We start from the raw sequence: 60534 nt of genomic DNA on the forward strand, positions 1-60534 counted from the left end.
AAAGTAACATGCTGTCCCTCCATCACTGACACTGTCTTGGGATCGGACCTACCTGGAGATCAAGAGATAAAACTGATATTATGCTGTCGCACAATAAAGCTGATCTTTTCTGTGTATCAGCTGCACTACTTACGCATTTGCCGCCTTTGGTCAAAAACCATGCAGTGATGGGAAATCACAGCAGCAGCTATAGTCACCAGTAGAATAGCAAAAATGATCCATATGACAGCTCCAGAAGACAGACCTAAATCTGGAGGGAGTGTTTTAACTTTTTTTGTTTGTTCTATAAGGACAAGGAGAGATTGGCATTAATGTGAGTTAATGTGTCTGATCTACAGTGGCCTGTAACAAACAGTATTTATTTCGAGGAAAGTAATGCATTATATTACTTCTATGTTACTTTTTTATCACCTGGGCTGTGCTTTCTTATTTGTTTTTCACAAATCATTTGACTCAGATCGGAACTTCTGAGCGGGTTCACAAATCATTTGTTCATGATTTCCGAGCGGGATTTACGAATCAGTTGATTGGAATTTCACATATCGTAATCATTTAACTTAAATCGGAAAAAAATTCTGGGCGGGGCCTACTTGTTTGTTTTTAATATAAAAAGTTCTGTTTTTAGCAAATGTGAAAGCCTTTTCACGCACCAAAAAGTGAAATGATTATTAGTATGGTTAAACTGGATCACAGGTCAGCAGCAAAGACATTGGTTAATAAAAGCTTGCATTTTGTTGTTTTTATTCATTTTGAGAAATACTGAATCTGAGGGATAAATTAATGCATGTTCATATTTAGTCCAGTAACATCATGTTTGCACTGCGCACAACCTCTCTGTACTTCTGATTTATCTGAAAACGGGGACAGGTGATTTGGCAGTCAATAAATTGAAAGAAGTAACTGCCGTTACTTGATTGAAAAAGTAACTCAGATATTTTCATGCAAATGAAAAAGTCATGCGTTACTTTACTTGTAATGCATTACCCCCAACACTGTTCTTGAGTTACTCACCCCTGACAGTAACATTAAATTTCATGTATGAGGTTTTCCACTGACGCTGATGGTTTTCAGTTTATAAAGTCCAGAGTCTGTGGTTCTACTGAATCTGATGGTCAGTGCTCCAGTATCATGCAGGTGCCAGTCTGTCTCTGAATTTCCCATCAACAGCATCTATAATGAGGTTATTGTGGCCTCTTTATCACATTTAGCTATGAGAATTCCTTCATTCCAAACCCCCACAATACTAGCCCAGATCCAAATAGATCAGGAAGAGGCTCAAGAGTGACAGGATTTCCCCTTTTTCACTGACACACTCCTAATTTCAGCCTCACCAAGATCAATAACAGATGGAGACTCTACAAGAAACAAATTCACAGACAGAGATTAAGTACTGAACACTGTTACTGGCAGTAGATTATGAAGTTTGTTAGCTCTATTTGTGGCACATGAAGTCAGTAAAATATAATGCATTTGAACAGTTGTTCCAATAGTATTTCATACAACAATACGTATTTGTACATATATATATATATATATATATATATATATATATATATATATATATATATATATATATATATATACACTGTATATATATCATCTAACTACGTTTACATGCATTGCAAAGAAAAATCCTGGTATTTTTTACACTCTGTTTAGCATTTATCTTTATCTGTTGTGAATAGAAGCTGCCTTAAATTATTTGTACACATTATAGTGTTATCTGCAGCTTCGAGAAACAAAGAAAGAATGAAAAAAAATCGAAACGTCAAAATAATCATAGGAAGTGGAGGAAGACTCCGTCCGATCAGGAACTTTGCCAATTAATCTGGTTGAATGTGATCAGTGTTAATAAGGTAACACACTTAAGGAAAAAAATCATATCAGCCAATGAGGACACAAGGGTTTCCGTTTTCAAAATGAAATTGAAACTTACCGAATATTATTAGTGAAAACAGAAGGACGTTGAAAGTGCTCTTCATATTGTTGTAGAGTCCAATAAAATCTTATTTCGAAGGATATTGTTAACACTTGTAAAAAGGACAGCAGTAAGTTTAGGTTTCCAAATACAAGACTGCATCTAGTAGGGCGTTGTTAGGGTTGGGAATTAAGGAACTCATTACCTTATCAGCTCCTTGAATCAATAATTGTTTACTGAAATCTGCAGGCCCACCTACCAGGCGACGTCTGTGCAATGAGGGTTAGTGCTTTAACAAAACGTTCACGCAGACCGCGTTTGTGTTCTTAAAAACCGCGAATGATTTTAAATAAGAGCAGGGCGCCGAGACGCGTTTTTATAAAAAAATATATTATTATCTTATAAAAAATATAGTTGCTATTGATGTTTTTTCTTTTTTCCCTCAAACTTCTTATACTGGCCTAAAAAAGATGTTGGCAGATTTGATAGTTTGGAAATAGCTAAGCTAAGCCATTTTTACCTGACATTCTCAACATCTTTTTCCATTATGATGTAAAACATAAAAACAAAAATGAGCAATTCTGGCTCCATAACTTTTTTTTTCTTCTGAATGTCCTATATCCTGTCAGGATGGCCGCTCAGAAAATAAATGCTTTTTATATTTAATTTGAATAGCATGTCTTTTATTAATTATCATAAATATTCAGACACATAGTAAACCATCAAATATACTAAATATATTATTATCAAGGAATATTATATAAATTAACTGATAAAGACAACACAGCAGAGAACTACAGTAACAGAAAAAGTAGTAAGTAATACATACATGTGTATATACAGACATAAAGCAGTGTTAGTAATATGAAAAAGATATATAAAAGACAGTACCATACACACACCCGCTTTCTCTACTGTATATTATATATGAAAACCCCTGATTACATGCTTTGATTAAAAAGCAAGCAAAGCTTCATAATCATTAGCTGCACCTTTTTACTTGGAATTTAACACCTCATCAGAAATGGCTTTTTCACTTTCACAAGATAGATAGAAATATGTTTTTGTTGTTGTATATGGTCAAAGTCCTTTTAAGACAAGTCATGTCACTCGGCGGCCATCTTTGAAACGCCTCTCGGGCATCAAAGTGCAGCTCCTATCTCTTTGAATGGGGAAACATCAAATTCTCCAAAACTGTTCGCCAAACTTACGATTAAATTTCATATTTGAAATCTCCAAAGAAATCCAACAAGAACTGCCTCATAAATATAGTTCCTTGTGCTTGAATAGCGTTAAAAAACGCTTATTTTTCCGGCTAGATGAGCCAGTGCGCATGCGCAGTACTGAACGCACGTCTTAGAGCGCCGGCTGTTTCTATAGCAACCAGGACTTCTAACTGCAGATGCATTGACGCGCTGACTTTACTAATCAACGATTGGCTCTTTCACTAAGAAGGCGGAGCTTCGCGGCCATGATGACCGTTTCATTGTTCCCCATTCAAAACTACACGAGTGACATGTCTTTGGTATTCTATAGTCTTTGATATGGTGCTCACATGTAGATGATGTCATAGTGATTGACACTGGTGGGTGTGTCTTATCTCAAATTGAAGTTGTTTCCTCCTGCTTTTCTTCATCATGTTCTTTCAACAGTGGTTTTGCTACAGTCACCGATTCATCCCCTTGATGTCCTGTGGAATCTGACATACAGAAAAAATGACTGATGTTGTGACACAATCTCAAAGACACAAAAGTTAAATGAAAATGTGAAAAATAACAGAAAATAATAATGTTTTTTAGCACATTTCCACACTGTAAAAAGTTTTCACCAGATTCAACCTAAAAACTTAAGTTCAGCAACTGCAGTACACATTTTACGAACGTTAACATTCAGAGAACAATTGAGTTTTGACTAGAGATTTAAATTCTGAGATATTATTGACACAGCAGAGTAACTGAGGATACCAAGGAAAATTGGGAAGGCCAGAAACAGAAGATTGTAACGAGTGAGTCGGAATGCAGAGAGGAACCAACCGGGAGCCAAAGTAAAAAAAAATAAAAAATACCCTTATACTCTAATACTATATAGCAATATAGTAATTTTTAGTCAATAATTCAGTTTACTGAAACAACCAAGCATGTTGGGTAAAGCAATTAACCCAACTAGCTGGGTACAAAAAGTCCAATGAGAGGTTTCTCCAATTTTGACCCAAATTGGGTTGTTTTCAACCTAGCATTTTTCAGAGTGTATGATAATTATAAGTGAGAACCATCAGAACCAACTATTCAAATGTATTGGTTTTGTGAAGATCAAATCGAAGGTTGTCTTAATAAACAACGATGCAAGGCATTCAAATTAGACAACGAGGCACGTTGCCGACCACTACAAGAGAGATTGGTCAGAGAACACTGCATGGTGTTGCCAGCAGGTGGTGAGTTAGACTTGGAACAAAGAAGACTTATGAAGACTCATGGTGAGCAATGTATATAATGTGGGTGGCACAGAATCCCTAGCCTCAGACAGTATTTGTATATGATAGAATCAAAATGTGGGTTGCAGTTTAAGATCCTTAGTTGAGATGGTAAATCTAGACTGAGTACTGACTGTGTTCCGCTCCCTCTGCTTTTTCTACTCTCACTTCTTGTTTGGTTGCTTTATAACCAGACACCAATGGACTCATTGCAAAGTATTGCCAGTTTACTTGCCTTACAGAGTGTTTATCCTGGTGTTTATGCCTGCCTGTTCTGTGTATGATTCTGCCTGGTTCCCTGTTTTTTCGATTACCTGGATTATCCCTTTTGTTTTGTTTGCCTGATCGGACTGATGTTTTTGCTTGGACCTATTGCCTGCCTGCCTGCTCACTGTTGCCTTTTGTACTACCCTTTCTTATGTTGATGGATTGGACTGCTACTTTGGTTTTGACCCTCTGCCTACCTTTTCATACCTGTCTATTGCTACTGCTCTTAATAAACTCCCACATGTGGATTCTAACTTGGCCTCAGCTTCTTTGTTACAGTGAGACAAAAAGTGACAAAAATGTGGCTTTATTTAACTGAGCAAGTAATGGCAATCAACAGGTGAGTGTACCTAACACTGTACATCACATCACGAAAACAGCAAGCTAAACGGAAGACAACACACCCAGATAGAAAGCAGTGGACAAACTTACTTAACTGAAGAGTCAAACTTTGTGGAAGCGGCATTCGGCAGCCTGGTGGCACATCTATACAATACATAATAAAAGACAGAAATCAGGCACTGAGGACCTCCTAATATCCTTACAATATTAAATGCTACAGATGTTTTCCATTGAAAACTTTCAACATTATAAAGTAGGATATTGAGACTTTATTACCCCTCCTGATTAAACACACCTGAACAATCTAATCAAGGTCTGAAATGTTACTAGGAAGCTACAGAAGGCAGGTGAGTGTTTATTAGGGTTGGAACTAAAGTCTGCAGGGCTGCGGCTCTGTTCTACTCACCAATGACAGTCACATTGAATCTCTTGCACATGGTCTGTTTGCTGTTGATGATCTGTAGTTTATAATGCCCAGCGTCTTTGGTCGTGATGTTCCTGATGGACAGACATCCAGTGTCTAATAGATGCATGTTGTCTCTTAAATTCTCATCAGTTTTATTTGGCCATGTAGCATTTGTAGCAACAAGACTCTTTTCAGCTCCAAACATCCACAGCAACAAATCACCTTCCTGTATTTCAGCAGATGTCTTGAGAACGACAGAATCTCCCTTCCTCACTGGCATGTCACTTACTTCATGTCACAGAAGTATATAACAAAATAATGCAGATTTTAGTTTGCAGTTTCAAAATACATTCAGATACATTTTTAAACCTAGTCTAAAATGTGCAAAAAAATTGACACAAAGCTAACTTAATGGGATAGATCTGCAATGTCCTCTTAGGCTTTTAAAACCAACTGTATGTGACATTAAATGTCTGTAAAATGATGCTGTTATCTCGGAAAACCACAACTATTCGGCCAACACACAAAAACAGTTACAGATGGTTTAATTGAAGGAAAATTAATTCATTAAAATGTATATTAATTCAAATTTGGTGCAAAGGTTAAACATTTTTGAAAATTTCTGATCATTTAAATTGTTCACACAGCTCACAATTGTTAACACACTTAAGGGTTTGATAAACTCACCCTTCACGGAAACAGCGATTGTCTTGTGTTTGGTTGTTCCGTTGTTGTGGATCTCTAGTTTATAGAGTCCAGAGTGAATGGTCCTGATGTCTGTGATGGTGAGATCTCCATTCTCTTTCAGCATCAGATTACTTCTGAATCTCCCATCAACTCCTGACCATTTAAATGGAATTTTGTTCCATCCATTGATACTAGCAATGGGATCGTTTTTATCTTGATAACACCACTGTATTTCATCATTTGTTTGTAGTTTAGTAAGATCAGTGGGTAGAGTGATAGAATTTCCCTCCATTACTGACATTTTTGTTTCTTTAACTGTCATAGCAGCATAGAGAAACAGAGAAGAAATAAAGTGTTGTTGTTGGTTTTTTTTTGGTTTTGTTTTTTTGGTTTGGCATGTTCACAAATAACAAGCTTGTGATATAACATATCCTAATACCAAGTGTAAACAAAGCATTAGAAAATAATTTCTCAAAAACTGATTTAATGCATTAGCAAATTAATGTGGAGTTGCAGTATGCGATGATGAAGCAATTTAATTTTTCTTTCTGCAAATGCAATGTAGTGTGAATGATATCAAATGAACATCAACACTTTTGCCACAACTTTTACAGAGTTTTGTGAACGGTGAGATTATTAGTGAATATTCATTTCAGTTTCTTCATTGCGCAAAGTTATCATATGACTTCAGAAGACTTGGAATGTAGTAAATTAGTTGTTTATGGTTCATTAATAACACTTTCCCTTTTTCTCTATCTCCTTTTGTGCTCCACAGAATTTTTATTTATTTATTCTTTCATTTTTAGATGAAGCAATAGCTGGAGCGACTTGCTTAAATTTAATCTGTTCATCATATAAAGCAGAAACCTTTAAATAACGATATACTGTAGCATAGTCAAAATGCTATATCAACTGTAATACTTACCCAATAGTTTTTTTAGTTTAGAGATCTTGCGGCGATAGTAAATCACAACAGCAGCCAGAATTGCAGCCACCAGGAAAATAGCAACAACAATTCCTGCTATAAGACCTGGAGGCAGCCCTGAACCTGGAATAGCCAAAGATGACAGTCATTTAGTGAGTAAATGTGTTGTATTTTAATCTGATTCAATTATGTAATATTATTATGAGAGAAGTGATAAGTCTGTATGTCATCATTTCATTGATCTTTACAGACTCAGAGTTACTCACCGGTGACAGAAAGAAGGAATCGCTGGGAGCTCTCACGGCCTCTGATCTGGAGCTCATAAAATCCAGCATTTTCGGTTTTGGTCTTCTTGATGATCAGAGATCCATTCTGATTCAGCTGCAGTCTGTCTCTAAATCTCTCATCAGCATTATTTAATGAGATTTCTTTAGTTTCCACATCAATTTTAGCTATGAGAATGCCCTTATCTCCAAACCTCCACACTATTATATCATCTCTCTCTACTAAAACATTATTCTGTAGAGTGACAGACTCTCCCTCCATCACTGTCTCTGACTTCACTTCATCCGTCTCACCAACCACACCTGGAATAAAAAATAAATAAAAAAAAACTTAAACAGTTTCTCAGAAAGAGATTAAATTTAATGTATAATTCATTAACTCTGTATATATCCTTCTGCCACCTGGGAAAGTCTATATTTAAATTAATTATATATAGCCATCACTCAGATATTTACAGCTCTTAATTACTGTAATCACAGCTAATCACAGTGTGCTAATAGACAGCCATATCTCAAGTCTACGAGTGTGATATTGCGTTTATTCGACGGCATAAATACATAAAATAACAACGGAGTTTCTTTTTGTGGGAACTACTTCTTTCCACCACAAATTCAAATCAAAGTTTGACAGTTTGACAACGGCTGAGCATAAGCCTCCGTTACTAATTCCAAAACCTCACTTTAGAACTATTAACGAAGGAATGCTGAGTTGCTTCATTGAAAGCTTATTGTATGTGTGTATTACTGTACTAAAAGCTGTGTGCTATGTTTAGTATTAAGAGAGATATTGACTGAGTGATCATGGTTACGCATCTGATACAGCATTTAATCTTTAACACAATCATCACACTAAATCAATGTCCGATTGGCTTGTACTATCCTTTAATCTGTTAAGGGTGATTCCTGTAGTCTTTGTTGCTGACTCGTAAAACAGTTTCTTGTCACCATCTAATGGCGGAATAACGTAACTAGAATCACCATCACGATAAAACACACACTGTTTACAAATACCATTATTATTTATATTGCAGATTATGTATTGAATAATATTATTTAAAATACAACATAAACCATCATAAAAGTTGTGAGGCAATCCAGACAAAAGCAAGTTATACAGGTAGCGCTCTGATATACAGCATTGAATTAACATAAACATGATGAGATTTTGCCAAAACTAGTTGCTCTGGAACAAATAATAGATAAATGAGACCAAAGACTGCCAGTATGATTAACCCAAATCAACTTACATCTCATGTTTAACTACTACAAACCAGCGGTAAATTACTGGAGATCTGGCCGAGCTGAGGTTGCTCTAGTTCGGATTCAGGAGTGCAGAACGTCTGCTGATGCTCTGGAACTCTCATGTCCGAAAACATCGAAGCAAGTTTTAAAATAGACGTTATCTTTATTAACAAACCGCATATTTGAAGTCCAGACAAGTACATTCTCGCCTAAAAAACTCTTGCCAGGTTTACATGATAGCCTAATATTTTGGCATTCAAATTTCGAATACGGAAACATTTGGATTTGTGTCCTATGAGAGACCCAATGTTAGTTTCAGTTTCGCTGTAGCGTAAAAAAAATTGTTTTGGCTTGTCAATTATTAGCTTCTAATATTTTGCATTCTTGTTCTTTTCTGAATGCTATTAAATTGAAAGGATTTTTATTTATTACTATTATTATTATTATTATTAATTAATTAATTCATTAATTATTAATATTTTTTTATTAATTATTTTTGTGAGGTGAAGGGAACTAAAATAGCCTAGCCTATGTTTATAGTGTTGCGTCGGCATCAGGTCTATCTCTGAATGTAATTATACAATTACAGGCCTGTGATTTAGGCTATCTTTTTTTTCTCTCCAAAATTATATAATATTTTATTTTAACCATCCAGCAAACCTTTTTAAAATATTTAGGTAAATTTTTACAGAAAACTAAATTACTTTTTAAACCGTTTAACTGATTATATTAATCGGTCAAAATTATTTCTGTCGGTTAATGGTTACCGAGCATCCCTAGACAGAATTTTTATTTTTGGGTGAACTATCCCTTTAAGTCAAATATATGGTTGTTAACAATGACAGCGCTAATGTAAACTTGACCATTAAAAAACACTGGAAAAACTTGAGATACTCACCAAAGACAGTAACATTAAATATCGTTATCGTAGTCTTTTCTCTTGAGACGGCTAGTTTGTATTTTCCCGAGTGCCTGATTCTGGTGTTTCTGATGGTAAGAGATCCAGTCTCTTGGTCCACCTGCAGTCTGCCTCTAAATCCCACATCATCGGTCACAAAAAAGGAAGTCAACCCTGCCTTTCTCGTTATTTGAGATACGACAGAGTCTTTCGGTCCAAACATCCACAGGATCGTATCATCATTTTGTATTTCAGAAAGATCAGTGTGAAGAGTGACGGAATCTCCCTCCATCACGGACTCTGTTTTATCCGCACCAGATACACCTAGAGTAAATACGACTGTTTCTTAAAAAAAAAAAACTTCTTATATGCGCAATATTGTGAACCTTTTACTGCAGATACGCAATTTGCCACATTATTCCTTATAATCATTATTAGACGCCTTTGTCGGCGTCGTTTCCTATGAATTTATCTCAGAACTGCCAACCTGGAACTGCTAACCATATGGCTACTGCTACTACTACTCTAAAGTGAAACTCTAAGATATGCCTATCCCTTATTTAGAACACCTTACTTACCGTCCATGAACAATAAGAATAGAAACAATATCATGTACTGCATGTTGTTGAACACCTGTGAATAGATGATCTCGATGGAGATAATGTATGTTATTCGTTTCCGCAGAACATTCGTTGTTTGTAAACCGCACAAAAACCGACATAAACGTGAAGACGGGAAAATAAAAAAAAACATTGGTGAGACGTACGTCTACTGAATGGTGACTTATTGACGTCTAAAGTGTCGGTTGCATGCCGCTAAATTCTTGAAGAAATTTACCTACTGATTATTTTCCACAGAGGTGTGTCAGTAGGTAGGCACGTAGTATGTGGCAAGCCGTTTTAACATTATGGCCGTAAAGCATTTTTAGCCAGCTGCCAGCTAGCTGTGAGCCTTTGCTTGCAACAGACATGCTTTTGTCAAGTCAAGTTACCTTTATTTATATAGCATTTTTAACAATATAAATTGTGTCAAGGCAGCTTCACAGGATTAAATAGGAAAATAGTGTGTCAATAATGCGAAAGGACAACAATAAACTTTCAGTTTTCATTTTATGGCAGTTCATCATGGAATTCAGTGATGTCATCATCCAGCTCAGTTCAGTTCAGATAAAATAGGATATGCTGGAAATTAAGTGTCCCCAACTAAACAAGCCAGAGGAAACAGAAGCATAGAACCAAAACACTATTGGTGACAGAAATGGAGAAAAAAGGAGAAACCAGGCTCAGTCTTTGGACCAGTCCTCTAGCAGTTTTGATCCATGTTGCAGCAAAGTCAGATTGTGCAGAGGACTCGACAGGCTCTTTTGGTCTAGCCACATTTTGTTTTTACAGCAGCAACCGATGACAGCATCAAACACTGTGTAACAAAATCATTGAAAAAAGAGCCAGAGCAACTTTACTCCGTATTCTTATTTTTAAATTTAGAAACAACTTATCTGGGAACTCAGATGCTAATAACATTTTGGTTACATTGAAACGTCAAAGATGTACTACAAACATAAAAGTTTTTCCTTTGCGTTTTCTTTCTTTTTTTTCAGACTTACTATGTTCACGATCCGCGAAAATGACGAAAAAAACACTGTGTTATGGATGCCATGCTAGTAGATGGTGATGCCACTTTGAAAAGAATCCCTAGGGGTCTATAGTCTGAACAGAATGAATGAATGAATGAATGATGTATTTGTATAGCGCTTTCATTGTGTATTTCCGTACACCCAAAGCGCTTTACAATCATATGAGGGATCTCTCCTCAACCACCACCAGAGTGCAGCATCCACTTGGATGATGCGTCGGCAGCCACAGTACAACGGCGCCAGTGCGCTCACCACACACCAGCTACAGGTGGAGAGGAGAGAGTGACACACATAACAGATAATGCATATGCCCATAATATAATTTCTACAAGTTTACACTGTTGTAGATTGATGGTATCATTTTACATTTTCAAAAGCTTGCACTTTCAAACCCAATTTTCAGAAGTGTTAATTTTCAGAACCCCAACATTTAGTTGTGTAAATAAACAGACAAAACACATAAATATTTTTAGTTGAATGTGGTGTTATGTAAACAGACCCTTATCAATGAGTTTTGGCATTTTAGTTAGGTTACTTTATTATTATTATTATTATTATTATTATTATTATTATTATTATTTATTTTATTTTTTTTATTAGATAACACATAATCAACATTTTCTTTACATTTAAGCTTACATTTATCTGTTATCTGAGTTTAGTCACAGGAGCCCATGTCTGATTTAGCTGATTGTTGACAACTGTAATCATCATTTAAAAAAAAAAAAAAAAAAAAAAGAAGTTTGATAAGGGTGTTCTAAATCAACAATCTTTAAAGAGCATGTTATTTCTAGTTCGTGTTTGATATTAAGCGTCTTATGGACTTATTTTATTTAATAAATCATAGTCAGTGTCAACAACACGGCATACAATCCACTTCTGTCACTCATAAACGTAACTAGACAACTAGACAACCAGCAGCGGGAACGCCTACTAGCGACCAACTCTCCTGGCACTGCGGACATGTAGCAACAAAAGTCGATATCTCCAGATATTCACAGCGTTATTAGTGGTTGACAAACAGCCAGAGAATATGGTTAACGCTTTTGTCTTGTTTTGTTTGTGCTTGTGTCATATGCTTGGTAAGTTATGCTTTTTTTTTTTACTTAGCTTCTTGTAAGCGCCTTGTTTTACGAAAATTAATCACGTTTACATAGTGCTTTTTGACGTATTATTTTCAATTTGTATAATCGCACAAATGCCATAGTAAAACTATGTTTCTTTGTAACAAAACCATGGTTGCATTGTGGCTACCACTGAATAACTATATAATAACCATTTTACGATTTATTTTTAAACAATAGTTAATTTTCGTAAGGGAAGTTTCTCAGACATATCTTTACAAAGGCAGCTTATTTGTATCTATTAGTTTAGGTGTGTGCTGAGAAATTTTGCTAAAGGAATTTAATGTACCAAAACAAAGTTTATCTCGTTGTAAAACACTGAAAATAACTTAGAAATAATGATAAAATTGACATCAATGTTATAATATGTGACCCTGGACCACAAAACAAGTTGGCTGTTAAGTATAGCATGGGTATATTTGCAGCAAAAGCCAAAAATGCATTGTATGGGTCAAAATTGGGTCAAATGTATTGGCCAAATATTGCCATATCCTAACAAACCATGCATCAAAGGAAAGCTTATTATTCCGAACAGACATTTCAACAGGCATTTAGCTATAATTTAAAGTGGTTTATAACAATGCATTTACTCTGTATGAAAATTAAATTAGTTCATGATCTATCAACTATAACTTGTCAGCTGAATAAAATTAAATCAGCTGATCCACAGAGTGAGTTGTTTCACTTCTGTTAGCACGTAAAAACGAGCGCTGAAGAAATATCACGTGACTCAAAAATAAAAGGAACAAATCATTTCAGAACCACCTAAAACTGCTTGACTGTCCTGAATGAGTTCTGCAGTCTTGTAACATGCTTTCTGACAGCACATACCTTATAAATTATATTTATTGTCCACAGGGTTGTATTCTAGATTGGGGCCAAAGCCCAGGGGCCTTACACTATGGGCTGGGTTGTCCAGGAATTGATTTAATAGCTATGTGTGCCTCGGAGCCTCCAATTGTTTCTATATTTTCTTAATGATATTGCTAAAAGTTTAGTTTCAATTATACTGTACATCCTTATTGTGTCATTTTAAAGTAGGAATATAGTTATTGTTATGGCTGCATTTGTAGTTATACAAAATATATATATATATATATATATAAAATATATATTTGTTTTCTAGATGTGACCGATGCAGAGAGAATATCAGTGATGAAGGGAGATTCTGTCACTCTAAACACTGATGTTACAGAAGTACATAAATATTTGTTGATACAGTGGATGTTTGGAAGCACAAGAATAGCTGAATATAACAGACTCACGCAAACAATCTCAGTCTATGATAGTGTTGATGGGGGATTCAGCGACAGACTGAAGTTAGATCAGACTGGATCTCTGACCATCACAAACACCACAACCGCAGACTCTGGACTTTATCAACTCAGAGTCGTCGGCAAAGAGACAAAATACAAAATATTTAATGTTACAGTCTATCGTGAGTAGAACACTATGGCATTATTTGCACTAACCTTAATTTGCATTATATATTTGTCATTGTACATTTATTTATGTATTATAATTTTTTTACATCTGCATTTTATGATATTGGCTGCTTATTTAAAATGAAATCAATTTCTGTAAATAAAGATCAAAGTGTATGTGATGAGACTGATGTCAGCGTATCATCTGTCTATACCAGGGGCTCTGCACGCTGTGTCTTCCAGGAATTGATTTAATAGGCTATGTGTGCCTTAGAGCCTCAATTTGAGTGTATACTTTTTTAAAGATCTTGATAAATGTTTTGTTTCAGTAATACTGAACATCTCTTTCCTGTCATTTTATGTAGAAATATAGTTTTCGTTTTGGTTATACTTGTAGTTGTGCTAAATAGATTTCTGTTTGTTTTCTAGATGTGACCGATGCAGTGAAGAGAATATCAGTGATGAAGGGAGATTCTGTCACTCTAAACACTGATGTTACCGAAGTACAGAACTATTTGTTGATACAGTGGATGTTTGGAAGCACAAGAATAGCTGAATTTAACAGACTCACGCAAACAATCTCAATCTATGATAGTGCTGATGGGAGATTCAGAGACAGGCTGAAGCTGGATCAGGCTGGATCTCTGACCATCACAAACACCACAACCACAGACTCTGGACTTTATCAACTCACAGTTGTCGGCGGAGAGACTAAATACAAAAGTTTTAATGTCACAGTCTATCGTGAGTAGACCATTATGGTGCAATGATATATTTGTCATCGTAAAATGTGTAAAGTTTTTTTTTTTTTTTTTTTTTACATCCTTATTTTATGATTGGCTGCTTTAATTACACTGAAAAACATTTCTAATAAAGATCAGAAGTGTGTATGATGAGACTGCCCTCACAATATTATCTGTCATTACCAGAATATCCACAGAGTATTTTATCACCGGAAAGTCGGTCAAGATCAAATTTTGTGACGTCAAGCTTTGTGGTGAACAATTCATCTGTCAATCAAACTGAGGATAACAACAATACAGAACTCCATCAGCCAAGTTCAGGTACATAACTGATGATATTAGCATTTATTTACAAAACATAACTCTTTTGGAAGTGTTCAGGTAAAAATGTTGGTGCACAGTGCTGCTCTAGTAAACATTAGTATCTAGAGCTGGATAGATTACTCACAAATTGTAATATATTGCAGTACACATTTTAGGTAATGTAATCAGATTACTTTTAGATTATGTTTGACCTAACGCCTTTATCACATTGATTTAAATAGGATACTATTGTACCGTACTGACATAAAATACAAAGAGTAAGTACATTCCAGTTGTTGTTATTAACATAAAGTGCGTTAAACATATATTATGTCAAGGTGTTCCCTAACTGGTGTTTGTAAAGGAAGTGCAAGGGGTATATGAGTTTGATGAAAAACTAATAATTAATTAAATAACACACAAAATGTTATTTTATTTGTTTACCTGCATTGAATCAGTTATTGCTATTGTGTAAATAATATGTAATCATGTAATCCATAAAAAGTAACTGTAGTCTGATTACAAGTATTTAGTCTAAATACAAGTACTTCATTTTTGGAGTCTGATTGCATAATCAAGATTACATGTAATCGATTATCCAGCTCTGCTAGTATCATGGAAAATGAGGCAATGGTCACATGCATTTCTAGGAGTGAATTAAACAAAGAGTTCCGAATTGCCTATATTCTACAGTTAATGTTATTTGGATATGCAAGTAAAGTGTGCATACAACAAAATCAAATTTGCACACACTGTCTTCCCAGTATATGCTTGAACCCCTAATAATAACCCACAAAATATAGCGCATATAAATCTGGTTTAAATAAGACTTATATGCACAATTCTGATTCAGCATTTTTCTTTTTTCAGACAACATCCACTGCTGTGGTTCTACTGAAGCTGTGATCCGATTGGCTCTCTCTGCTCTGGTGAGCGTTGCTACAGTTGCTGTGCTGGTTTATGACATCAGATCTACAAGACATGAACTGATCCGAACAGAAGAGACTAAACATTACTATTTCAGATCAACAGTATGAATTGAGCAGAAGGTTGAGTTCCAGATATGTCAAGATTTAAGGCAAAACACTGGTTGATGCTCTATCTTTTCTGTTCCTTGTGCAGCTATTTATTAACAAATAGTTTTGCATTCATTGATTTTTGACTCTGAACATAATTAGCAACACAAATAATGGCATAGAATGATTTCATAAGCTCCCAGTTATTTTGTATCCTTGAAATGAATCTCACAGAGGCAGTTTGTGCACATATTTGATGAATTTATTGAAAAGATTTGGTTTCACAATAGCGTGGAGCTTCTTTTTGTTATGTTTGTTCTACTGTACGTTTATTACGTCATAAAATAATACAATTAAATAGCGATTCACTGATTTTACGTGACACACTTGCAGGTACGTTTGTGATTCAAGTGTAACCTGCTGGTGTCTTAGTTGTTTATAATATATATGAGCTGAGGTAGAACTGGCAAATGTGGCCATTGCTGTGATCCCCTTCCCTTTCTCCCCGCTAAATGTGAACTGTTTTTAAAGCTAAAGCAGATGTGAAAGCAAAGAGCGAGCGCGCTCTCGAAAGGACAACTGAGGTTACGTAATCCTTTACACTTTCTGTTGCAATGCTCCTTTGCACTTCTAATTCTTCCATGCAGATTGTTTGATAAATATTGTTCCCAACTGATGTATTTTCCATTGACATTTTACAGCTATTATTGCTGAAACTCTCTACGCAACTTCACTAAATCACTTACACTAAACCTGGTTCCACAACATCGTTTGGACATACCAAAAAAGTATATATTCGTTCATTATATGGCTGTTTGATTTGTTTTAGCATCCTCATGTTATATTATGTGCATTAAAATCCTAATACCATAGCACGCCTTCCTCCTTTCTCCCTTTATTTTGTTTGACTGAAATGCTACAGAATAAGTGGCAGTATACCTTAAAAAATGGCCAAATATATTAGGCAGCGGCTATAGAGTGAGTAGCAATAGAGGCTATTTACACTAAGTGCACAAAGCAATAGATGCAATTTACACTAAGTGATAGCTTATTTTCTTAACGAAATATGCTATACTAAGTGCAAATAGCGATAGATGTCATTCACACAAAGTGAAAATATTATATTTTCTTGCAAATAACAATGCATTCTATAGCTTGTATTTACAGTTAAAACAGCAGGATTTTCTGCTATTTATAATACTTACTGCAAAAAGACGCAATTATCTGCAACTCAGTGTCATAGTACATTAAACAGTATGCAGTAATTACGTATTGAGCGTAAATTATAGTTTTAATTCAATTTATTAAATAGATGTGACCTTTTTGGGACAATAAGCCCCTACACCTACCCTAATCCTACAAAAGGTTTTCACCAGATTCAATTTAAAAACTTAAGTTGAGCAGCTGCCTTAAGTTTTTAAGTTAAATCAGCTTAAAACTCCAAGTCATTTTAACTTATTACAATAAAAATGAGTTGATATAACTTGTGAGTTTAAATGACTTAAGTTGATTTAACTTACAATCGTAAGGCAGCTGCTAAACTTAAGTTTTTAAGTTGAAACTGGTGAAAACTTTTTACAGTGTAACTGATACTTTATTTTCAACTTTTCAATTATTTATTTTATTTTTATTAAAATAAATGCCTTTCTGATATGCTATGATATTTAAAAAGAGAAAAAATAGTTCGCCAGAAGGCGGATTCCAACCCGGGTCGATCGCGTGGAAAATAGGAGAGGTAGTGTAGCCTACCCACTGCACCATTGAGCTAACAGATATCAGCTGTATTTGGTAGTGTTGACTAGCCACCACAGATTGGTGGGCGGAGTTAGTGTAAATAGCCTCTGCCAACAAGGTGGGCTATTTACACATTAGTTTAAATAGATAATCTGAATATGGAGGCAGGCAAAGTAAAACAAACAAACAAAAAAAGACATTAATTATGGCTTACAACAAATGGATCACTATTTTTAATATAAAATGCAACAGAGATTCATAATTGTTGTTTCATTTTTTTATTTTTTTATTAATAGCTTTTTTTGGTGATTATCATCAAACATTGCAAAAAGAAAGTTAATAGTTGTGAGATATAAAATGTCTATCAGGAGTTACTATACAAAAATACATGCATTGAAAAAATACTGCTTCACAGTAAACACTAAAGTCAACACGGCACACTACAAAAGACATAAAACAGTAACCATATGCATATTTACATGTAATTTTCCCTAATATCATATGTGAAAGGATTTGATTAAATACATTGATTAGAAACAAGGCAACCCTAAATATATATTTTATTATTATTTGATTTATTTATTTTTTGCTGTTGTTCTTTACTGTTATTTGTTGAAGAACATTCCACAAATGGTTATTAATAGTGGAAGAAAAGTATTTCGATTTTTTTTTTTTAACTAAGTGGAATGTGTATTATCCAGTTGTTTAGTTAACTAAGAGTTTCATACACATTTTCCTGTTCATCTAGTTATACATGTTGCTGAGTTTAATGGCTCAACACCACACTGGTTAATTTTTCCCTTTCGTAAAATCAGAAATGTGTTGTTGAGCTCAAATGCTGTCACAGTGATTGACTTTGGTGGGCTTTATCACTTATTCACTCCACCCCCATCCTCTTCATCCTTCATCCTCTTCATGCAACAGCGGCATCGCTACAGTCGCTGATTCATTCTTTGGTTTTGCTGTGGAATCTGAATGAAAATACAGAGACAATCACAGAAACTGAAAAGAGAGAAAAACAATTTTGCATGTACATCATAAATGATGTTAATCTCAAAGAAGATGAGAGCCCCTATAATTATACTGAAAATTACAGAAATTCAAAGACAGAAATCACACACTTAAGTCCTAGGCTGTATACCTTATTTACACACATATATATATATATATATATATATATATATATATATATATATATTCATTCTTTGGTGTTTTGTCTTTTTTATTGATTGACAAACTGAACATGAACTGTTCCTGTTGGGATTGCTTTCATTATATTTCGTCACCTTAGAATTATAAGGTTCTATCTGACATTTTTGTCAAAATTGAGTTATTCACATATTCTTATTCTGGGACAATTTATTTACATTATTTGATGTTTCTTTTGTAAGCTGTGTACATTTGGGGCCTTTTTTTTTAGAAAACAAAAATGGTTCTGTCTACAGAAGTCTATGTGGAACACAAAAACTTTGAAGCTCAGTATCTCAAAAGTGCTCAGAACGCAGATAGAACCTTATAATTCTAAGGTGACGATTTCATGAAACCTTTTTACCCTATTAAGAACCTTTCTCCAATGGAAAGGTTTCATGGATGTTATCTAATCTTCAGGGAGACATAAATGCCCATAAAGAACCTTTATTTTTAAGAGTGTATTGTGTACATAAATATATAGCTGTTAAAATAAATGTTGTTCTACTCACCAGTGACAGTCACTTTGAATCTCCTGAATACGGTGTTTTCACTGTTAATGATCTGTAGTTTAAAATGTCCAGAGTCTGCCGTTTCGACGTTTCTGATGATCAGAGATCCAGTCTTCTTGTCCAGCTCCACTCTGCCTGCGAATCTCTTACCAATAGTCACTTCTGAATCAGCTTTAACAACAAGACAATTTTTAGCTCCAAATGTCCACAGTATCTCATCAGCTCTCTGTATTTCAGTATTAGTCTTTAGAGTGACAGAACCTCCCTCCGTCACTGACTTGTTCTCCACTATATGTCAAAACACACAGAAACAGAAATACAGGAGAAACACAAAAATGTAAATTAGTTTTGTTTATTAATATTTTAACCCAGTTTGGCATATTCACAGATGACTTTATTAGGGCCCGAGCCCAGAATGGGCGAAGGCCCTCTTGTTTTCCTAAGGATTCTTATTTTTTTTTTTTTTTTTTTTGTTAACCTTCCGGGCACTTAAGGGGGTCTTAACATACTCAAAAACTCTTGAAAATTTGCACACATGTCGGAATCTGCGGCCATCAGGACGCCACAGAGGCTGGTACCGGGGCGTGGCAAGGGGACTCTACAGCGCCCCCTGGAATTTTGAGGGCCATATAGCACACATACTTGAACGTACACATATGAAACTCGGTACACATATAGAACTCATTGAGCTGAACAACTTTTGTACTCTATGTCATTTTCTCAACGCAACAGGAAGTGAGATATTTAAGGCTGTGTAAAAAGCGCATGCTCTGGAATTTAACGTACTCCTCCCAGGATTTCCATACGATTGTCACCAAACTCGGTCAGCATGATCTCAAGACATTGTGGACGCTAAATTGCGAGGGGATTTTTGATATCTCGAACGGTTTGGCCGTGGCAAGGCGACAAAGTTATGGCGAGAAATGAGAAACAGGAAGTGTCTAATAACTGTTGCACACATTACCGGATTCTGATGAAACTTCACCAGATTGTTCGTTGTATGATGCCGATTCCATAAATGTGACTATTATAAGTCAAAGTTATAGCGCCACCAACTGGCAGCAGGAAGCGTGTCATTTTCAAAATGCTTTGAAATCAGCCTCTTAATTTTACTTGATTTTCTTTAAACTTCATCAAAATCATGTCAAAACACGGCCGATAAGAATATGTAAAGGGGTCGATGATAAATCAAATGCTATTGCCATGGCAACGTGTCAAACTTTAAAATTAGATTCCTGTCTTTTCGAGGCAGATAACATGCTAAGAATTTCATGAAACTCAACACACACATCAATATTAATGATAGTTAGACACTGGCAAAAGATCATAAATGGGCGTGGAGCAGGCACTCTATAGCGCCATCTTTTGACAAAAGTTGGGGGGTTAGTTTTTCCTACAGTCACCAAACTCTGTACATATATTGTTCTCATCAATCTGGACAACTTTCTAAATTAAACTCATTAGCTAAGACCAACAGGAAGCCGGATATTTCCATTTGAATGTGTTTTTTTGGAAAAATCAGGCTGTAAACAAATTCGCACTTCTTCTAAGAACAACCAGCTATTCACACCAAACTTTTTTAACATGAAGAGAAGATTCTGAAGATGTTAAATTGCGAGCGGATATTGGATATCTTGAACGGTGTTGACGTGGTGATTTTTTAAAGATGTAGTAAAAAACATAACCGTCATTTTTTTTATATCTTTAAAGTGCAGCATCCAAACTCTTTACAACTTTTTTCACACAGAGATCTAATCATTCTGAGCAAGTGCTGTTAATATAAATTTTCTACAAGCTTCAATGAATTAATGAAAATTAAAAAACGAAATCAGAAACCTGCTGTCACTCTGGGTGAATGTCTCTACTGTATGTATGTGCGTTCAGTCAGGCACAGAGAAGCTCATTATTGCAGGGGGGAGGGGTGACAGGCAGAGAGGGTGACAGAGTAGAGAGCCATCCTACAGACCATCTTTGAGGAAGAAATGCACATATATGTACTTTAATTACATAAATATGTCTGATCTTTGAGAGTCTGATATTTTGAGAAAATATAAAGGGTCATTAAGTCTTTCATTGTTTGTATTTTGCAGTTGTTGTTTTTTTATTTATTTTTTACTGAACTATACCATGAACTTGTCCTATTCAGTCACATAGCAAAAGATTAAGAAAAATACAACTTTTAAGCATGAGTGATTTATCTTCATTGTAGACAATATTTGCATAGTGTTATTTATTAAATATAAAATTATAATAATTAATAATTTCAAGACAAACTTTGACAACAAAACAAACTTTGCTGTTATCTCTTCAAAACATCTGAAAACCATCATTTTAAGATCAGTTATATATATATCGCCCCATTAAAATACTCAACTTGATTTTTAAAGATATTTTGAAAGAATTAAGCGTTTATAGAGCACTTTATTGTGTATTGCTGTACACAATGTAATGTTAAAAGATACTAATTTACCTTTAAACAATATATGAATACTTTTTTTAGCATAATATTAATTAACATTAATAAATGCTGTTTAATTTTTGTTCAACAACAATGTTAACAAATGAAACTGGATGGCAAAATTGTATATATTGTGTGTATGTGTCTGTGTGTTGATTTTAAAGTCTAACCCTTTCAATTCTGTAAACTTTAAATCCAACTGACTGAGGGTTACTGTGAATGCATGTGCCAACTGGGCACAGTTTTCCTAATTGATTCTTTCTTTTATTATTATTATTATTATTATTATTATTATTATTATTATTATTCTTTCTTAGTTATGTAGCGCTTAAAAGTGATATCTTATAACAGGAGTCACCTGCAAAGCAATGTCCACACACAAATGGAACAGATAGCTTACGATGACATTTAAGCAGAAGTGGTGGACGTAAAGCAAGCAATAATAACATTTTGTTATCATCATGAATTACATGTTCTTATCATCATCCTCAGAATATAGGGAAAATGTTCCCTATATTGTGAACGGCTTTGGGATATCTTGAACGGTGTTGATGTGGTGATTTGTTGGAGACACTCTATAGCGCCACCTTTTGACAAAAGTTGGAGGGTTAGTTGTAGCTACAGACATCAAACTTGGTCGGTATATTGGTCTCATCAAGCCGGACAACTTTCTAATTTACACCCATTAGCTACGACCAACAGGAAGTCAGCTATTTTGATTTGAATGTGGATTTTTGGAAAAATATAGCTGTGAATAAATTCATATCACTCATAGCAGAATCAGACAGTGCACACCAAACTTTGTCAACATGATGCCAAGATACTGAAGATGTTAAATTGTGAACGGCTTTGGGATATCTTGAATGGTGTTGATGTGGTGATTTATGAAAGTAACAGTAAAAAAGATGAAGAGTTATTTCCATATATCTTTAAATTGCATTATTCTAACTCATCAAAACTTTTTACATATAAAGAACAAGAAATTCTTAGGAAATACGTGTAGTTTCAAAATGTTGTCATGCTCAGAGGCCCCAAAAACATTAAAAGTGTCATATAAATTTGTCAGATTAAAGCTCTAGTACCAGGGATGAACACTAGAGGTCCTCATAAAATAAGGAATCGTTTGCCTCTAATGCTATTTAGCTCATTCTCAGTGTATAAGAATGAAAATAATCCATAGAATCAGTTGATATATACTGTACCGTCAATGTACTTTTACATAATTATTTTGTATAGGTGCTTAAAGAGCATTAAAATCTTTTTTTAATCTTTTAAGGAAAAATTATATGATTTATATACATATATACACTCTCACTGATAGAATAAAAAAATCTTATAGGTATGACACTATACTGCTCAGTTCACTTAATTAGAATGAGAAACAAATACATCAACTAAGTTAATATGTATTTATTTTTAATATATTTGTTTATAATTATTTCACAGATGCTTATAGATCATTAAAATAATATTTAAAAATGGTTGTAGATCATAAAACATGGTAACTATTTAAAATAGGGTCTCTTTTGTTAACAATGGTTAATGAACTAACAAACACGAACGAACAACGAACAATATATTTGTACTCGATTTTCTTCAAACTTCATCAGAATAATGCAAAAACACGGCCGACGAGAGTCTGTAAAGGCGTCCCTGATGCATCAAATGCTGTTGCCATGGCAAATAAATAAAAATAAAAAATACATTCAAATATTTGTTTCCTGTGTTTTTAAGGCAGATAGCGTGCTTAGAATTTCATTTTCCATTTTCAATTTTCAATGATTTATTATATATTTAAAGTGCAGCATCCTAACTCTTTGAATCTTTTTTCATACAAATAACTATTCATTCTGATCAAACACAGTTCATTTCATAATTTTACAAAACTCCACGAATGAAAGAAAATTAAAAAACATATCTGATCTCACTCTGCTCTGCACTCTATGTGTGTGTTTGTGTGGTAAGTGGCTGAGTGTAAGGAGGGGGGACGGGTGGTAAGAGAAAGAGTCAGAGAGGAGGAGAGACAGTTAGGGTTAGTCCAAAGGGTTACTGTGAATGCATGTGCCAACTGGGCACCGTTTTCCTGATGCTATCGGGATGGCGACTGCACAGACAGCGAGGGCCCGGTCATCGCTGCTTGCAGCTTTAATTTTGATTGGGTTTGGTTAACCATATCTACAAGAAATATATTATCTAAAACTAATAATTAAATAGAAGCAGCAAATGCTATAGCCTATTTGACACAATGGACTTTCAAACAAAATATCACTTCCTCTTACTGTTGGATTAAAACAAATGAAAAATGTTTACTGTTGTGAGTAATGTGATCATAATATATGTGACCCTGGACCACAAAACCAGTCATAAGGTTAAATTTGACAAAACTGAGATTTATACATCATATGAAAGCTCAATAAATAAGCTTTCTATTGATGTATGGTTTGTTAGGATAGGACAATATTTGGCTGAGATACATCTGTTTGAAATCAGAAATCTGAGGATGCAAAAAAATCAAAAAGACTAAGAAAATCACCTTTAAAGTTGTCCAAATTAGGTTCTTAACAATGCATATTACAAATCAAAAATTACATTTTGATATCTTTAGAGTACGAATTTTACAAAAAAATCTTCATGGAACATGAACTTTACTTAATTTCTTAATGATTTTTGGCATAAAAGAAAAATCAGTTTTTGGCTATTGCTACAAATATACCCCAGCGACTTAAGACTGGTTTTGTGGTCCAGGGTCACATATGTTATATATATATATATATATATATATATATATATATATATGATCACATTACTCACAACAGTAAACATTTTGTGTTTTTTATCTTTAATCCATAATCATTAAAATTGAAACAAATAAAGGCTTGAAATATTTCACTTTGTGTGTAGTGAACTAATATAGCATACAAGTTTCACTTTTTGAAACAAATTATTGAAATAAATAGACTTTCCCTCGATATTCAAATTTTTTGGCACATACCTGTAAATCAATTAATGGACAGGAATATATTTAATAATATCAGGCAAAATATTTAAAAAAAAGTTTTTTATTGGGGTATATTAAATTTAAACAAACATTAAATAATCTATAATTAGATTATAATCAGATTCATACAATTGATATAAAACTATAGGCCAACTATAAGTACACCAAAGTTATCCAAAATAACTAGATAAATGCATTTGAATGAATTTATTTCTGTTCAAATGGATGGAAACTGATAGAAAAAAAATGCTTTAAAAAATGTATTATTCTGTGGTTACACGTTAATCTCTTAAATGCTAGCATGGTCTATGGTGGTGGTCTGACAAACAGCCTGAAAGGGATTTGTAGTTATTTAAACAAATTAGAATATAGGATTAAGTTTTCAGATAATCATATACATTTGACTCAATATTGTTTAGGCTTAAAGCAAGGATTCAGAAGAAACAAGAATTTTGATTCTGTCACACATTGTTACTTAATAGTGTCAGTAATTCAAATTTCAATGTAGTCTTAAATTTAGATTATCTAATCTATTCCCACAGTGCAGTATCATTGATCTACTCACTTGTGACAGTAAGAACGAATCTTTTGTTGACTTTTCTGGTTTTGCCGCTGATTTTTAGTATATAGAGTCCAGAGTGAATAGTCATGATGTTACTGATGGTGAGAGATCCCGTCTTTTCCAGCATAAGTTTGCTTCTGAATCTTTCATCAAAACCCTCATATGTCTTTATATCTCCACTGATTTCAGCAATTAGATCACTGTTGTCGTGATACCACCACTGTATCTTATCATCTGTCTGTAGGTCAGTTTTAGGATCCAGAGTAATAGAATCTCCATCTGCCACTGACAGTTTCTCCTCTTCAGTTGGTTCTGCACAGTGAAATGTTTTCATGAGATCAAGCTAAACTTTACAAAAAAATTCTACATCACTTTCACTGTGACAAAAGGTACATTTATACTGTTTAACTGTTGTCATTAAAATGTATACAATATGATAAAGTAGACTTGACATTTGTATTTATACCAAATTTGCAATTCCACAAATAACATTCCCAACTCTAAGGTTAGAAGAGCCAGGATATTTTTTATATAACTCAGATTATGTTAATCTGAAATAAGATCATATACATCTACATATACATATACATATACATATAAAGGATGGCTTGAAGGTGAGCATAATGTGGGGTTTGGATTTGGTTTTGTTTCATGTTTTCATGTCTTTTAATTTGAAGTTTAGCTATGTTCCTTGTCTATTCTGTAAAAATAGTGCACTGAAGGCAAGACAAAGGCTTGGCCTGACAAACTTGACATAAACAGACTTGACTTGACTTGACTTGACTTGACTTGACTTGACTTGACTTGAAACATAGACTCACCAAACAGCAGGTACATACATCAATATATACTGCAAAGAACAATAGAAACAGAAGGGCTATTTATACTAAACAAAGCAGGTCACATGACAAGAACCAACAAATGGGAAACAAGGAACAAGACCATAGCAACCAATGAACAAACAGAACAGAGAATCAAGACATAAACCAATGAAACATGACACATTGAACTGAGGAACCAATGAATACATGAGGGCAAAGGAAGCAAGACTAGACAAGGAACAGTCTTGTTTGTTTTGGATTATGGAATTTGCACTTGTGTAGAAAAAAAAAAGTGTTTTTTCAAGGAACACTTGTGTTCTCACAATGCTCGTCTTCAGTGGACAATTGTTAGAGAATAGACGAAGAACATGGCTAAACTTCAAAATAAAAGACATGAAAACATGAACATGAAACAAAACCAAATCCCAAACCCCCCATTACAGTGAGTACAGTAATTCCTGGGATAATTAAAACTTTTGGCAACATTAAATTTGCCATTATTTGTATGGTAATGTTGATGCACTGTCACATGAATTTGGCATATGCACATTGTCATGCAAAGATTTTGATTTAACAATAACATTTACCTTCAAATTAAAAAAGCATGCATATACACATATTTTTCTTGTTTAATAAAGCTTAGAGTTTTCCTCTTGCTGTATCAGCTGTAATACTCACCTACTTGTTTTTGTAGTTCAGAGATCTTGCGGCGATAGTAAATCACAACAGAACATACCACTGCAACCCCAATCAGAGCAGCAACAACGATCCCTGCTATTAGATCTGAAGACAGACCTGAATCTGGAACAGCTAAGGAGAGACTTGTGTTTAAACATACTTGGTAAAGCTCTTATTCTGATTCTGAGATAGTGAATATGATTATCTGAAAATACAGAAAATACAAATGAAGTCCTTTGGTCACTACAGTGATATTTACCAGCAATTTGTGAACATTTCAAAAGTGAAAATTGTTTCTACACCATTTCCCCCCTATTTAAATAATTTATTTCATTTCAGCTTTATTTCAACTACCACAATAATTTTAGCTTTATTTAACTATAACAACACTGAAATCGTGTATCAACTTTTGTGCAATTTAAACTTTAACCTTATTTTTTTCTTTGAAAAACATCACATCAGCAAATTACTCAGCCCTTAATTGTTAAAAAATGATCTGTATCTGCAACTATATCAGTTTAGTTTAATCTGTTACTCTAAGTTACTCTAGGAACACCAAGGTCCAGTTTCACAGACAGGGCTTAGACCAAGCCAGGATTAGGCCATAGTTCAATTAGGACATTTAAGTCATTTTTATAAACATGCTTAGGAAAAAAATCATTGCTGGTGTGCATCTTGAGACAAAACAAAGGGACTGATATATTTTAAGATCAGTCAGTGCAATTTTGTTTCAGTTGAAACAGCTCAGACATTTTAGTCTAGGAATAGGCTTAAGCCTTGTCTGTGAAACAGGGGGCAAGTGTTCTTAATTAGTCCAAGTATCTAATCACTGACCTAATCTATAAGTCAATACTTTGAAAGACTTGCACTTACCACTGACAGAAAGAAGGAATCGCTGTGAGCTCTCACTGCCTCTGATTTGTAGTTCATAAAGTCCAGAGTCTGTGGATCTTGTGTTCTTGATAGTCAGAGATCCAGTTTCATCGAGTTGCAGTCTGTCTCTGAATCTCTCATCAGCATTGTTTAATGAGGTCTCATTAGTTTCTACATCAATTTTAGCCAGGAGAATGCCTTTATCTCCAAACCTCCACACGATCAGATCATCTCTCTGTACTCCAGAAAAATCACACTGTAGAATGACAGCATCTCTCTCCATCACTGACACTGACTTCACTCCATCCGTCTCACCAGCCATGGCTGGAAAATAATCAAATCAGAGTTGGAATATTTTAACACTGCTTTCACAGTATGCGATCTTGTGGGATACTAACCTATGACATTAACATTAAATATCTCTGTTGTAGTCTTTTTTCTAGAGATGGTGAGTTTATATTGTCCAGAGTGTTTGATTCTGGTCTTTCTGATGGTGAGCGATCCAGTCTTTTGATCCACCTGCAATCTGCCTCTAAATTTTCCATCGGCAGTGACAAAAAATGAAGTCAGACCATCCTTTCTCGTTATTTGAGATATGACAGAGTCTTTGGGTCCAAACAGCCACAATATCGTGTCATCGTTCAGTACCTCAGTAAGATTTGTTTGCAGAGTAACAGAATCTCCCTCTATCACTGACACTGTCTCATCTGTATGTGCATTAAACACACCTGCAAAACACAAATGAATAATTATAGCTTAATCTGATAGTATACAAACCTCCATTTCAAATGCAAACACTGTCTGAGACAGATACAGCATTACTGTTCCGATAAAAGATGTAAAAAATGTAAATATTAAAATATAAAAGTGATCATTACAGTAACCATGACTTCTGAAATGTGTCAGATATTGTGGTCCAAAAGGGTTACTTCATAATATTAGCTAAACATTACTGTAACCTTCTACACTCATTGAACTATGTTTATTACCAGCACAGATGTAAACAGTGTATGTAAGAATAAATTTGGAAAATCTTCTATTTTCACTTACCAGAAATGTCTGTTAATGGAGAAAATGCCTGTTAACTTAAAGAGTAGCTTTGCTTAGAAAACCTAAGCCTATGGAAGTTTGTTTGGGCAATCAATAATAATAAAAAAAGACAAACAAATTTGCATTCAAACAATTCTGACCTTTTTCTCACAATTGTGAGTTTACATCTTGTAATCCTATTTTATTTTCTCACAGTTTAAAGATATAAACCTGCAGTTCTGACTTTTTTCTTAAAATTGCATGATATAAACTCACAATTGTGAATTTTTAGCCACAATACACTTGTGATTGTAAAAAAAGGCAAGACTGTGAGAAATAAGTCACAATTGCGAGTTCAGGCCTATATCCAGCAATTCATAAGAGCACTCTTTTGTGAGTTGTCCTTGTCTAAAATTCTGACTTTATTTTTCACAATTGCAAGTTTATATTGTCACAGTTAAGTTTATATTGTCACGGTTACTAGGGGTGAGGTGAAGATGAAATCAAAAGTTTCTAAAAGTAATGCACAAGCTAATTCGAAACAGGAAGGTATAAAACACACACGACAAGACCGGATGAAGAAACACTGAACTGAATACAACTTATATAGACAGGTAAGAATGATATACTAATTAAGACAAAAGTGAACAGGGTTAACTAATAACGACACAACGAGGACAGGAACAGGAACAACCAAATTTGGGCACATAAGTGAGAAACCAACACAAACAGTCCTGGGGTGTGACAGTTTGCCCCCTCCAGGAAGGCGTGACTTTGCTCTGCAGAGAAAAGAATGAGACGGAGGAGGGTTAGGAAGAGGACAAAGGAGTGGATGTGGGATGGTGAGGATTAAGGTGTAGTCTGGGCCTCAGAGGCGGGAGGTGGGGACAAGGGATCCTCAACGGCAATGGAGCTGGAGATAGGCAGACCCACGGCAAGCCCACGCCACAGACGGTGAGCTGAGGGGCTGACGGGATCCAGCAGAGAAGGCATTGAGGAAGGGAACAGGTTAATGAGAGGAGGCAGGAGAGGGAGGTTGTGTGGTGTATTTTGGGTGAAGACTGAAAGACGGGTATCTCTGAAAGAAAGTTAATTAAATCTCCCAGGTCCAAATCGTGCTCACCCCCAGCAGTGGCACCGTGGGCGGGGCTTTCCATTGCCCCTACAATCTCAACAACTGTATCCACTGTCGCTTGTGCTGTCGGCTCTTTGACCTGGTCAAGTTTGGGCCTCAGGCTCCAGGGCGATCATCAGCTCTGTTGCTCCTGATGGCGATGGCTCAGTGACTGCGCCATGCCCTGGCTCTCCATCTGCAGTGGGCTCGGGCAGCTCCACGTAGCGGGGTGATGGTGGCCTGGGCTCTGGTCAGATTTGACTTGCAGGAAACCAGCACCCACTCGATGAAATGCGGTGAGGCTCTCTCGAGAACCATCCCTGGATGACTGCGCTCATGTAGTGGTGTTCAGTCCAGTTAGAGCAGAGGCAGTCTGGGTAGTGTGTGAGGTTGGCTAGGAACACAAAGTAATTTGTGTGGTCCTCGAGAAAGCGACCCACCTGCTCCAGCAGGAGGATGAGGATGGCAGGATCATCCATTTCACAAAACAAAAACTGAAAAAATAAAAATAAAAAAATACAGGGAAACACGCCGCTTCACTTATAGGTCCGGTCTTCTGTCATTGTTACGCGTAGAAGGACTTTCACGAAGATTAAATCAAAAGTCTTTAAAGGGTTATGAAACCCCAGCCTGCCATTTTTTTTTTTTTTTTTTTTTTTTTGATTTTAGCAGAAGTGTTTGTGTTTCACATAATAGATAACAATGTTAGCATCTGTTCATATCAATCGTTAGAGAGAACTGGTTAACTTTGAGCTTTATAAAAATGCTATGCATTTAGTCCTATGCAACATCTGTTTTTAATTGTTTACGGTATCAGTTTTTAAATTGTTTGGGTCAACTAACGTTATAGACAAGTAGACAGATATGAATCTTTAACCATACTGAAAATAAGTAAGTAGTGTTAGCTGATGCTAACTGTCTAGCTAACAAGCTTGCTGGTGCTATATAGGTTGAGGTAATTAAAGGTCCAAATATTTTTATTCAATCACCTTTACATCTGAGGAAAAAAGAAAGGATGTGATGTTCCGAACATGGTAACTACAGTTATATCAAAGTGGGAAGTGATGCCCTCTGGGGGCATTAGTCCGGGGGTGTTTTTATATCACTGACAAGAATTGAGAAAAAAAAAATATTATGAAAATATAATTATATTTTCATTAAAATGTTCTTCCTAACTGCAGGCCTTATTCTCATATCATATAAAACTGTGATTTTCTGCAAAACAACAAGCTTTAAACTGGTGAAATTAGATGGTCAAATCTGTTTTCTCTCAGGTAGGCTACACCGCATTGTAAGCTTCACAGTGAACATTACTACATGACTCTCGTCAACATAGTTCATATTAACAGCAAAAATATATTGAATCCATATAGGCTAGGTATTTTGATCAGTAAGATAATAAAATATAAATATATATAGAATGTATATAATTATGTAAATATATATTATATATTACATTCTTTAACCTATTGGTACTTTTGTAATTTCACTTGAGTAAAACTGAAAAAGGAGTACTTTTACTGCAGTAATATTTATTTATAAAAAGGAGTACTTTTACTGCAGTAATTATTTATACGTTTCTGTACTTTTACTCAAGTACTTGATTTGTGTACTTCGTCCACCACTGAAGCTAAGCTCAACAGAATCGTGTGTGATGCGCAACACTGTAAACGTCTAAAAGGAATTACGTTGCAACATGGGTATATCTTAATTTAATTTAATCAAGGCGCTTGCATTTGTTGCACAGCGGATGTCTAAAACGAAACTAAAAATAATTTAGTCTTCCAAGCTTAAATCCACTTACCGCCCAAAAGCAACAAGAAAAGAGACAGCAGTAACATCATCTCTGCTTTTGTAGAGCTGCGAAGATTGAGGCTAGCTAATACAGATCAATCAACTGAAATTATTTAGATATATTTTTTTATCTAATCTCCACTGTGCTCGTCGTTCATAAGCCTGCCGCACCCAAGTGGCTAAAAGTGCGAATACCTCACAAAAATTGCATACACGTTTAACAATAGCCCCGCCCCTGATTGTGGCTGTAGAGTGAGTATACCGTCATGTCTTCATTTATCTCTGTGGTCTTTATTGTTTTACATTTACAAAATCACTTTTTTTCTGAGAGGCTATTTCGTATTTATGAGAAGCAGTAATTACATGTTCTGTTATATTTTTCTTATGAATGATTTAACCTTTTTTTAAGCTTTTATTATTATTATTATTTATTAGAGTGGTGGGCAAATGTCCAGGGAATATGGTTCATGCCTTTGTTTTGTTCTCTGAACTTCACAAATTTGTTGATTGATCTTGTGAATGTTTTTATTATGTATTATAAACCGGGATTTATTATGGATTGGCAATAGAGCAGGGGTCCTTGAATATGGAAGTATAGAAACTGATTTAAAAGAATTATGAGGTGAGAAATCAAATTTGCCTTGATCTTTTGACATATGAGAGGTCTTTTTTCTGTCACGGTTCATGGGTTCACGCACTCGTTGCATTGTACCTGTGTCGGGATGGGTGTGTGTGGATGTCTGATTTTGCTTCAGCTGCGGCTCGTTAGCTCAGCTATTTAATGCGTGTGCTGTTTCCATTGTGTTGTCAGATCGTTGTCGTGTTTCTGGTTGTTCCTTATGCCTGCTTCTATTGACAAACATTTAACCACACCTACTCTATTCAATTCAATTGCTTAGCAGCTGACATTTACCTACACTGATACATTATACAGATTTAGTTCAGTTTCTGACATGCACTTGAGTCTGCCAACAAGAAGACAAATAAATGGAAGTGTAAAGGAACGTTAATTTTGATGCATCCAGTTTATACAGTTTGTTTGATCATTTCTGTAGTGACACTTCAGAAGTATCCCAGCATAGTGGACAGCTTGCTTTATTTTAATTTTAATGATTTTAATGACATCCTAAAAACACACATGTACAATTATATCCTCCTGACTACCAGCTATGGAGTTTTGTCCTCTGTACAGGACACGTTTTTAGTGATGCAAATCAATATAAAGCGATATAAATCTGGGTGTCCTGTGCACAGCACATTCAGGGCTTTTCAGAGATATCAAATGTTTGAAAGTTTCACCATGATCACACCCTCTTCTTGGTTTTTAAATATGGCTGTCATTAATTTAGTGACCAAATGTAACAACCTTATGGAAATATGATAATATTTTGTAATGATCATTTAAATCTGAAAAATGTTTACATTGTTTCTAATAAAACAACATCTCATGAAAATGTAATGTTTCAAATTAAAATTTAACTTTCTGAAACAGAACATTAATTTCATGCATGTCCACTGTAAAGGACACTAGGACTTGGTGCATGTTTATTTCACATTTTGGGAAACGTGAATAGGGAAAGAAATTATATTTCAATATTGCTATGAAATATTAGATATTATTATGAAAATCTTGACAATTATTACTCCCATTATTGCACTTATTTGTTCAATATATGTTGCCCCAAAAACATATTAATATGCAAATTATATACGTTTTATAGATGCATTGTTTATAATGGAAAAAAACGGTTCATGGCCATTTTAGGCAGCTTTTAGACATAGTTCTGATTTTTGTTATAAGCCAGAAATGACAAGAAGGCAGCTTCCCACAATACAAAGTCAATGGAAAGCATTGGATTGTTTTCCCCGCCAGTGGGCGTGGTTTTTGGATTATAACGCGTGTCGCTCTGTCTCTATGAATACTGCTCAACCAATCATATTTAAGGACTAGAAACGTTGCATAAACAAATATACTGTTATTATAATAAATTATGCTTCACTCACCGGTGACATCTACATTGAATCTCCTGAATGTGGTGGTCTATACATTAATTTTTGTTAAACAAATTATATTGTTCACAACTATTTTTTGAATCATCCACGCTAAGCCCTTCCCCAAACTCCACCAATGAATTAAAAAAAGCAGCGAACAAAATGTTATTCTAATCTTTATTATAAGCGATAAGAAAACACTGTCTATTCACTTTTCATGGCATAGCCTGAAGTCGCTCATGACCATAACGAGGCAACTAGCAGTGGGAACGCCTACTAGTGACCAAACCGTCTAGTTGCTGGCAGAATGAATAAGGAGTTTCCAGACATTTACAAGGTTTTACTTTGGTTGCAACCAGTCAGAAAACATGGTTCATGCTTTTGTCTTGTTCACGTTGTGTTTGTGTCTGGTTGGTAAGTTAAAAATGTGTTTTATAACTGCTTGTTAGCTATTATTAGTTTGTGTGCTTGTTTAGTCATCTTTTGAGAACTTCTGATTTATAACATTGATTATTAATTACACAAATTGGACCCTTGACTATGGGGCACAGACATTTAATTTAATGTTTGTCCCATTGCCTATACAAGGCTCAAATTCTCGGTTTGTTTAGTTTATTCAAAATTTCAAAATTCAAAATTTTATTTTATTTATTCTGTCATTTTATGCCCGTTGAACTGTTTGTTCCATCTTTTATTTTGCAACTTTTGTGTTTCTACTGCTGTTTTGAACTTTTTTTATTAGTAGAAAATGTCTTTTTGGGCAGCCTTAGTCTGTGACAAAACATGTTCCTGTTTGTTCTCCAGGTGTATTTGGTGTTGATACAGGAGAAATGCAGACTGTGTCAGTGATTAAGGGAGATTCTGTCACTCTGAATACTGATGTTCCTGAAGTACAGAAATATTTATTAATACAGTGGATGTTTGGAAGCACTCGGATAGCTGAAATCAACAGACTCACACAAACCAACTCAACGTATGATGGTGCTGATGGGGGATTCAGAGACAGACTGAAGCTGGATCAGACTGGATCTCTAACCATCACAAACACAAGAACCACAGACTCTGGAGTTTATCAACTAAACATTGTGAGGCAAGAGACCAGCTACATAAGTTTCAATCTTACAGTTTATGGTAAGAGAATTACAGCCCTTAATCTGAATTATAGGCATTGCAATATTGTAAAATGTTCTATTAATTTCAAAATTCCTTTGAAATATAGATACAAAAAGAACAAAATTAAATAATTGTAATTAAAATTACAATATGTTGACAAACTGTTGTGATTAAGAAACTGAAAATTGAACTACGAAATGAAGTTTAAGCAGTCTGATCCAGAGATGAGTGTTTTATGTTTCACTTCTGTTTGGACATGAAAGCCAATATTGAAGAAGACACTGAACTCCTAAACTTTCATTGTTATTCATCTTGTATAAGAGTTAAAGTCGTGTTTACTGCAAATCGTTCAATATTCATATTAAAGAAAATGTCTGCAATACAGATTTTAAAAGTTCAACAGTTCAAAAATCTGTCATGATATCTTTTCTCTTATTATTCTGCTAATCTGCATCTGTGACAAAATATGTTTCTCTAGATGTGGCACATGAAATGAAGTCAATATCAGTGATGGAGGGAGATTCTGTCTCTTTACACACTGATGTTACTGAAAAACAGAAATATTTGTTGGTACAGTGGAGGTTTGAAAGCACTCGAATAGCTGAAGCCAACAGACTCATGCAGACTAGCTCTACATACGATGAGAGATTCAAAGACAGACTGCAGCTGGATCAAACTGGATCTCTCACCATCACAAACACCAAAACCACAGACTCTGGACTCTATCAACTAACAATTGTCAGCAAAGAAACCAGCTACATGAATTATGATGTTACTGTCTATGGTGAGTATTACAGCGTAATATTTTCAATATTCCTTGAATCCATATTTTATGATATTGATGGGTTTAATTCCATTCAAAATGCAAAATCCACAAAATTCTTCATTATCAGAAAGATCATCAATCTCAAACTGTATGTCGTCCAGCTGTTCTGTGAACAATTCAACCATAAACTGGATTGAGGATGCCAACATTACTGAAAGTTCAGGTATGTCACGTTGTGATATTAGTGTTTGTTTACAAAGCAGAACTCTGTTGAATGTGTTCAAGTATGTCAATGTGAAAGTGCAAAAGCTAAAATCCACTGTTAAGGTCTGTTCAAACCTAGAACGATAAAACAGTTCTATATTTAAGTGAAGAGTCCACACCACAACTATACACCACAATAACAGTATCAAGAAACTACACCATTGGAATCACTTTCAGATTTATTTTCCAGCTGATAAATGATAAAAACACTGACAGCCAATCAGAACCCACCCAACTGTAATAATCTCAAGCATTAAAGGATAACTGTTGCCAAAATGCAACCTGGGCTGTTTTTTTTTACTGTAAACGAGACAAACTTATACCTCAAAGCATAATTGCGACAAACGAGCCGTTTTTGAGATTGACCGTGATTTCGTTTCGTGGTCAATGGCCGGTGAATGGGAGTACTAGGGGCATAAATTTGAGCGCATCAAAATCGATATTTTTACAACACTAAGAAGGCTCGACACACCATGACACTTTGCTCGAAGTATCGCCTGTGTCTCTACACAAACTCGAGCATTGAGAACATTGTTTGTGTACACAGAGTTTACTAAAAAGAAAGTTTTTGAACAACTCACTTTCACTGTTTGGGTTTCCGCTTGCAGCCATCTTGCCAGTCAAGAAGTGTCGATCTCCGAACGCGAATGATTGGACTCCATAGGACGAAATATTAGGCTTATATGAGGCTCTTTTTACAACTAGAAGGTTAATATTGTTTTTCATTTGCGACAAAACAACGAATTAGCCATGCATTTATATGGAAATATGCTTTAGGAGCTATCCATCTTCGCGTTCGGAGATCGACACTTCTTGACTGGCAAGATGGCTGCGAGCGGAAACCCAAACAGTGAAAGTGAGTTGTTCAAAAACGTTCTTTTTAGTAAACTCTGTGTACACAAGCAATCTTCTCAATGCTCGAGTTCATGTGTAGAGACCCAGGCGATACTTCAAGCAAAGTTTCATGGTGTGTCGAGCCTTCTTAGTGTTGTAAAAATATCGATTTTGATGCGCTCAAAGTAATGCCCCTAGTACTCCCATTCACCGGCCATTGACCACAAAACGAAATCACGGTCAATCTCAAAAACGGCTCGTTTGTCACAATTATGCTTTTAGGTATAAGTTTGACTCGTTTACAGTAAAAAAAAAAAAAAACAGCCCAGGTTGCATTTTGGCAACAGTTATCCTTTAAGAGTAACAGATGACAAAACTGCAGAATGTGCTTAGAATAAACATGACATTGTGTTTTGGTATGGAAAATAATATAGTTCATGCTATTATCGTTGTTGGTGTGACCAGATCTTTAGTTTGTGGAGACATTGGGCTAAACATGGTGTCGAATCATGATACTGCAGAATAATTGACAGCATATAATTCTGCAAAAAGGCTTTTATCAAAACTTACATTGTATTTACAGATACACAGCATGACCTGTTTGTATATTAGGGTTGAGTGCATTTGCGTGCATTTTCTTATTTAGCAGGAACAGAGAACAGACTGCAGAAGAGTGACAGAGAAGTGAAGAGTGTCTTCAGGGCGGTTTGGGGGGGGGGGGGGTTGTATCCCATGCTCCTCTGCTGCTCTAGAGATCATTAGCACTCAGTGCGAAAACCATTACGTAGAAAGTATCACATAATCACACAGATTTCTTAGGGAGTCCTAAAAATGAATTAGAATTATTTATGTTAGCCCATGCGATTCCAGCTAATGTTAGTTAGCTGAGGAAGGAAAATGTGCATGCAAGTATGCACAAGGTTTGTGAATGCCGTACGTGTATTTGGACGAAAAATAAATGCACAATTCTATTTGAGTGCTTTTTTTCATTACAGACTGCATCCACTGTTGTGGATTTACTGAAACTGTAATCCGATTGGTTATCTCTGCTCTGGTGGGCGTGGCTGCTGTTGCTGTGCTGGTTTATGACATCAGATCTACAAGAAGTGAGCTGAACAGGACAGAAGAGAACGAGTATCTTTATCAGACCCATGGAGTAAAATCAGACCAACAGTATGAACTGAGCAGAAGGTTTACTTCAAGATATGTCTGCTGAAGGTTACTGGTATAATCTAAAAAATAATTAATACTAATGCTATTTTTTAACAGATTATGTTTAATTGATTTACATTTTTTTTACATAATTTTGATCGATCTACCAAATTAAACACATTAAACACTGTAATTATAATTATGCTAAACAAAATAATAATTAGCAACACAAATGATGGTAGGGAATGATTTCATAAGATCTTGTTTCTGTTGCACCCTTCGAAATGACTCTTACAATCTTTAATGAATTTTCTTATTTTATTTTAAAGAATTTTCTGTTTTACTGTTCACTCTAATAATGTCATTAAACATTACAATTCAAATATAGTAGTTGTATATGGGATTCACTGAGTTCACAAAGCCTGATACACTAGCAGACGTAACACTTAAATTATTTAAAGGCAACATACGTGATTAACATGAATTAAGAAAACTAAATGGAACCTTATACTATAGTGAACCTATTTCTACATTTAAAAATATATTACTACTTACAGCCACTAGGCGGAGCTCCAGCAGTGTCATTTGTTATATGTGACCCAGGCTTAAGTAGCATGGGTATATTTGTAGCAATAGCCAAAAATTCATTGTATGGGTCAAAATTATGTATTATTATTTATATTATATTATTTTTCTTTTATCACAACAATCATTAGGATATTAAGTAAAGATCATGTTCAATAAAGATATTTTGTAAGATGTCTACCATTAATATATCAAAACTTAATTTTTGATAAGTAATCAAAATCTAATCACCCTCAGATTCCAGGTTTTCAAATAGTTGTATCTCGGCCAAAAATTGTCATATCCTAACTAAATAAATCTCAGTTTCTAAAAATTTAACATTGTGACTGTTTTTGTGGTCCAGGGTCACATATGAGACACCTGTGGCCTGTAGCACGAAGCCGATTTCAGTTTTTACCCAGGTAAGTTCGCATTTAGTTTGAGCAAACTTGAGTTTTTGGGTGAACTGGTTAACTTTGCATCATTACATAGAGTCAAAACACATAATTTGTAATTTTTTAATGGTTATAATAGGAATTGTACTGTTGGAACTGTAACTGTTGTCTAATGTTGGCACGTTAAGACCACTCTTAATGAAACACGGTGCACTACTGGAGAGTGTTTACAGTTCTGTGTAACAAAGACAGACAAAAGTTAAATAAAAATAGACCAAACCAAAACCAAGGACCCCCCCAAACACCAAAACTTAATAAAATAAATAAATTTTAAACCTGTTTGTAGGAAAAAAAAAAAAAAAAAAACTATTAGAACTTCTGTGATGGTTTCTTTTGTTTTGTTTTTCGGCAGTTTAGTGGGTTGTCAGCTGACTTTTAGCGATCTGGTCATCCTAACGGTCAGTATTCTCTTGCATATGTCCAATATGTTAACCTCCATCACGCATAGCAAAGATGAGGTGTGGTCAGTGTGTTGTTTAGTGTTCGGTAGATTGTTTGACCACTTACAGGCACTAGATGGAGCTCCAGTAATGTCATTGAATTACGAGAGCCATCCGAGCCGCTCCTCTGTCCTATAAACAGCACTGACAACACAATACTGAATAGCAGACGACATCCTCACATTACTGGAAGCAAGCTTAAAGATTTTGACGTGATGTTACTATGTATTTAAGTGAATATGGAATTTATGTCAGTGGAGTGTTATTCTGTGCACTTGTATCAGTTTAGAAAAAGTGATTTCTAGATAAAGGATTTGGTCTGCTAACTCAATAAAAAATATATATTATGTGTTATGCACCCTAAGAGGCACAAAATTCCATATTTATCCACTAAATCAAAGATATTGTGGTATAAACAACATTTTGTTGTGATGTGACAAGAAAACATTAAACAGGAAATAACTTCACAGATAGGATCCCGTAGACCCTTATGATTGTGTGTAAAGGTCAATAAATCTAAAATAAAATATATCAAATAAATATATAATGTCTATAACATAGAAAGAAAAGTTTAGATTCACAACACATAGAAACTAGTTTCAGGTTATTTCTAGCAAAGGTTAGCAGAAGTTTTTTTTTTTTCCAGGAAACTATTTTTAAAATCACACCTAGACCACGCTTCCTGCTTTTTTTTCTTCTTCTTCTTCTTCTCGAACAACATATCTTGTTATTGTCTGTCAGTGTCTGGGATTCAAATTTGAATTTACCACACTGGTCACACAAATGTCTGCAGTTCTCAGTGAATGATGTTAAATCATGTAAATCATACATGTTGCATCTTTGCACTTTCCTCATTCCTCGTCTTACACATCTTCTGTTCTTCACTAAATAATCAGCTAATTAAATTTGTTAATCATTATTTATTATTTATCTTGGACATTCTGATTTGTCGTTGACCTAATTAACACTAGTAATTGTTATGTAAAAGTCAGTGGGGTTTATGTTAGCAGGACAGGAAGAAGCCCTTCACCCACATGCGACGTATGTGATACGAAACTCACTACAAGACGTTTGTCCGTCTATCAGACCAAAACCACATTTCTTTCCAGATCTAAAGGAATCGGGCCACGTCAGGTTTCGTTTTGACTGAACGCAAAAAGTATGAAAAAAATTAATTCGATGGAACCGCTGTTTACAAGAAACCCGCACCTGCTGGTTTATGCTGGTCATGTTGCTGGTCAAGGACCAGCATAAATCAGCAAAGGCCCAGCATAAACCAACTAAAACCAGCATCCCAGCACCAAAACATAGCCTACCTAACCAGCATTTTTTTTTTTTTTTTTCAGTAGGGATGTCTTCTATTGGTCAGCCTTGATATGATGCCTTGAAACGACTTTTAAAGCCAAAACCTAAATCATATATTTAACAGTATTGAAATGTGTAATCTTTGTTAACATTAAATAATTAAAAATATGCTATAATATAAATTAATAAAATTATATATTTATTTAAATGGAGACAGTTGAAGGCTATTCAGTCAATAATTAATTACAGTCATACAGCTATAAATGTGCATAACCCTTGTGCATAACTGAAAGACAGCACTAAGGCGTTCACTGACAATTGTGCGCGATCACAGAGGCGCGCGCACATGCTCACGGCGGCGCGCAGAGAAGTTCAGATCATCTGACTGAAAGTTGCGTCGTGCGTTATTTTGATACAGATCACGAAGCTTCAAATTCCTGTTTACATACAGTTCGTTTTTAAAATAGGATACATTTTTAAAAAAAATATCTTCAGAAACCCACGGAAACGCTGAGCAAAATTCGTTTTACTTGCGGGATTTTTTTCCCCCAGAAACGTTAAGTGATGTCTCAATCAAAGAATATCTTTTATGCATTTGTTTGCTTCTGCTTGCATTTTGAACGCCTAGATGGTAAGTTATTCTCTTTTTTATGCCATCAGTTCTTTATATAAAATCAGCAGTTACTCCTTGTTTTGTTTCTGATCCATGATGATCTACCAGCTTGTACCAGGTAATCACTTTGGACCAAATAATCTGTGATTGAGTGATAGTTCCTGTTCCATTGTTCTCCAGGTGTGTTTGGTGTTGAGACAAATGAAATAAAAACAGTGATGGAGGGAGATTCTCTCACTCTAAAAACTGAGCTACGAACAGGGGATGAACTGCTTTGGATGTTTGGACCTAAAGAGCATTTAATTGCTCAAGTCAAAAAGGAGGCCGGAGTCTTCAAAGTATATGATGGTGCTGATGGGAGATTCAAAGGCAGACTGGTGCTGAACTATGACACGGGATCTCTGACCATCACAAACATCAGATCTGAACATGCTGGACGCTATAAACTACAGACCATAAGTACAACCAGTAGTACAACGCCATACAAAACATTTACTGTTTCTGTCTATGGTGAGTAGAGTAACATTTGTTCTTTGTATTGTGTATTGGTATACTGAATAATTCTCAAATAAAATTTTGACATATTCTAATTAATAATTTTATATCATTTTCCAGCTCGTCTTCCCATTCCTGTAACCACCAGAAACACCTCACAATGTTCCTCATTATCATCAGGCTCATCAGTGTCCAAATGCGCATTGCTGTGTTCAGTGTTGGATGTGAGTCATGTGTCTCTCTCCTGGTACAAAGGAAAGAGTTTATTGTCCAACACCAGTGCGTCTGATCTCAGCATCAGTCTCTCTCTACCTCTGGAGGTGGAATATCAGGATAAAAACAACTACAGATGTGTGGTAAGCAACCCCATCAGCAACCAGACCAGACACCCGGACATCAGTGAACTTTGTTGGCCATGTCCAGGTACGTCAATGCTAATATAAGCCATTATTTTGCAATGTAAATCTGAAGTAGTAAACTATGCATTTAATTTATGTATGTGTATTTAATTTGTATGCAATTTTAGACTAAATGCTCAAATTAACAAGCTTACATGCATTGTAAACTATATTGTTCATGTAGTTCCTCTTTGTTCTCTTACTTTTTCCAGCTCCACTGCCGATTCCTGTCATTACCAGAGACTCTCCAACTTGTTCTTCATCAGCTTCACATCAGAATTGCTCATTGCTATGTACAGTGTTCAATGTGAGTCATGTGACTCTCTCCTGGTACAAACAAAATGGTTTATTCTCTACCACCAGAGCGTCTGATCTCAGCATCAACCTTTCTTTAAATCTGGAGGTGGAATATCAGGATAAAAACACTTACAGCTGTGTGGTGAACAACTCCATCAGCAACCAGACTCAACATCTGGACATCACTCAACTCTGTCAGCCATGTTCAGGTACATTAGCTGTCGTGTTAGAAATGTAGCAAATGTGCTGATCTTGCACTTTTTTAGCGGTGTTTTTGTCTTTTCTTCAGACCACGTCCACTGTTGTGGTTTTACTGAAACTGTGATCCGATTGGCTGGCTCAGCTCTGGTGGTCATGGCTACTGTTGCAGTGCTGGTTTATGACATCAGATCGAGAAGATACCAGAAGAGGAGAAGGCAGACATCGCATGCAGATGAATATGATGATGTTGCATCAGGTCACTAGGGGACGATAATGTTGCTCTGTCTTGTATGGTTGAATATGAATACGGAATTCTCCAGGTTAAATGCATCTCTGAATTAGTTGACAGCTTGCATGCGGTCAGTCATACATACAGAATAATAAAATCCACAGTAGTCAAAACATAAAAACCAATGCTGTAATGTACACTTTGTAAGTGTGTCCTAACTTGTCATTTTGCCATCTGGTGGTTATATTTTGTACTTTTTGTTAATGTTTTTAATATGCCATTTTCGCCAGTTTTAATTTACATTTTATATTTTTTTTTTATACCAAGAACAAATTGTTTTTATGGCTCATAAAACGTTTTTTTTTTTTTTTTTTTTTACATGTTGTCATGAGAAGACTTGTTTTCTGTACTTTTTGTTAATGTTTTTAATATGCCATTTTCGCCAGTTTTAATGTACATTTTATATTTTTATACCAAGAATAAAATTATTTTTATGGCTCATAAAACGTTTTTTTTTTTTTTTTTTTTTTTTTTTTACATTTTTTAAATGTTGTCATGAGAAGACTTGAATATATTGTTTGACTGACACATACTGTCATTAATGGTAAAATGTATTAAATAAAAAATATCTAGAAAATGTGTGATGAATTTATTAACCTGTTATTTTTGTAGTTTTGCTCAAAACCACCTGCAAATCTTAGGTTTTAGTTCAGTATTCTGAAATCAGCATTTATATATATATTATTAAAGTTCCAACAGTTTACATACTTGCACCATGTTGCATCCCAAAAACTTACTTAATAAAAGTTTAATTTATACCATGCAACCATTTCATTTAGATCAGAAAATGTTTTATATTCAAATATGGTAGGTAAAATACTGTATTATGTACATCATCTATTACAAAACCAAATTATACTATAAACTGAAACGATTTCAAAAGTGTAGGATTTATAATAATAATTTTATTTTCATTTAACACCACAATAGAAATCTCTACTACATCACTGACAAAATGTAAACTCAAAATAAAGTTAAACAAATCCACAAATAATATGAACACAGACAAAGTGCATAAACATTTGGTTTAATTCTACAAATACTCTGTTTTACCTTTGTGTGAAATTCTTCTAACATTTTAAAGTCTCTGGAATCCTCTGGATTTTTTTCTATAGATACTCTATATGATTTACACTAAATCAATGCTTGTGTGTAAAATCTCAGTCAAGGTCAATATAATTTTTATTATTATTATTTTTTTTTTTTTTACAGGAGTAAACACTTCCAACACACATCATTCTAAAGTCATTACCTTACATAGTCTACCTTTATTAGGAAATTACAAGCAGTTTTGTTGATATTTAAAAGTGTTTGTTATAAATAAAGCTGACAGATTCAAGCACATTAACGCATATCTTTGTTTCTCCATTCCAGAACTCAGGTCAAGTCTCCATTCATCACTTGTCAACTGCTGCTGGAACTTTGATGTCCATGGCTGTGGAAAAAAAAGAAAAAGCGGTCAAGATTTCACTACAACCAATGCATTTGTAGAATTACCAGGTTAATTTAATAGTTTAAACAATTTGGTAACCATTGTAGAGAAGATCATGACTGATTGACTGAAATGATCAAAACTCTGGTTGCAGAATTTAAAACAGGCTGCACCTCTTTCAATTGACAACCAGACAAGTTTATTACAATAATCTATTCTTAACATTTTTATTCATTAACAGAGAGAGAACAATTCATAGAATAGCAATATATGAGTGTGAACGCCATTATATTGACATTAGGTCCAATTAGTCTAAACACCTTGGTTAACACTATGCACTTTTATTTATCAAGATGTAAATTAATTAAATTTAGTCTATAATCTGTTTAATGCAATAAGCCAGCTTTGAATGCAGACATGTAAAGCTGAATTTCACCCATGCAATAATATCCCAAAAGTATCAGTAGAAGGAAGCATGTAAATGGAGAACAGCAAAGGACCTAAGACTGAGCCCTGTGGCACACCACAATTTACCCGTGTTACTTTTGACATATTTTCGTTTACAAAAATAACATGGTGTTTATCTTACAAGTAATATCTAAGGCAGGCTACCACCTGTCCGCAAATGCTCATATGATTCTTTTGAATGCTCAAGAAATGTCTTGATCTGAAGGGTCAAATCAGTGCTAAATATTGCTAGAAGATACTGTCCTAGTAACGTGCTAAATAAGTATTTTGTTTTGACAAGTATGGGCCCACCTGGAATGGTAATAATAAGACTTATTTTTTTATTCTGGCATACATTTCTTATGAGTTTAGAAGTAAAACTTGAGACTTTCCCACATTATTTCTCACAGTCAAAAGAGAATGAGGTTCACTCGTGTCCAGAAAAAAAAGGTGTAGGAGTTTTTTGGGGGGCGAGTTGGTATGATTTGCATGTATAGTTTTTGTACGGTAGGTGGCGTTATGAGTCTGTGTCGTTCCGCGTCACGTTACCTGCTAGACGGAAGAATCAGCCATTTCGAGCGAGTTGTGCGCAGTCTTGTATTTGTAACATTAAGGGGACGTACAGCATTTCCCCACGTCGTACTAATCTTAAATATCACGGTTAAATCGTAGCAAATTCACAATTGTCTCAATCATTGTGTAGCCGTTTTTTTTTTATAATTGTCGCTATCAATCTGGCTGGGTGCGGTTGAGAAACTACAGGACAGATTTATATGGATATTTCTAGCTACTTCATATATCGTCATCTTTTCTAAAGCTCCAGGAATCACACAGCCAATATGGACATCGCGAATTGGATGTTTCTTGTTATATTATTCGTGAACGGTAAGTAGTAATTTAATTTTTGTAGCTATAACACTTTCGATTTTAATTAATAGAACCGGAAATATAATGCGTATTTGTTTTTACACGCGTATTTTCTCACTCCTTGTGGCTATATTAACATGCTCAGCGATTGTGTTATTATTTGGATGCAAGACAGAGAATACAAATGGTGTATGCTTTATATATTGCGCTTCTATCCATATATCTTTATAAATCCTCGGACGCCGTTGGGTTTCAAGTTCAGGCCTTGCGATAATAATACCAGCCTTTTGAAGATCGATGTCCAATTCACGTCGGGGTTTTGGGAACTGTAGGACTGCGTGCTATATGTTTTTATAGGTACATTTAATAATTGTCTCTCCAGTGTCCATTCGTGCAATTTGAGATTTTTTTTTTGTTTGTTTTAAAATCAGGCTTTCGAGATGCTAACAGGCCTTACTATTTGTGCATATTCGTCATGCGTCTTTATCCGTGTTTTGCATTGCAAACATTTAAAGATTTAGGATATCATTTATTTTGTTGATAATATTTTTTTAGATTGTCATGGGTGTTTTAAAAGATGCGCTGTTTTTGCTTGTTATGTCATGCTTGTTGTAGCCTGCCTACAATTTTTGCCTGTAGCCTTGTTTTTCTCAAAGGTATCTTAATCATAAAGATAACAGAATATAACGCGGTGTATCGACTACATATGATGGCACTGCGTTATGTTTCGTGTATGTTACGCAATTTCATCGTACAGAAAAGCTAGTCGTGTTCAGCTGCACAAACCAGTTTTTCATGAATTTTATGTCGTACTATTGCCAGCTTAAAAGCTGAATCATCTGCATGTAAATAACATCTACAAACGTTAATTGTTTATTCTAATTCTATATGATGTATAACAGACTTATCACAAAGCAAAATGTCAATAAACATTAATTCAGTGACTAAAAAAAAATACATCTGTAATTTGATTACAAAATAACGTCTATGCTAGGAATATCTTGAGTTAAATACATTATTTTATTAGCATATGTGCTGCTGATTTTCACAGAAAACCTGTTTTATTTTTTATTTTATTTATTTTTTATTATCCAACGCGAGCATATGCTTTTGCATTAATGTACATACAGTGAACATCCAGCAGGATATCATAAATCGCTATGACAACTAGTTTGCGATTTTTTTTGCGAGGATATGCATGTGAGCTCTTGTGATGGTCTGACAACCTCAGTACACAAGGGGGCAATAGAGGCACATTGGTTTAGCTATTCATCAGACCGGATGTGTTTTTATTCAGGTGAGTTTACATATCGACTTAATATAACTGGATTAGAAAAAATGTGTTAAAACTGTTTATCTGCCATAAAATTAGTTAACATAAAATAGAAAACTGCGCGTTAATTCACGCTACAGTGACTACTGATTTTGGATTATGAATTTGCATAGCGTTATGTGTATATAACAACAGCGCGTTTTGCCTTGATGCCTCATTTGTGGTAGGGGTATTGAATACATATTAATCCGTCCACTTTGCTATGCTTCATTGTTTCCCCACCAATTTATTAAAACATTGATTTGTTTAAAAAGGGGAAATATAGCTTGCTAAAGGAAACTGCTTCGAATTTACAAAGATTTTGTTGGTTTGTGAATTGTGATGGAATGAGTGGTGAGTTTTAAGGTTGTAACGTTTTGCTTTGTTTTATTTTTTTATCAGTGGATATTGGCAAAATAAATGTATATAGATAGATGTATACATCATATGAAAGCTCAATAAATAAGCTTTCTTTTGATATATGGTGTGTTATGATAGGACAATATTTGGCTGAGATACATCTATTTGAATATCTGGAATCTGAGGGTGCAAAAAAAATCAAGTTCTCCAAATTAAGTTCTTAGCAATGCATATAGCTAATACAAAAAAAAAAACACACATTTTGATATATTTATAGTTGGAATTTTTACAAAAAAATCTTCATGGAACATGATCTTTACTTAATTTCCTAATGATTTTTAGCATAAAAGAAAAATCAATAATTTTGACCCATACAATGTACTTTTTGGCTATTGCTACAAATATACCGCAGCGGCTTAAGACTGGTTTTGTGGTCCAGGGTCACATATTGCAGTGTTTTCTAAGGCCTGCATTTTTTCTTAATCGATCTATGTTATGCTAACAAATGTGTGTTGATAAAATATTTCCAGTAATGTACAAATGCACTCTTTGTTTATTTATATGCACCATGCTCAGTGGTTCGATTCTCAGAGAACACATGAGATCAAATGTATATCCTGAATGCAACAGACAATTTATAAATGCATTTGGCAAATTCATAATGCATCATCTATGTATGGTTAATCAAATAAGTCACAAGATTATTTGAGTACCTGCATGTAACAATTTTCCTTTTTAAGTTTTCTTATGAAAAACAAGCTTTAGTTTGATAACACAATTATTGTGTAGATGATTTTGTATGTTTTGGTCAACTATCATTAACATCAAGAACAAAATATCACACAAAAATGTAAAAGTATGATATTGTAGCTCAAGTGCAGGTTATAGTAACATGTCTACAGGGCCATATTGCTGTGCGCATATTTTTGTTCCCTGGGAGTCAAACCCATGACCTTGACCTTCAAGTGCCATATGCTGCCAGTTGAGCTAAAAAAAAAATTGTTTTATAACTTTCACCTAGATTAGTGTTTTTTATACAGGATTAAAATAACACAAAAAAAAATGTGTGTAAACTATCTCTTTAATAATGATTTAACCAGGAATGTTCGTTTAATTTTATATATGAAGTATTGAGACACAACATAATTACTATCCTCAGTCAAAATCTATTCAGTTTTATTATGTAGCTGAACATCAAAAGATTTGTTAATCAGTTTGACATTTTTTTTTAAAGCATTTTATCTGTGATCTGTTTTCAAAAGTTTACCGTTGTTGTTAATCGGGATCCTATTAGGAAGTAAGAAAGGAATTCTGAAGTTCGGCAGTGATGAGTGTTTCGCAAGAGCCCCTCCCCCAGTGGGAGCCCTCGAAGTTAGCATAAAAAGATGTAATTGAAGACAAGAGGTCATTATGTTTGAATGAAAGTCAGTAAAGGAGAGGCCTCAGCACACTGAACAAACTGCTTTTGTGTGCAAGCAGCTAATCGCTTAAAGGGATACACCCCCAAGATAAAACTTAAGTAATTTATTCACCCTATTTAGCATTAATACACTTAAAATATGTTAAACATTTTTGCCTATTGTCTAGAATAATTATGTTTGTCTTCTTAAAAATAGATATCATATTTATTGGTCTAAATACACTGTGTGGTAGTCTGATTATTGGAAAAAACTGCTTTGAAATGTTCAGAAGTGTTACATGCCAAACACAAGAGGAAAAAAGTAATTTGAACAGTATTTTCATTTCATTATTGTTTTGCCATGAAGATGCTGACATGGTATTAAAATTTGTATTACTACTAAACAGCATTAGTTTAATTATTAGGCTTATAATATAATTGTAGAATTGCATGTGTAGTTGGGAGGCTACATTAAGCAATTATGCTTTTTTAATTTAAATTTGTTATGACTAAATGTAATGTAAGATGTAATGTTAAATGTTTTAAAATTGTCGTTACAAAATGTACATCACATTTGAAATGTCCTGCAAACATTCTGTTTTTTTCTTATAGTTTGTTATAGCCAGTTTGTGTTGTTTTTTGGTGTTTTCGTGTGCATATTGTACAACATTTTAGCTCTATACTGTGGACCTGTTACATAACTAATGCATTTTGTGCGCAACTAAGTTGCTGTTTAAGCTTCTCTGTGTGAATCGTAAATGATTGTACAGGCCGCTACTGAAGGCTTGTAGACGGCGTTGTCACCTGGCACCTGTTACTTTTCTCAGCGCTGATAGGGAAAAACTAATCGCAGCAATTTGTGATTTAAAAGATACGGATTTTAAGCAAAAATTGTATCGACACATGTGCGGGGTCTTTATTGGAGCTTTATTGTTGTATAGTACATTTAAATAATCATACGTTTGGATGTTTAAATGTCTTTAATAAGGCCAAAACCCTCTAGAGATGTGTATGTTCCTCAATAGAGAAATCGTTATAATGAGCCGTGAAGCTCCCCCTCGTGGAAAACTCCGACTTTTATAGCAAACAATATTTTCCGCCCAAAGGGCGTCAAGTCCGCTCTAGGAGCAAAAATGTCAGCGTAAAGAGAAAACAACGTCTCTGTTTGACATATTGTTTGACATATCCGTGTACAATGTTGATTTTGTCAAGTTAATCCAACGTGCGGCTCCAATTCTACCGGCAGTTTGAATATTTACCAAAAGTTTCTCATTGAATTAAATCATCCACCATTTTTGTCCGATGACAGATCTCTATCTAAACGTATGGCATTATACAAATGATTTCCTCTGTGATATGGAGCACAAATACAAAACGGCTTCGTTGTATAGAAAAGTATTTTTCTTACCATTAATTTGTTGACTGCCCGTCACAATGTAGGTCGTACATAATGCATTATCCACCGCTTCGGTTCAGTAGTTTCTAAACGGGTATATATCTCTATCAACATTGGATAAATCATAAATAATCAATTGCTGCTGTTTCAATCTGCCTAAATCGCTTAACAAAAACAACAAGTAGCTTAAAAGTCCTATTATTTGATTTATCCGAGTAAAAATATCGTCGTCTTTATATGTTATAAAGCACTACTGTATGATCCAGTTTCAATTTTAATATCGTAGCCAGACAATCGCACACCAGTTTCCGCATTCTGTTCGTCGCTTTCTCGCGAGATTACATTTCAAACTCTAGTATGAATGTACTTGTTTATTACGAATGAGACTTGTTATTTGAATCCAGCTGATTTGGATCCAGCCGTAAACATTCATTAAATGGTTTCTAAATCCTTACTTACTTAAAACAGTCTGGCCATAAAATTTGTTTCCCATATAACATGCAATTTTAATAAAATGCACGAACGTTTAACACTATGAGATTCACTGATATAGAATGTATATTTGTGCATATATTTTTTAAGGTGTTAATAAATTTAAGGCTATGATACTGTACATGTAAATTGAATTAAATGGTACAAAATTTAACATGTGTGTTGCATGTTTATATAATAGTTTTTTTCTTTCTAAATATGTGGCCCATTTATAGTTATGCATAGAAACTACTTGTAAGTAAACTGTTGCAATTGGCATGAAGCTTATGGGATATATATATATATATATATATATATATATATATATATATGTATATATGTGTGTGTGTGTGTGTGTGTATATGTATATGTATGTATATGTTATTAAGGTTTTATATGTTCCTGTTTTTTTTTTTCTGCAGGTGTGTTTGGTGTTGAGACAGATGCAGTGAAGACAATTGAATTGATGGAAGGAGATCCTGTCCCTTTAGACACTTGTGTTACCAAACTTCAGAAAGATGATGAGATAGAGTGGACATATGGATCTTATGTCATAGCTACGATTAAGGCCAATAACGCCTTATTGTATGACACTGATGATGCAAGATTCAAAGACAAACTACAAATAAACGATCAAACTGGAGATCTCACCATCAGAAACACCAGAACCACACACTCTGGGCTTTATGAAGTAAAGATCACCAATATCACCCACACAACACACCGAAGATTTAGTGTTACTGTCCTTGGTAAGCAGTCAATGTCATTGCAAAATTAAAGTTTGCTTTTTTAATAAATGAAAATAGTAATGAAACTATAAACAGTCATGTGCAACAGTGTTTAGAACAGCTAAAGAAAACGTTCCTTCATGATTGGATTTAACTAAAATGTATTCATTGTATATTAACTATTTTAATAATGATGAACTTTTTTTTAAGAATATAATTTTGCCAGAAAGCATACAGTTGAGGTTTAAAGTTTACACCTTGCAGAGTCTGCAAAATGATAATTATTTTTCCAAAATAAGAGTGATCACTCAAAATGCGTGTTCAGGTCCCAGAAATTCTTTGGTTTTTCAGCATTTTTGTGTATTGTATAATTTTGAGATGTGTCTTATGACATTAAGAATAATTGAGGGACTCATATGCAACTATTGCACACAAATGCTCCAGTAGGAAAAAAAACTATGCATTAAGAGCCAAAAGTAAACTTTTGAACAGAATGGAGATTGGAGATTTTTTTTTTTTTTTTTTTTTTCCCCCATATACTGTAGTAGTATGCACACTTTTGTACAGGGTAATTTTTTTTATAAATTCAACTATTATTTTCTCTTGTGGACTATATGTTAACGTCTTTTATCTGAAATATCTTATTCAGGTCAGTACTAAACAAAAAAGAACACGCATTTTGTATGATCCCTATTATTTTGGTAAAATTAACATTTTACAGATTCTTCAAGGTGTATGGAAACTTTTGGAAAGTATGTACAGATGAATTTAAATATGAAATTTATTGTCTATAGTTGTGCTTTCTCTGCTTTTCTCTTTGAGATAAATACATTGTTTTATTCATTTCTAAATAATATATTATTTGCACTTGTGAACACAATCATTAACACCAGTTATTACTGTGCATTTTTGTCCATGTATTTCAGATGCGATTCCTACAAAAGTTCCAGTAACGGCGGGAGCGTCTGCCATTTTACAGCATAATATTGCTGATATACAAATTTATGATGTGATAGAGTGGAAGTTTGAAGATGGAAAGACTCCCATAGCTCAAATCAATAAACAAAACAGTAAAAACCCCTCATATGATAAAACTGATGAGCGTTTCAGAGACAGACTGCAGCTGGATCAAACCGGATTTCTGACCATCACAAACACTAGAATCACAGACTCTGGACTTTATAAACTACAGGTGCAAGGCACAAACATAGCGACCAAACACAGGAAGTTTCGTGTTACCGTTGATGGTGAGTACCAGTGTTCTCAAAGTGATTTCTCTTTATGCATGTCATTTTTTATGTTTGTAAGTAATGGGTTACACAGACAAACCTTGAACTGTCTACTTGATTGAAGATTTGTATAAATGCAAGATGCTTGGAATAAGATTTATTTTATAACTGACTGTCTCTCCTTGTCCATTACAGAACCGGGTCTGGGCACAGGTTATATAGTGCTGATATGTGTGTGTGTCATTGCATTGATCTTGGTGGTGATTGGGATTTGCTATCGCAGAAGTCGTCATCAACAAGGCCAGTATTAACTTTGCATGCATGGCCAGTATTAACCAAAGTAAGCATTTTAAAGCTGTGTTTTGAAATTAACTTAATGAATTACTCCATTGTTAAATGACATCTATGATATTATCAGACAATATTTATAGCATTTCACAAAATGACAGCAGAAGAATACTTGACTGGTTTTAAAATTGGTTACTCTTTCTTGTTTTCTTTCAGGTAAAGATAAAGGGAATGAGGTACAGGATCCATTGAAAGGAGAGCAATAGTTCAGAGCATCTGTAACAAACAAGCTGTGGATGAATCACCCTGTGTGCTGCTAAGTTGTGATAGATATATGCTTACGTATGTTGTACATTTGCTGGAACAGTTTGCACTACATTCTGATTAATGATCCTGTTATTTGATGGTACACTTTTTAAATGATATCTGTTATTGATACATATATAATCATGGTGGCTGGTGGGACCGTTGACTGCAGCTTTAAAGGTTTTAGGTGGATATTCTTTAGATCACCTGACATCAGCAGGTGTCATTAAAAAAATAATGTAAACTCTATCCTTAGTGATTTAGATGCTTTAGATGGAGATTATGAAAGGAGAATGTGTGATGGATGCTTCATGTGCAAAATACTTTAGAAATATGAGGAATGAGCCTGTTTTTTATGGTAATAACCTGCACATGGATTTTATGTGTTACGAAAACTTTGTGCCTCTTTTTTGAGTGATTTTATGACCTATATTTTACTGTTACTCGGGTGTTTACATACACTGTAAAAAATGTGCTGTAGTTCTGCAGCTGGTTGCCAGTAACTTACTGTAGATTTTTAATTGATGTTATTTACTGGCAACAGTTTGTTCAAAGTTAAATGAACATTAAACATTAACAAGTCTTTGTCTTTACAGAATAAAACTATAAAATAACAACCTACTGCAAAGCATTCTGGGAACCAGAAACCTTCATCAACCTTTTTCTGTTTTTTTCCTTCAGATTTTGGTTCCCAGAATGCTTTGCATGAGGCTGTTATTTTAGTTTTATTCTGTAAAGATAAAGACTTGTTAATGTTTAATGTTCAATTAACTTTGAACAAACTGTTGCCAGTAAATAGCATAAATTAAAATCTACAGTAAGTTACTGGCAACCAGCTGCCAGTAATACTGTAATTTCTACAGATTTTGTTTACAGTGTAGGGACAGACTATGATATAGTGTTGTTCTCTTTCCTGTTTTGGGTGTTAAACGTTTGTTGCGCTTTTTTCTTTAAATCATTAAGATTCATAAGTGATATGAATGCCACTGAATTACTTTTGTTGTTGTTGTTGTTGTTAAATCCCTCTCCTTTTTATGTTGCTGCTAGGCTGTAATTGAAGATCACATTGTCTTGATGCCTTTTTTTGTATATTGGGAAATATTTGGAATAATAAAGAATGAAAATATACGCAGCAGTTTTAATCACAAAACATGCATTTTTCTCTGGAGCTTTTATATTTAACATGATAGGTTTCTTTATTCTTATCTTTATTTACACGTGTTCAGTCTGTTGCTTTATTCTGTCTGGGTCAGGATTGTTAAGACTCATTCTCAGAACGTAAATCTGAACTGTCTTTTACAGAGCAAACAATGGAAACATCTGTTGGTCAAGGGTAGGTACAAGAGGAAGTGGTACTTGGATGGCCCCGTTTCGGTTGTTGTGTTCACAAATGACTTAATACTTTTGAAGTCTGGTGAGGTAGATCTCAAACCACCTTAACCTAATTTAATAGTACCAGTCACTAGGTGGCGCTTTAAGCTACTATTACAGAACATGCTACTGCTTACAGCAGATGTTATTCAGCGTTTTTTTTTTTTTTTTCCAATCTTAAAGCAAACGCACTGGTTTTCCCTTTCAGCAGACGTCGTTATGAAAAATGATGAATTAATCTCGGTCTCTGTTTCCTGGTTTGTAGATTGTGATTTGTAATTCTCTCTGTGTCAGTTCGGCAGCGGCTATATAGGAAACCACACACCCTGCATCAGAAACGGGAACATTAGGCTACTCCATCTCATCAGATTTACTCTAAAAATCGCTGTAGTAAACTCAATTTTTATGAAGGGTTCCGAAATATGAAGAATCTAATTGTCCTCGTTGTTTTCTTGTTTATCGCTGACGGTAAGTCGATAAAATCTGTTCATTTTTGGTCACTTTCGTTTCACTGGAAACAGGAAGTGGAATGCATTTGTTGGCATTTTAAATATTTATGAACGATTTATCAGTATGTAAACAATGTAAAATGCAACCATAAATACATTGACAAATTTATTTCCCACCACATGTGCAAAAGGCTAGTCAGTTTGCGTATGTTTACGTTACAGCGTCGTGACGTCGTTGATCCAGGATGTCCTGTCGGTGTTTACATAAACCATTAAAAACTAATAGATGACAGAAACACTGACAGTAAACCATTTAAATGAGCGAACTTTTGTTGTGTGTGAAAACACTTTTATTTACCTGCTTAATTAAACCAACACAGTGAAATAAGATTTGATCTTCTACCTAGCTGTTATTTAGTCATTTCCTTTTGGTCAAATTTGGATTCTGTATTGACTATCTTTAAGTAGACTATGGTTGTTAAAGTTAACTATTTTACCAAGTCACATTTCTGACTTGCTGATCTAAAATATTTCTTTTTAAAACGGCATAAACTAACTGTATATTTGTTCTCCAGGTGTGTTTGGTTTTGAGACAGATGGCGTGAAGTCAATATCAGTGATGGAGGGAGATTCTGTCACTCTAAGCACTTGTCTTAATCAAATACAAAACTATGACAAGGTGATGTGGGAGTTTGAAAACACTCTCATAGCTCAATTCAACAAAGATTCCCAAGCGTTCCTGACATACGATGGTAACGATGGGAGATTTAGAGATAGACTGGAGATGAACGTTGAATCTGGAGCTCTGACCATAAGAAACATAAGAACCAACCACTCTGGATTTTATCAAGTGGGCATGATCAGCACAAGTGGATCCTCAAACAAGAGGTTCAATGTGACTGTAATTGGTGAGTAGCACAATATTGTAACTATTTATAAGATGTGGAATTAATTTGGTAGTTAATATGCAGTTGAGAAATGGTTAATTTTAGGGTTTGCATGCAAATAAAAAGTGGATTGAAAGTGAAACAATATGAAAAAATTTTGAATAATCAAAACACTATTTATAATATATACGGTAGTATGAATATACAATACCATGCCCAGACAGTTGCAAATTTTTAAGTTTCACCACATGACAAGAAACTCTGATGACACTGAAGGAAAGTTCAAGCAAATTTAAACAAATAGATAGATCTCACCCAGATTTTCCTATTCCATTGAAACTCTGTCCTTGTAGTGAACATCTAATCCACATGTAAAAGAAGGTCCCATCCCGAACAGCCTTTGTTGAAATGGTTCCCTATAGGATTGTGCAGTTCATTTCCTTTGTTTGGCCTTCAATCTCTCTCTCTTTTTTTGTCATTTGACCCGCCAGCCCACTCCCATATTAGGTATCCCACAGTTTGGGAGTTTTTTGGACCAGACTGTAACAGTTAGGGGTCAGGTTTCTATATATTATGCAAATATAACCAAGGCAAGTTGTCACATGTGTTTGTATACTGAACTTTTCTACCTTTATAAATTATAATACAGCTTGTCTAAAAGTTCAGTTTGAAAATTATATGTTATGTGAAGTAGTTCATAATCTTTCTAAATTTGAAACTAGTATTTGGTATTTAAATACATTTATTTGATGTAGTTGCTGTACAAATAATCAACTGTGAAACTCTTTCAGGTGTCTTTGATCCAGGTGCAGATAAAATAAAGCCTGTGTCAGTGACGGAGGGAGAATCTATCACTCTAAGTACTGATGGTAAAGTGCAGAAAGATGATCTGATGCTGTGGAAGTTTGGACGAGCCACCAAACACTGCGTATATAATCCACTTCATCATGTCCCGTGTCAAAGTGATGTGACTGCCATCGCTAAAATGGATGGAGAAACCCGTGAGATCTCATTAGATGCTGGTGACAATGAGATGTTTAATAACAGACTGAAAATGGACAAACTGACCGGATCCCTGACTGTCATAGATGCCAGACCTGAGCACTCTGGGTTTTATATACTACAGATCAGTAATAACACTGGGACCAAATACAGGAGATTCAATGTTACTGTTAATGGTGAGTATAATAGTAAAAAATTACATTATATTAAATTGTCTAACTGTAAAGTGTGTGTGTGTGTGTGTGTGTGTGTGTGTGTGTCTGTGTGTCTGTGTGTGTGTGTATAGGACATTCTACAGAATTGGTCCAAAGTCATAATTAGAAACTCTCTTTTTTTAACAAAAAAAAAAAAAAAAAAAAAAAAAATATATATATATATATATATATATATATATATATAAAATTTTATTTTTTTACAATATTTCAAGTGTAATTCGTTAGATTTGTTGTATTTTGAATCCAATTTTCTTTTTAAAATAATTTAGTAGTGACGAATTTATGGGAAAATACCCAATAAAAAAAAAAACAAAGACATCACTACCGAAATTTTACCGAATGTTTCGGTAGTGAAAATTTTAGATACTTTTGAACCTAGCTCAAAAATGCCAATCAGCACATGGTATGCTTGCACAACTTGAACAGTTGTACACACATAAAAACTAGATGTTAATGGAATAATTCCCAAAAAAGTGTTTAATTATAGAAAAATTTTGTTCAATAGTGACGTCTTGTAAAGTTCCACACAGATTCTTCATTCTTCAAAATGATGAAACCTCTCTACTCGCACCGTTTAGCTGTGAGAAGGACATAGGAATATTTCCCACTGTTTAAGTAGTGACAAAAAATGCATGACATATTTTGTGTTTCCCGATTTACAAAGAAAATATAAGTTTTTATAATTATATAATTCTATAATTTTATAAATATAATTTGTTGAACTTCACTTTTTTAAAAGAATCAAAAAGCTGCTTTTAAAAACAACAATGGAAAAAAAATACAACTTTTATTTCATTATGATTTATATAATTTGAAATTTAGGGGTTAGTGTTCGGGACAGCCCAATTGAAAGTACCCAACAGATGATGATTTAAAAATATATCAAGCTTACTACTATTTTAAATATTATTGTGGGTTTCAATAGATAATAGAAGGATCTTAGTAAAAAGAATAGAATAAATATAATAGAAGTAGAATACTTTTTCAATGTTTTTTTTTTTTAGGTTTTGGGAAAGCAGTTTGCACCAATCTGTAGAATGGCCCGTATATGTATGTATATATATATATATATATATATATATATATATATATATATATATATATATTGTTTGCACCAATATATGAGGTTCACTAAATAATCTGAAGAACCTTCTTTCACCACAAAGAACCTTTTGTGAAACAGAAAGGTCCTTCAGATGTTAAAGGTTCTTTATGGAACCATTTAGACAAAAAAGGTTCTTCTATGGCAGCGTGAAGCACCATTATTTCATTATTTTAAGTGTAGTTTCCTGGCATTGTGCTAATTTCTGATCATTTCTTTTAGCCGTTACAAAATCCTACCCGCATGTAGTTTGGATGTCAATCGCTATAGTGCTTTCGCTGTTAGTGGCGGTTTGGTGCATGGCCACAGGCTTTAGAAACTGGCGCAACAGGAACGGTAAGTAACAGAAATGCAAATCTTTTGAACTGATTTAATTTGAATGTTTTTTTTAGGTGTAATCATTATAATAATAGGTTATTATGAAATACCACTGAGTTGCATTTAATTGGGGTTATATGGTTTTCCTAGTTTTGTTCGGGAGACTGAGGTCATGTAACTGCTGTCAATTTAAGGAGGCGCAGGAACCAGGTGAATTCCCTTCAGATAAAACTGAGCTTCCTGTGCTTAAGTGTGAACATAATTAATGTATAGTAGTGTAAAAGTGGTCTTTCCTTTCTTTATTTATTATTGACAAAATGTTTTTTATTTGAATTCTTCCATTGTTTGACCAATGTTTGTTGATAAAACAGGATCAATACAAAATACAGAACCAGTGATAGAGGGAGAACCTGTCACTCTCAACACTGGTTGTACTGAACTACAGAAAGACGATGTGCTTGAGTGGAAGTTTGGAGGCAACGTCATAGCAAAAATCAGCAGAGCAGCCAATAAGATCTGTCAGAAAACTTATGATGGTGCTGATGGGAGGTTTAGAAACAAACTTGAGCTGGACGGTAAGACTGGATCTCTGACCATCAGGAACACCAGAAAAACAGATTCTGGAGATTATCAACTACAGATATGCAGTAATGGAAAAGTGGAATCATATAGATTCAATGTTTCTGTCATTGGTGAGTAGCTTAGATATCATTAAGATGCACTTTATGAATCTGGTGTTTTTGTGCAATCGTACAACAACATGATCCGTTTACATCTTCTGTGATTATTCTGTGCTTTCTTACAGATTCCAGTCATAACATACCAAATGAGTCAGTTAAGTCTCCTTTGATGAGTCAGGAGAGTTGTAGCAGATCCAATATCGAGTTGGTCTGTCAACAGTGAAGGGAAACATATCATATATCCTGTTATTTGCCTCTACAATTAATTCACACTCATGAATGATCAAGAATGGACCATGTGAGAACCGTACTGTATACATTATGTGCCCCACAATTGTGTTTCTCTGACTGATATATTTATTTCTGAGAATATATACCATATAAAGTGCAACTGGTGAATGTGAATGTTGTGTTTTTGTACATATCCTTGAGCCTGTGCTGTGTTTACAGACATGCTTTTGCTGAAATAATCAATTTTATTTACTTATGTCTAACACTGTAATTGTTTTAATTGTTATACCTCTGCTGTACTTAAGTGACCTAATTGTATCTATAAATGCGCTTTGTATGAGTGTTTACCAAAATAATAATAGAAGACACTACTGCTTTAGCATAGCTATTATGAAACACTAGAAATGCAGCACTGTTGCTTTATATTTGAACATTTGGTGCTCAGTGAATACATGTGGGAGAAAATGGCATTCATTTTTAATTTCAAGTTGTGATTTGGTACATTGTGCCTTATTTTTATATTTTTATCCCTTTTTTACGTTTTTTTATGTAGCCTCAATTTCAACAATATTTTGTTTTCTGTCAGTTTGTCATTTGATCAGATCTGACTATGAAATCTTAAACGTTAGCTGGATTAAATGCACTTTTGCTCTTAATGGAATGCTGCCGTTGTTTTTTATTTTCACTGCTTTTAAATCTACAGAATATGTAAATGAGAATTATGATTAAAAAGTAAACGTTTATGTGAATGATTTTGCATCTTTGTCTCAGTTTTTTGATATTCTATATTTATATATAATTATCAAACCGCAGTTTATGAAGATATTTGACTTTTTTGACCTAGCCTAGGTTTGCTTTGAGACACTTTGAAACTGTGTGACGTAAGACCGTAGTATATGCTTATTCGCAGAAGCCACGTGACTTGATAGGTTTGTCTCGAGTCCCTCATCAGTACCCTGAATCACTGTCGTCATTCAGTTTGGATGTGGTCAGAAGCGGCATTAAAATGAGGAACCATTCTATCCTTTTGTGGATTTTATTATTCGTGGACGGTGAGTCAGTTTTATTCAAATAAATTCAACACTTTCGGTTTCAATATGCTAACTGCAGATAGGTAATGCTCATTTGCTATTATCACGTTATATCTCCAGTGCTTCCTAACATTTTTAACCATATTTATTTACGTACAAAGTGATGTTGTGATGAGTCGCTCTGTGAATAGTGACACATGACAGCGTATTTTTTTGAGTAAGTTGGTTGCGCACGTGTGTGATTAGTAGTGAAAACTAGAGGGCGCTGACGGCCTGCATTAATCTGCGCATCACTATTTTACATTAAAACTGACAACAACACAAACGCATTAGTAGCATAAAACAGAAAAATTAATTTAGGGTTTGTCACTCATTGTCGCCGTTAGTCAGGG

The 60534-nt window shown here is 34.6% G+C and overlaps 5 protein-coding genes and 1 long non-coding RNA gene across 7 annotated transcripts; 3 read left to right on the forward strand and 3 right to left on the reverse strand.

The window, feature by feature from the left end:
• Positions 1-5395: 5395 nt before the first annotated feature.
• On the reverse strand, positions 5396-9738 carry LOC141337957 (uncharacterized). The gene is made up of 5 exons (XM_073843530.1): positions 9440-9738; positions 7282-7602; positions 7016-7138; positions 6091-6243; positions 5396-5691 (listed from the first exon to the last, which is right to left on the reverse strand). Exons 1-5 carry the CDS (start codon positions 9729-9731, stop codon positions 5396-5398), a joined length of 1185 nt encoding a protein of 394 aa, XP_073699631.1. The 5' UTR covers positions 9732-9738.
• An 8575-nt stretch (positions 9739-18313) lies between these two features.
• Positions 18314-29692, reverse strand: LOC141337958 (uncharacterized). The gene is made up of 9 exons (XM_073843531.1): positions 29659-29692; positions 29403-29596; positions 29266-29314; positions 27905-28234; positions 27507-27830; positions 26634-26765; positions 25138-25446; positions 19117-19404; positions 18314-18387 (listed from the first exon to the last, which is right to left on the reverse strand). The coding sequence occupies exons 1-9, from the start codon at positions 29690-29692 to the stop codon at positions 18314-18316; spliced, it is 1734 nt and encodes a 577-aa protein (XP_073699632.1).
• A 4096-nt stretch (positions 29693-33788) lies between these two features.
• Positions 33789-37735, forward strand: LOC141338499 (uncharacterized). Its single transcript, XM_073844068.1, has 5 exons — positions 33789-33849; positions 34240-34566; positions 35027-35332; positions 35442-35537; positions 37408-37735. The coding sequence occupies exons 1-5, from the start codon at positions 33804-33806 to the stop codon at positions 37626-37628; spliced, it is 996 nt and encodes a 331-aa protein (XP_073700169.1). The 5' UTR covers positions 33789-33803; the 3' UTR covers positions 37629-37735.
• A 5771-nt stretch (positions 37736-43506) lies between these two features.
• On the reverse strand, positions 43507-50140 carry LOC141339020 (uncharacterized). Its single transcript, XR_012355886.1, has 2 exons — positions 49847-50140; positions 43507-44056 (listed from the first exon to the last, which is right to left on the reverse strand). It is a non-coding gene; the product is annotated as an uncharacterized lncRNA (long non-coding RNA).
• LOC141339019 (uncharacterized) lies at positions 44594-53309 on the forward strand. Of its 2 annotated transcripts, none has more exons than XM_073844636.1 (5): positions 44594-45385; positions 50728-51054; positions 51960-52280; positions 52458-52602; positions 52767-53309. In XM_073844636.1, exons 1-4 carry the CDS (start codon positions 45340-45342, stop codon positions 52571-52573), a joined length of 810 nt encoding a protein of 269 aa, XP_073700737.1. In that variant the 5' UTR covers positions 44594-45339; the 3' UTR covers positions 52574-52602; positions 52767-53309. The 2 variants fall into 2 exon arrangements, with proteins under 2 accessions (XP_073700737.1, XP_073700735.1); XM_073844634.1 differs by having other exon boundaries at positions 44595-45385; positions 52458-52562.
• Positions 53310-54392: 1083 nt separating this feature from the next.
• On the forward strand, positions 54393-59827 carry LOC141339109 (uncharacterized). Its single transcript, XM_073844740.1, has 7 exons — positions 54393-54695; positions 55252-55584; positions 56355-56741; positions 58105-58218; positions 58351-58410; positions 58572-58892; positions 59006-59827. Exons 1-7 carry the CDS (start codon positions 54650-54652, stop codon positions 59101-59103), a joined length of 1359 nt encoding a protein of 452 aa, XP_073700841.1. The 5' UTR covers positions 54393-54649; the 3' UTR covers positions 59104-59827.
• The last annotated feature ends 707 nt before the right edge of the window (positions 59828-60534 follow it).

This window comes from Garra rufa, chromosome 7 (genome assembly GCF_049309525.1).
Source record: "Garra rufa chromosome 7, GarRuf1.0, whole genome shotgun sequence".
NCBI classification, from domain to species: Eukaryota; Metazoa; Chordata; class Actinopteri; order Cypriniformes; family Cyprinidae; genus Garra; species Garra rufa.

Bases quoted from the DNA above. Each gene is read 5' to 3' on its own strand.
- LOC141337958 (XM_073843531.1), bottom strand. From the start codon at position 29,692: ATGGAAAGCCCCGCCCACGGTGCCACTGCTGGGG. The intron at 29,597-29,658 runs GTGAGCACGATT...CCCGTCTTTCAG, and splicing joins CCACGGTGCCACTGCTGGGG to TCTTCACCCAAAATACACCA. The intron at 19,405-25,137 runs GTGAGTAGATCA...TTTGACATATAG, and splicing joins ATTCGTTCTTACTGTCACAA to TGGAGAACAAGTCAGTGACG.
- LOC141339109 (XM_073844740.1), top strand. From the start codon at position 54,650: ATGAAGAATCTAATTGTCCTCGTTGTTTTCTTGTTTATCGCTGACG. The intron at 55,585-56,354 runs GTGAGTAGCACA...AAACTCTTTCAG, and splicing joins GTTCAATGTGACTGTAATTG to GTGTCTTTGATCCAGGTGCA. The intron at 56,742-58,104 runs GTGAGTATAATA...CATTTCTTTTAG, and splicing joins ATTCAATGTTACTGTTAATG to CCGTTACAAAATCCTACCCG.
- LOC141339019 (XM_073844634.1), top strand. From the start codon at position 45,340: ATGGACATCGCGAATTGGATGTTTCTTGTTATATTATTCGTGAACG. The intron at 45,386-50,727 runs GTAAGTAGTAAT...TTTTTTCTGCAG, and splicing joins TGTTATATTATTCGTGAACG to GTGTGTTTGGTGTTGAGACA. The intron at 52,281-52,457 runs GTGAGTACCAGT...TGTCCATTACAG, and splicing joins GTTTCGTGTTACCGTTGATG to AACCGGGTCTGGGCACAGGT.
- LOC141338499 (XM_073844068.1), top strand. From the start codon at position 33,804: ATGGTTCATGCTTTTGTCTTGTTCACGTTGTGTTTGTGTCTGGTTG. The intron at 35,333-35,441 runs GTGAGTATTACA...CTTCATTATCAG, and splicing joins TTATGATGTTACTGTCTATG to AAAGATCATCAATCTCAAAC. The intron at 35,538-37,407 runs GTATGTCACGTT...TTTTCATTACAG, and splicing joins CAACATTACTGAAAGTTCAG to ACTGCATCCACTGTTGTGGA.
- LOC141337957 (XM_073843530.1), bottom strand. From the start codon at position 9,731: ATGGAGGGAGATTCCGTCACTCTTCACACTGATCTTTCTGAAATACAA. The intron at 7,139-7,281 runs GTGAGTAACTCT...TGGCTATTCCAG, and splicing joins ATTCCTTCTTTCTGTCACCG to GTTCAGGGCTGCCTCCAGGT. The intron at 6,244-7,015 runs GTAAGTATTACA...TTAAATGGTCAG, and splicing joins TAAACTAAAAAAACTATTGG to GAGTTGATGGGAGATTCAGA.